The sequence below is a fragment of the Oreochromis niloticus genome, linkage group LG7 (assembly GCF_001858045.2).
Source record: "Oreochromis niloticus isolate F11D_XX linkage group LG7, O_niloticus_UMD_NMBU, whole genome shotgun sequence".
Classification (NCBI taxonomy): Eukaryota; Metazoa; Chordata; class Actinopteri; order Cichliformes; family Cichlidae; genus Oreochromis; species Oreochromis niloticus.
Genome location: NC_031972.2, coordinates 13,057,628 through 13,126,262, shown reverse-complemented (window position 1 = coordinate 13,126,262; position 68,635 = coordinate 13,057,628). Strand labels below are relative to the sequence as shown.

The following is a 68,635-nucleotide window of genomic DNA, read 5'->3' as shown; positions in this document are numbered from 1 at the left end:
TAGATTTGTCACTTTTCATTGCAGGACAGTCAAGTCTGACAAGGAAAAACATGTCTGGACTTCAAGATCCTGTGATGTAAGGAAATATTTACATGTTCAACAGGAAGTTCAAATATATGCTGAAGAGAGTCCACTCACAGCCTGAGGAGAAACTCAATAAATCTATCAACATTCATAAAATTAAATCTTCTCCCAAGCACAAGAAGGCTCCAGGGATTTGGTCTGAAGGAGAACCGTGCAGATGGACAAAATGTCTGTGGAATGAAGTAAATAGTTGACACTGTGGTCCCCTTTAATTTAAGACTGCACATGTGTTTCACATGTTCTACACACTGCAATACGGCCCATTTGGTTCAGGCACAAACCATTTAACGTTTGGAAGCCACTGCTACGGAAACTATAAACAAATGTCAGTTATGATTGCAACTGAAGAATGTCTGCCACCAATGGATCAAAACAGTTAAACAACCATGTCTCCGACTTCCAAGACGCCAACACAACAGCTCTGTGAGGCTGTACTTAGGACTTAATGTCAATGTCAGCAGGCCAACACGTAATAACAATAATGCTCGTAATAACAATGCAAGGATGCTAATGTTTAGCAGGCACGTAAAGTTCATCATTTCAGGTTATCATGTTAACAGTTGCTTACTCAAAGCATATTTGACTCTTTTTTACTAGCTTAGCCTAAATCAGTTAAAAATAGGCCAAGATATCATCAAATGCGTTCATCCTCACAGTAACAATTATGGTTTATCAGTACCAAATTTCATATTTGTTCTCTCAGAACCACAAATGGGAACCTCATGGTGGCACAAAGAGAAAGGTCAGGAACCACAGTCACTAAATCACCCACTGAGGTCCAACCACAGCTGTTTATTGCAATGCTTCCAAAGGTTTTTCAGTCTGGACTAACCAACTGACGGACAAGAGAACTGTCACCACAACAGCCACACCTACACAGCTTTAAATTATGCACGGCCATAACAACTCACAACATCATCACTTTGGTCGAATTATAGTATGGACAACACTAAGAACATGCTCTGAGGGTTGAGTAAATGTTCAGAATTCAGCTTAAAATTAAGGTTAAAAAAACAAATGAACAACAACTTACATGCACAGAAAGCATCCTGTGATTACTGGCTGAAGTACATAAAAACACTGGTTCAATGACAGAACAATAATCTGGTGCGATTTTGATTAATGATATAATTTCTTTAAGCAAAAAATCTAAAACTATACAGGTTTCAGCTTCTCAGTTCAACTCTGATAAGATTAAATAATTTTTGTTTTGGCATTGGTGGATTTTTACATTTTTACGAGCTCTTCTGATTAGCAAAAGCTGTCAGTCCTTAAATGTGAATTAGCCACATTTGCTGTGTGGCAGTAACGTATTATCATTGTGTGCTTTGTGTGTGGTCTCTGACAAAACACACATGTGACTTTCTTTAGTATTATCAGCCGAAGAGTTAATTATAAAGATAATAATAACAATTACTATCTGGCTTTAGCTCATTAAATTTACAGTTCCTTTATTTCTACTAGCATTACAAGATATGACTGGATGGGATTCTTTTGTGTATTATTATCTCTTCTTCAAATGACATGTTTTTTTCCTGCTTTAAGAACTCACCAAAGACTGAACATTCATTGTACTGACACGCTGCTTGGTCCAGTTCTCTGTAATCTAAACAATGAAACTGGCATAAAGAGAAGCAAAATGTTTCTAGTCCCACCTTAAGACAGAGATGCAATCATGGAGCTCAGTCTTAACTTGGAAAATGTAAAGATAAAACTACGCATGTCGCAAAATGGACAACAAAGCAAATAAATGGTTACAGAGTCACACTTCAAAACTGAAAGTGGACAAAATAATGCCATGATTAATTAAGTACTTTTTATTTATGCATTTATGCAGTGCAGTAGAAGGGCAGCATTTTCTTGATTTTACTAGCTAGCCTTAAACTCAGGCCAGTCACGCTACCAGTAAAGTTCAGCCAGAACCCCTACAGTCAGGGTCTGATTCACCACTGACTAAGATTATGAGCTGTCCTCATTAGTGGTTCTTTCTAATTGCCTTGTTCCACTTTTGGAATATTGTTTATGCTGGATACCTTTGCTAATAAGGACACTATCATTTCAAAGTATAGACCAACCAAGAACAGACTTAGTCTCTTGACCTGACAAAGCCCCACATGTATATTTACCTCTGGAGAGGCTATAAAATATTGAAATTCAAATACTCTGGGCCTGCAAGTGGAATAATAAACAGCAAACAGTGCAAACAGTGAAATAAACAGCTCAGACTGACACTAACTCTGAACATCCTGTGGCATTGTGGGCTTGAGATGTCTGTGGTCTCATCTTTTGGTCTTCCGCTGTCTTGGTGGCCTTTTCTCTGTTTTTCTATATTATCAGGTCTTCTTGTCTGAGGCTTCTTTATGGAACAAAATAATCTAGAACATTTTATACTCTTTGTGATTCAGATTGTTGCCAGTTTCAGTGTTTATGCTCTCGTAAAAAATGTTATGAAGTTAAAGTCTAATATTCTGCTGAGCCGTATCTGTTTATCTATACATCGGATTGGAAGGTTTTTTCCAGAAGTGGTCACCAGATTTATAATCAACAAACTGTCAGTAACTTGTAAACATAGTGACATAGGGAAGCTTAGTCTTTGATGACCTCATTAGTTTTATGGTCCGCTATAACTCTTACAGCCCAGTGACATTTGCAGGAAACGTTTAATAAGCTCCATCTGCCATCGATTTATTTCATGACAACAGCTGGTTCATTCATGGCTAATATCAGAAGAATGACTTAGGAATTTCTAAGGTGAAATAATGGCAGTTTGCTGCTTGTAACAGCAGATGAACTGCAGGAAAAGTAAATGCTGTTGGTTTGCAGCTCTAAAATGATGTGTCTAAACACATAAAAACTGTTTAATATTTGCATCAGGTCGAAATAATTAACACTGATGACAAGAGTGACAAGCCTCCATAAAAGATCCGTCCTCATGTGGGCACTGGATTCTCTACCAGCCATGTGCAGACAGTGAGCAGACCAGAGGTGTCAAAGCTCACATAAACATGAACTAATATGGCTCTGAAGGCATTACTAACCTCTCTTAGGTCACTCCTGAGGCTTGCCAGAACATCTGCTGAGAGCAGCTTTAACTGACACTAAACTGACAGGCTGGATGGAGATCACCTCCCTTTGTCGTCTCATTGTAATAGCTCTAATGAGCTTATGCTCTTCACAGATTAGAGGATCTGCAGGCCCAGACATTAGCGTAGTTGAAGGATTAATGACACGGGTCATTGATATGTACTGAATGTAGCAGCTGTGTTTGTCTGTGTGGAGCTGGTGCTTAATCAACCTCAGGGTCTGATAGGCTTACTGAGATCGGTGACCAGTCAGTCATCACTGCAGTTGTTGCAGTTGTGATGAAATTACTAATCAATCCGTTTTCATCAAAGCTGCATTATTATTTCAGAGTGATGCACAGTATCGATCCTGGGGCTGAGCTACAGGAAACTACAAGAAAAAACATAAAACAGCAGATACATATGTACATGTATGTAGCATTTGTTACTCTGTCAAAAGAAATTAACTGTCAGCATGTCATGTATTGTTATGTACAAAAGTTATATTACATGACATCACACATGGTTTTTGTTGGGTTTTGGTCGTTATCTTAACTTAATCATTATTCTTTCTTGTGGTTCTCATGTCCATATTTTCCTTGATACTACGTCTCTCCTTCATTTACGACAGGATTGATGTTGCTCAGCAGGTAGAGCATGTCATCTCCTCAATGGAAGGTTGGTGGTTTGAGTCCTGGCATGCCAACAAACTCTTGGGCAAGATACCAAACCCTGAAGTGCTTATTGAAGTGAAACAAAGTGCTTTGAATGAATCAAGTAGTGCTTACCACTTTTCTTTGTCTCTGTGCTGTGATTAAGGTTTTCGGTCTTCTGCCTTTCTCGTCCCTCTGATTCCATAATTGTTTCCACTGGTGTCTGTTTTCTGTCCCTTTCTGACTGTTTGATCTGCCCTGTGTTTGATTGTCCTCACCGGAGGCCCCTAAAACACGGTCCCTGTGTATGTGTGTGTGTGTGTGCATGTGCGTGTAGGTGTGTGCGTGTGTGTGTGTGTGTTTATAAGTTTGTGTGTGGTCTTGTCCCTTATCAGTTGTCAGATTAGCTGTTTGTTCTCCATGTGTCTACCTCTCTTGCCTCTTTGTTTACTTGTGGATTCCATTATCAGTCAATTATTGATCACTTTTTGTTGTTTAACCTGTTTTGTGTTTGTGGAGCTAGTTCAGCCCAAGTATGTTGTAAATATACCTATGTGTGCTTAGATGTATGTACTGTATGTATTCCTATTGTTTAGCAATGTGACAATAACAATTTCTTATTATTCAAAAATAGTAGCATCCTCTCCCTCAAGTGTGGTGCATACAGGGAGTGCAGAATTATTAGGCAAATGAGTATTTTGTCCACATCATCCTCTTCATGCATGTTGTCTTACTCCAAGCTGTATAGGCTCGAAAGCCTACTACCAATTAAGCATATTAGGTGATGTGCATCTCTGTAATGAGAAGGGGTGTGGTCTAATGACATCAACACCTTATATCAGGTGTGCATAATTATTAGGCAACTTCCTTTCCTTTGGCAAAATGGGTCAAAAGAAGGACTTGACAGGCTCAGAAAAGTCAAAAATAGTGAGATATCTCGCAGAGGGATGCAGCAGTCTTAAAATTGCAAAGCTTCTGAAGCGTGATCATCGAACAATCAAGCGTTTCATTCAAAATAGTCAACAGGGTCCCAAGAAGCGTGTGGAAAAACCAAGGCGCAAAATAACTGCCCATGAACTGAGAAAAGTCAAGCGTGCAGCTGCCAAGATGCCACTTACCATATTTCAGAGCTGCAACATCACTGGAGTGCCCAAAAGCACAAGGTGTGCAATACTCAGAGACATGGCCAAGGTAAGAAAGGCTGAAAGACGACCACCACTGAACAAGACACACAAGCTGAAACGTCAAGACTGGGCCAAGAAATATCTCAAGACTGATTTTTCTAAGGTTTTATGGACTGATGAAATGAGAGTGAGTCTTGATGGGCCAGATGGATGGGCCCGTGGCTGGATTGGTAAAGGGCAGAGAGCTCCAGTCCGACTCAGACGCCAGCAAGGTGGAGGTGGAGTACTGGTTTGGGCTGGTATCATCAAAGATGAGCTTGTGGGGCCTTTTCGGGTTGAGGATGGAGTCAAGCTCAACTCCCAGTCCTACTGCCAGTTTCTGGAAGACACCTTCTTCAAGCAGTGGTACAGGAAGAAGTCTGCATCCTTCAAGAAAAACATGATTTTCATGCAGGACAATGCTCCATCACACGCGTCCAAGTACTCCACAGCGTGGCTGGCAAGAAAGGGTATAAAAGAAGAAAAACTAATGACATGGCCTCCTTGTTCACCTGATCTGAACCCCATTGAGAACCTGTGGTCCATCATCAAATGTGAGATTTACAAGGAGGGAAAACAGTACACCTCTCTGAACAGTGTCTGGGAGGCTGTGGTTGCTGCTGCACGCAATGTTGATGGTGAACAGATCAAAACACTGACAGAATCCATGGATGGCAGGCTTTTGAGTGTCCTTGCAAAGAAAGGTGGCTATATTGGTCGCTGATTTGTTTTTGTTTTGTTTTTGAATGTCAGAAATGTATATTTGTGAATGTGGAGATGTTATATTGGTTTCACTGGTAAAAATAAATAATTGAAATGGGTATATATTTGTTTTTTGTTAAGTTACCTAATAATTATGCACAGTAATAGTCACCTGCACACACAGATATCCCCCTAAAATAGCTAAAACTAAAAACAAACTAAAAACTACTTCCAAAAACATTCAGCTTTGATATTAATGAGTTTTTTGGGTTCATTGAGAACATGGTTGTTGTTCAATAATAAAATTATTCCTCAAAAATACAACTTGCCTAATAATTCTGCACTCCCTGTATGTTCTCCAGCTGTTGCTGTAAAAATGGCATCTGTGTAGTGCCCAAAATGTCTCACCAGCTGTCTGCACTTGTTCTCTATTAAGCCCACTGTGAAGATCACAAGTGAACAGTTCCAAACACAGCCTAAGAGTCCGGCCCAGTGCGCTGAGCTAAACCGCAGCATGCCATCATGTTCACAATGCTACAAAACTACTCTGACGCTTAGCAGCGACATGTCTGAACAAAATTTCATGGCAATCCATCCAATATCTTTGAGTCCCAGGAGTCATGGCACCACTAATAAAAACATATCTAATCATACCAAATAATAAGTCTCAATTCAAATAGTCACTTATGACATCTACTCCAATAAAACTACAGAGGAATACGCATCTGCCGTTGCAGTCGACATCACCCGATTTCACTTCACTTTCATGTTTTGATCAGTTTAGCTTCCTGAGTTAATGGTTTTACTGAGTTATTGTTATTAAAGGAAAGAAAATATCTGCCAATTAAAACAGACAAAGAAGTACATGACATGCACCGACTGCATTAGGAATGTCTATTGTCACTGCTGCATGCCTCAGTGATCTCGGTGCTGTAAAGTTGAGATGTTCGGGGTTTATTAACCACAAAAAGAGATTTCTGAAAGCCACGAAGAAAATTGAGCAGCAGATATCATCATCCTCTGAGAAATTTAAAATGAAGTCATTACCGTAGGCTGCCGTTGCCATGATTGCTTTACTATAAATAACTTAATAATTCAAACAGTGACAAAGCACTGAATATCATTGCTTCTCTTTGATGTATTTTTCTGAAAATCAGCATGGATTATTCCAAACATTTACACAGCATTATTGTCATATTAACAGTGAAGCCTGCCAACTCAAGAAGACAGTGGAAATGTGATTTTTCTTTCCATTAATAAATCTTCTTAGGATTTGAGAACAAGCAACGCACATTGTCCCAAAACATCAACCAAAGTCCCAGCTGACAAATATCATCCAGTATGAAGCTGTAAATGTGTGAATTCTGATATCATGTTACGCGCTTATGCCAAGACTACTGGCAGAATCTATTGGTGTTTATGTTAGTGTACTAAACTGTAATCCTCTCCAGAGTGTCGATGACATTCATGCCAGCTGCAGTCCTGCTAAGGCTCTGTTTTCTGTTTAAAATACTTGTTTGGCACAGCAGAGCTTCCAACTTTTAAACAACCTACTGGACCAAAGTAATGTCCGCTTGCCCCCCCTTATCACAGCCTTTATTTATCCTTCAGTCGGAGGAGGTAAATTAATCTGAAAAGCTTATCAGGACAAGCTGTGCAGATGTTTTATTTAACTTACCTTTTCCTAATTTGTCTAAAGCTCATACTTTGTGAAACCCTCTTTCCACCACTGCTTTAAAATACATACAAGCGAGCTACAGCCAGCTGCTCCAGGGGTTTTCCACTGTGCGTAGTTCCGCATGTTTGACATATCACTTCTTTTTTTTTTAACGTCGGATGCCCTTCCTAATGCAATCCCAAAGACACTTGTGTGTAAAATCAGATATTCACTTTATCTTAAAGAGAACAGAAGCATGGAGAGTCCACAGGCCATGCCAAAAAATGTTCAGATAGGATGCTTAGACACAACGTTTGCGATTTCTTATTCTTACAATATTCTATCTACAAAAAAAAATACAGATGCTGTAACTTGTGTAAGGCAAAGAAAAACTTTCAAGGCAAAAAAAAGTGAAAGTGAAGCTTTCAGTCACTTGATAATGACTCCCGCTTCATCATAAGCTGTATATTCAGAATTGTTTAGCTAAAGTTTCTAAGGATTCTGAACTTAGACAGTTAATTAGTTTATTAAAATTTGAAATGTTAATTACTGTCATCGTATTTTTGTTAGGAAAGGTAATAAACAAAACCACCTAGGTAACCACCTAGGTTTTTTAGATAGATATGGTGTAGACTGACAGGAAAACAGGGAGAAAGAGAGAAAGAGGAAGACATGCAGCAAAGGGCCACGGGTCAGACTCAAACCCAGGCCTGCTGCTCTCCAGCCATATGGCATATGGTTGCCTGCTCATCAAACTGATCAAGAGTGCTGATCAAGCAGCACCACAAATTCAAACTAAATATTTTGAAAAATGAAACCAACTTGAAGTGGCAGCAACTGCAGTTCCTCTAATAGCCACTTAAAGTTGGCTCCAAAACCACGGACAGTGTAAAAGATGGATGTAGCTATCATGACATCACTCACTGGTTTACAGAGTTCATTTTTGCCTGCAAAAAATAGTGGTTGGGGATATTGCTGTGAAGCTTCTTGCTCAACAACTTGTGACTGACCAGTCATTATCCAAAGAGCGTAGCTAATCCTCCATAGCATGATTTACAAAATGAAAGCTGTTTTTCCACAGACATCTACTAGAGAGGAAGTTGTTTTGCAACCACAGGTATCACCACATGATCTTCAGATAGAATTCAGGTTTAAGACACTTCCACATTGGCTTCATTTTTCCGACCTGGAAGACATCGGCATGTGTTATATGCTGTATGTGCTCCACATACAAGTCACATCCGTAGCCTGTCATGGTATAATGTCCAAATCTGCAGGATAAATGAACATGTTTACACTTGAGTGACAGGTGGCTCCCATTTCAGCTTGTTCAGTTTTCATTGCAAAAAACCCTCCTAAATAATTGATCCAGTAGTCTTTTTAGTCATCTGAATCAACCATTTAGGTTTTTGTTAATTTGTTTTGTTTTTTGTTTTTTTGCTAAATTATTTTTATTTTCAGCTGGCTAAATTAGCTTTTAGCTCATATTTAAAACAAAAAAACAACCACAAACAGATGGGTGACATCACACTGGTGATGTCTATCTGAAATAATGATCTAAGGTATCAGGGAGCGATCAATGTCTTAGTAAAAAATAAAAATTATAGTGCATTTGATGCCTAAAAAAGAAATATAGTTCTCCTTCTCTCTAATGTTTCCACAGAAAAAAGCTGGAATCACATCTGCCTCAAAAAAAATTGGTCAACACATATTTGTCAAGTTTGAACAAAGGACATTCAAATTGTGAATCTTATAATGCTTAATTTCAGTCACTTATTAATGACCTGTAGAGTTAATATTATAGTTCAGAAGAAGCTATGGGCCTATTGTGTATAGAAGTTATAGCACGCAGCTGAAAACAGGCCTGGGTGAGTTATAGCACTGGTAGTCTCTTCTGAACCAGCAGGGCCTCCCTGGTTTGCAGGCCTGCCTCATTCCTTTTAGCTGACATTTCCCCACTGTGGGAGATGGCTGGTCTTCACAGAGGCTATTCAGTCTGGCCTTAGTTAGCAGCTACTCAGCTCTTTTATGCACACAGCTGCAGGAACTCTGCGGTCTCCACTTGGACAAGGACATATGGAAAATGTGTGGGAGCACGAATTTGATTGTTCTCACTCCCGTGACGTCTTCTACAGCCCAGGCTGCAGTTGTTGCAAGTTTTTAAATTGTTATTATTATATAGAAGTAGTCTAATAAAAATTAATGAGCTAAGTCTACGAGAAATTTTCTAAACTTTGAAAATGCTTCAATATGAAGATTAATGACACCAAATATGATTCTAGCAGGGACATATAAACAGTAACTAAATCTTCTAACCCTGGATACAATTTAAGATCCTTTGTTCAAACAATAAATTTACCCGGGCAGGATAAAATACTGGAGCACTAGCATATCAGCCACCCCACAGTCAGTCAGCCTGTTGTTATAATGATGTGCTGATGAGCCAGCTAGCCCTCACTTGCTGTCAACAGTGGCTCTGCTGTACAGATGCCTTAAAGTATACAGCCAGGTTAAAGTAAATACATCATGTAGATACAGTGGGCTACATTTCAAACTTGCTCTCACGTCATATTGAGGCAGCACAGCACCCCATTTGTCTCTGCATTGGACAGGAAGGACAGAGAAGTCTGGGCATAACCCTTACAGGATCCTTTTATGCCTGGTAAACAGCATAAAGGTCAACATAAAGGAGATAATCTGTTAGCTTAGAGAATGAAAATCATGCCTGTTGTTGAGTTATGTTGCAGTTTCTTTCAGACCGCATAAGCCACTGTGAACTGTCTATTAAGTAAACAGAGTAAATTTACCAAAATAGCATAACCAGCCACATAACTTTGCTGTTTTGTATAATTCTGTGGGTACAGATTGTTTTAAGGGTTTATGACTCTTTGAGAGTCTTTTTACCGTGTCCAGGAGGCAGTCTCCAATATATTCTGTATATTTCCAGGTGTGAGCTGTTAGCCTTCATCCTTTTCAGTATTTTCTGTTTTCATTTATGTGCTAGTTTGTTATGAAGTGTGATATTGTCCTGCAGGGTTGACAAAGTACCCACAAAACACTCATTACATTGATCCCACTCACTGTGGTTGCAGTTGGAGATCCTACCTATGTAAATTTGTGAAGAAAACCCCCCCAAGACAAACAAAACTGGTGATTACGAATACATTTTAGGAGGTATTTGTGCTGAACACAGGTAAGAAGTAGGAGACACTGCTTTGTGGAACATTTACAAATCAATTATTTATTAAGTCTGATTTTTAAGGAGGCAGATCACTAATGCAGTGTCAGCACAGTTTGAGAGACACAAAATAGAATTGCTGGACCCGCCTTTCATTTCCAAATAGCTATTAGATGAAAACTTGTCATTTCTCTGTATGGTGTGCAGATCACACAGAAAGAATTCCAGTAAAGACCTAAGACAGGAAACAGATAAGACATGCAACTGGCCCTTCAGTTGATTCATCTACTGTTTGACGAGGCCTCATCAAAAAAGGTCTCAGTGGAAAGGTGCCTGTCAAGAAGCCCTTAATGAGGAAGTGAAACAGATAAAAGGCTGAGGTACGCCAAGTTACACAAGAACTGGACTAAAAATCATTTCCAATAAGTCTTATGAAGTGATGGATGTAAATTTAAAATATTTTGTTCAGAATCATCATCAGTATGTACAGAAGAGGTCAGGAGAGAGGCAACACAGAGAGTCTACAGCCATCTATAGATGTGGTTTGGAGCTGCATTTCAACCAGTGATGTTGGGGATCTTGTCCAAATTGATGGAATTATGAACACAGATTTTGATCCACCATGCAATACCATCTTTCAGATTGGCAGTGGTTTCATTTTTCAGCTTGAAACTGATCTCAAACACACAGTTTGTGTAGTAGAAGCATTACTGAAGCAGTGTGGGATCATGTTGACAAAGAAGGGAACAAAAGGAGCCAACATCCAAAAAAGAGTCTTGAATGTTCTTCATGAAGTAAGCTAAAAGTAATACAAGTAATAAATACTTTCCCAATAAGTGTTTGGTGGTGAATCCCACAGGTATGTGCATCATTGTCTAATTGTAAAAAGGAAAAAACATGTCAGCTGTCAATCCAAACAGGCCAAATAGCGACCAGAGGCAGAATCACTGAAGGTATTAGTTAGTTTATAAATGTACATGTGTCACACTGACACCCATCCAGAAAAGATAAAAAACACTGAAAATCTTTGCATTAGACTTGACTGACCAAAGCTGATTATCTGGAAGGGCCACTTATCCAGGGCAGAGTGGGCAGCGGCCTAAGCAGAGAAGCCCAGACCTCCTTCTCACCTCCTCCAGCTCATTTGGGGAAATCCCAAAGCATTTTCAGGCCACTCAAGACATATAATCTGTCCAGCATGTAATGGGTCTACCCCTGGGGCCTCCTCCTGCTAGGACATGCCCAGAACACCTTACCCAAGAGGAGCCCAGGAGGCCTGAACCACCTTACTGGTTCCTTTTGATGTAAAGCAGTAAAAGGAGATCCAAATTCTAACCTCTACTCCGAGTCTCTCGAATGACTCAACTCCTCGTTTCCACCACATCCCCAGCTGGCCAATTAGATCCTTTAAGTATAATTTCTATTTTTCTAAACAAGGTATGTCTGACTAAATAAATCAAAGGTACTGCAGGAAGCAACTTCAGCACAGTAGTTCCTTGAAAAGTTATTTACTTTTTGGCTCCTGAGTCTATTTGTATAAAGTGTTGCCAGAAATGCTGCGTGAGCTCCCGCACAAGGACAACTTCATGCAGCTGCTCCACGTGCAGCTCCACGTGTTGTGTTTTCAGCAAACATTTGCAATCAAACTGAGGTCAAGAGGAAGGAGTATTTACACATCACACACAAATATTAAGCTCACAGTTCATAAACAATATTTTTTATCTGTCATAGTCACACTAAATATGGGACACGAGTCAAAACACTTCAGTGTTATTGTTACAAACAGCTTAGAAGTGTCAGTTTGTTGATATTTTTCTCTTTTGCAGTAGAGATATTTCTAATGTGGAGCTGTTTCATTAGCACAGCGTATGAAACATCGTTTCCAGTGGAAAGTCATCATTTCTGGGAAATATGATTTGAGATAAAGTCAGTTAGTCTTAGCGTGATAATGACAGATAATAAAAAGATAGGCAACACTGTGGGAGGACTATCAGCACCAAGAGATTCCATAAAAAAACACATAATGAAATTAAAAGTAATAGCTTTAAACTTTACAAGAGACAAGATGTAAAGTAACTAAAACTGGAAACACTGAGAAAGCCTGCTTATAAAAATACAGATAAATTAATAAAATAATGAGCTTGCCAATGTGATTTCCTCAGGTTGTTCCAGAGAGTGGGTGCTCTAACATAAAAGGCCTGGGCACCCTTTCTCATCAGCTGGGATTGTGGGATGGCAAGCACATCCTTGGCTGAAGACCTTACGTTATGACCTGGCACGTATGAGGGATAATTACAAGAGGCATAATCATAGTAACCAATAATTGTTTTGAAATGAGAGTGAGTATATATTTAAGGATGAAGGCCTTGAAGTTTCAGTTAATGTATTTCTCAGTGACGTATCAAGCACTACTTCCAGGAAAGCAGCAAGAAAGATGAGGAAAAACTCAGCCCTTATTCCTACCAAAAATAAAGTTCCTCTAATGTAAAGGCATGTGCTTAGTTAAAATTGCTACATATTAATGACTGGCTTTAAAAAAAAAAAGCATGCTTAAATCCATCATCATAGACCAAGATGCTCCAGGAAGTCAGGGAGCCGTACACATGAACTAGTAAAAGACAAGGTTTTTGAGCTGTTTGAGAAGACTTTCCACCCACATCAGGTCAGCGAGAGAGTCCTAAATCCTCTACAAGACAAATTTCTGAAGACACAGTTTCCCTCATCGAAATCCCCACCGCAACTAACCAAAACAATCTGCTGTTACCACGACAACTGCACGATTTGCCTTCAGATGTGGGTGACAGTAGGAGTGGGAACATTTCCGTAGAGGTTACTCATACAGGAGGTTATGACGAACCCTGCATAGGTTTACACAGGCGCCCACTCTGACATGCTTTTTGGTCTTCAGTGTCTTTTTTTCAGATCATCGCCTAAATGCCTAAACTCTCAAATTCAGCATCTCAAGATAAGAATTTGCCAAAATGTCACCATTTTACATTTTTGTACACTGAAAGCAGTGAGTGACATAGATCACTCAAGGCATGTTATTTTGTGAGTTAAATCATGCCATTAATCTGTCGTGTCTGCCACATCCTGTGTCTTTCTTGGTCAGCTTCTTGCTTTGTTTCTGTTTTGTCTGCTCCTTTGCCTGCATCAACTTCTTATTGCCCTTGTTGTTGTGCCCTGTCTTATTTTGGTAATTGGCTTTCCTCACACAGCCTTTGTTGTTTTACTTCCTGTCCGTGTCTGTTTTTCTGCTCCTTATAATCGCCTGCTCCGAGCTGATTGTTTTCACCCATATTCATTAGTTCCACCTGTTCACAATTAGTTCCCTGTGTATTTATAGCTCCGTCCCTCTCTCTTATTTTTTATGAATTGTTAGGACTGTCTGGGTTCTCCTTCACTCCTGTCTTGATTTGAATCACTCCTCTGGTCTCCTGGATTGTAAACTGTGTTAGCAACTAATGGCTTCCTTGTCAGTTTTATTCCTGTCTTCTCTTGTCTGCATTTGGATCCTCTTTTTGAATGAAACATAATGCTTAAAGGCAAAATGGTGCCTTAAGCTAAAATGATGCTGAAAAACTAGTCTAAAAATGTTACTTTAAGGCTGGACTATTTTTATTCCTCTTGTTTTAAAAAGTCCCTGGAAAAGCCTTCAGTTGATCCAAAATGCTACAGTGAGAGTACTAATGGGGTCTACAAAGAGAGACTTATAGCTTCTCTTTACTAGCTCCCTGTGAATTGAATTTAAAATCCTTAAAGTGTACAACATCTTGAATGATCAGGCACCATCATATCTTGAGGGCACTGAGACTGATGTTCCAGTCTCTCGAACTGCAGGTTTACTTTTTTCTTGAGTTTCTAAAAGTAGAAGGAAGTAGAAGTGGGAGGCAGACCCGTCTATCAGGCCTATCTGAGGAACCACAAATAAACCAGCACTCTGAGAGCAAAGTGCTCTGATGGGGCGATATGGTACTATGAGGTTTTTAACATATGATAGGCCCTGATTATTCAAGAACTGTGAGAAGGATTTTAAATTGGATCCTGGATTTAACAGGGAGCCAGAGAAGAGAAGCCAGTATGAGAGAAATATGCTCTCTTTCTAGTCCCTAAAGTACTCTGGCTGCAGCATCTTTGATCAACTGAAGGCTTTTCAGTGAGATTTTAGGACAAAATCATGATAATTAACTACAATAATCCATTCCAGAAGTAGTAAATGCATAAGACGAAGCATTTATTAACAAAGTAAAAATACTTTTATGAAACAAAGAGCTGAAATCAAATCTTTCTATTACTTCTATTAAAACTGGAATATATCTTTAATTTTTGCCTACAAACCAGTCTGTATAAGAATCACCATGACAAACTGTCTGTTTTCTTTGTTGACGTTTGTCCCCTGGCGATATAAAAATTTGAAACCCTGACAGTGTTTCCAGGTTGTATCAAACATCAGTTTCTGTTCTGCCTCAAACTGCCATCCATCTCACGGAGAACGTGATTCAAAAACCATGGTGAGGAAATCACAAACATCTCAAAAAGACCGATCGGGGAAAAGATGTTGCTTTCAACCAGCTGTTGACATAAATCATGATCAGACAACTGCAATTCTCAGATACTCCAAAACAAAGCTGAGGGTTACGCAACATTTATGATTTTTTTCTATAATACTAACCCTAAACACACAAGTGTTTTTTAATGTTTCTAACAGCTACATGGATACTAAAAACCATGTGTGTGTGTGTGTGTGTGTGTGTGTGTGTGTGTGTGTGTGTGTGTATAGGAAAAAAACTCCAAATAAAGAGCCAAGGTATTTAATACTCAGTTAATAACTCTAAAATATTATGCATATTACAGTGTCACTGGATATCAGATGTCCTTCAAATCAATCAGGCTGGCCATAAAGCTTTCATACTTCACTAAAATTTAAAACACATGAAAAGTGTTTTCAGTTAGATGCTTTGTACATATGACACCATATTGACCAAACTTATCCTTGATTTGTCTGAAATTCAATAAAATAAGTGGAAACATCTCAGTACTTACAACACACAATGTGTCAGCCACTTTGGCTCATGCAGCAGATGCAACTGAGTCCTCTGTGAGAAGCTTCCATCAATGAAGTGACTGCAGGGGGGAAAAAACAGCATGCAAGGCTGTAACACATGATCCAGTATAACAGGAGACACTTAATCCAGATCAGTCTTCAGTGGAGTACTCCTCCTTTTGTCTTTAAAATCAAAGCAAAAAACAGCAAAAATTTACATCAATAAATTGGGAATTTATCTTGAGCAAGAAACACTGGTAAAGTTTGTTGGTGCTCTCGGTGGCCGACAGTAGCTGATATGTGCACGGGTCATCTGGCTCTCTGCAGGAGGTCTGTAAAGTAAAGAAGCCAAAATCAATACAGCTAATAAGCCATCAACTGAACAAAAGAGGTCAGTGCTTCCAGACAGAGAGAGATTAGAGCTGGCAGGCTGGTCTGGATACAGCGACATGAACGCCACTCATCTACATTTATTGGATTTACTGTAAAATCTTTTGTCTCCCTGACAAAAGGCAGAGATGACAGAGTTGACAGTTAAGATTTTATTAACCTGATTGTTTTAGCAGGTTTTTGAATCCCACCCGACTTTACTGTTTTGCAAATATGGGTTACTTTATTTCTTTAAAAAAAACTATTGCAACTGATTTTATTAGATCTGGTGTGCTGTGTACGCTGCAAAATAAGAAACAGTCTTACTTGATGTCAAAATTAGGTTTGCATCACACACAAACATTATATTTGCAACATTACAAACACACATATTGCAACTATGACCTAAAAAGCTTCTTGTTGGGAACCTTTTCATTCTATAAAAACAAGTGATTTATGAAATGCCAGACTTCTCTTTATTACCAAGTTACTGGATTTTAACAGCCTTTTGGTTATTCCTGTACTTCACTTTAATTTCATCCTGTTAAACAAATAAAAAGTTTTATTGGACAGATTTGATGTTTACCTTTAAACTTCACAGTGCCATTAAAAGAACAGGTCTCCGATAATTTCCATTGGTAATATAGAATGAACATTGACCTCACTGACTCAGTTTCTTTGCACTTTAACGAGTGTTTTTTTTAATCAGTGGTGGCAATACACTACATGATAAATTATATCGAATGGATACTAAGAGAGTGTAAAAAAGAACATTTAATCACATTTTAAAACATAACTAACTTACAGTGTTTTTACCACAGCTAGTCATGTTTAGAAACTAAGACCTCCTGCTAATTAAAAAATACAAAAAAAATCGTAAGCATAATAAATCGTCAAGTACAGGGCTGAGAATTTGCCCCTTGTATCCAGCGGGGATTGGAAACCACCCAATGACTCAATATGCTGCTAACAATAACAGTAACAGTAGTATCATGATATGACTCCAGGACACTCAATACAGTCAAAACAAACGTTTTGGCAGTAACACAGATTTTGTTTCAGTGATTTAGTTTCAGTGATCATTTTGCTGCTGCATAACTCAACTGCACCTGACCTTCAGGACAAATAATGGCCGGAAATTCAGGAGTTTCTTCTAGAGAGATGGTTCCATCAGTTACAGCTAGTTGTCCAGATCCTGAAGCGGCCCCAAACCATCACACCACCACCAGCATGTTTGACTGTAGGTCTGATGTTCTTTTCATGAAATGATTTTAGTTTATTCCAGATGTAGCAGAACTTTTATCTCGTCAGTCCACAGAATATTTTCCCATTGATGCCATTTTTGCCCAGTCTCTTTCTTTTTGTTTAATGATGAAAGCTGACCTTAACTAAGGGAAGTGAGGCTTGCAGTTCTTTAGATGTTGCTCTGGTCCTTCTGTCACCTCCTGGATGAGTCATCGATGCACTGTCGGAGTAACTTTGGTTGACTGTCTACTCCTGGGAATTTCACCACTATTCCAGATTTTTCCATTTATGGATAACGGTTCTTACTGTGATTCACTGGAGTGCCAAAGCCTAAGAAATTACTCTGTAACCCTTTCCAGACTGATAGATGTTGGTGATTTTGGTTACATAGTGATATACTGTAATGTGTTGTATTTGGAGATCTTTGAGCCTACTTCACTTTCTTAGACAGGTTCTTTTTATATGATTTCTTGATTCAGCAGGTCTGGCAGTAATCAGGTATTGGTGTGGTCAGTGAAATTAATCTCAACTTAAAATGCGGTTAAATGTGATAGATTTGGATAGTTTTTATTATTTAAATGCAATCATTATTTGAAAACTGCATTGTTTGATTTACTCAGGTTAGCTTTGTTTAATATTGAAATTATTTTATCAGAAATGTGATTAAATATGCAAATAAAAGACCTTTTAGTTAACTTAAAACATGTAACTGATGTGTTCCTGATGTCCTGTGTTAAACATTTCTTCTTTTTTGTTTCTTAGTTGAGTCAAAGGTAAAGCTGGATGTTTAGACTGATTTCTGCTGGTCAGGACAAATAAAAGGGACTGGGAAGTACGCTGTGCTTTTTTAAAAACAAAAACTTGGGATAATATATAGGTTCCAGGAGGAAACTAAGAATTTTCCTCTTTCTCTCTACTGTAAATGTGCTTCTCAGGGGTTATTTGAAGCAGATGAATAAATCTTTTTTTAGTGGGTTTCCTTTTTACATGAAATCCAAAGATGTTTAATTTTACCTCTGAGTGTGATGTTGGACATCATATTCCTAAAAGGAACATTTGGCCCCTTTTTCAACTTTACTTCCATGCATTAGTCACATAAATTGCATTATATCCTGCTGCCATGCTTTCCAACAACCTCTATCATGGAAGAAAAACTCATGGATTAATGTTATGGTCCCCACATAGACCTGCCACTTTCTGTCTCTCTCTCTCTTCCTGTCTCTCCACGTGTGAGTGTATGCTGCCTTTGTGTTTACTCGCCCACCTGATCTCTATCTGCTCATCACCTACCTGCAGTGTTACAGGACCAGCTCTCCACCACATCCTTCCATCACTCTTCATGGTGGCGTCGTTCAGCTCACTTAGTGTTAACAGTTTTCCAGTTGTTTCCAAGTTACCAGGTGCACCCTTGTACTTCAGATTCCTACAACCTCTTAAGTTTAGTCCACAGTTCGCAGCGCACATAAACACTTTAAACTGACTTCCTGTGTTTCGTCTTGCTTCAGAGTCCGCCAGTCCTAACACAGAGCAGGGAGGACATTCTAACAGAATTGTTTCCAGTACTTTTATATCAATCCATCACAAAAAAGTACCTCTTTTAGGAAATTTCGATCAGCAGAGCTATTAGGGGGAACATGTAACAAACTTGAGTTTTGTTTAAATGCTTGACTGTTAAAATACACACTGGACATGCCCACTTGGATAGAAACTGGCTTCCAAGTTGGAGTTTTCAGCCTGAGGTCTTGATCACTAGTGTCAGCCCTGCAGGCCAGTGGTTAAAGTTCTTGATGTTTGAAGTTAAACATTTTGAGCAGTTTAACATGACAGTGGAGCTTGCTCTCCTGCTCACAGCAGAAATATCTTGTACAAGATAGATGGTAAACTCCGATTTAGACTTCTGCAGGAAGTCCAAGTCATGTTGCTTCTATTATGATGATTCTCTCACTGATAAATTCAAAGACTGGGGTGGAAAAAGTAGCTGGAAATTAACACAAGGCATAGAAAATACTCAACTGGCCAGTCACAATAGCTGCATCGACCCAATGTCACCAAAATTTACCATTTGTTTTCCAGACATTGCAAAGATAACAGTGCTGTTCATCTAAATTAAAGTGACAGCATTTTTATGATTAGGACATAGCACATACTTGTGGTCTTTTTTTTAGGACAAGTCACTTAGTTGTCACACTTCTTCCATAATTGAAGACCTATAACGATCATATTATCCCTAAAGGAGGACTTTGCTCTGAGATTGCAGGGTTACTGGTTCCTCTGGTTTCCAGTAGAATAGAAGGCAAGTCCTTTGGTTATCAGGCCTGTCTACTGTGGAACCAGCATCTGTAAGTTATGTTGCTATAGGCTCAGTTACGTGAAAATAAAGCACAGGAAGTCTCTTCTGGGAGATTACCCATAATGCACTGAACACTTCCTGTGCTTTTCTGTGCCATTATTGCATGTCATTTTTTTTTCTATTCTCTCCTGCATTTCTCTTTTTTGTCCTGTTTGTTGTCCTTTTCTCTTTGCTTTTTACCATCACCCCCACGCCTGTCGCATCATATGCCTCATCTCCCTGAGCATCTGTAGAGGTCACTTCCTGTTAAAAGGGAGCTCCTCCTCCCCACAGTCACCAAGTGCTCGCTCATACCAGATGGTCTGATTGTTGGAGTTCTCTTTCTTACAATATAAGCATCTTGGGACAAGCGTTGTGATGTTTTGGTATTGAAATAAAATAGAATTGAATTTAACGTAAAATGGGAAAACAAGGAGGACGGTTTGGCAAAAGTGGTGGACAAATTATATGCGCAAGAGTGACATTCTTAATGTGTGGTGCAGATATTTGCTAGCAGTCTAGTAAGTATGATTAGTGCTGGATAGGAAATAGTTTGCCCATTGTAACTGGGTTTTATTCATTGACAAAGCAGCATGGTACATTAGCTCTGTCAGCAGTATGAGTTCACCGTGACCACACGCCGGGATTCTCCCTGCCTGAGAGTAAAATCATGGAAACGCATAAACAGTTTGTGTTGAGCCAGCTGTCTTTAACTGATGTTGCCATAAGCTAATCTTGGGAACAACTGGAAACTTTGAATGCACCATTTGAGATGATGTCCATTGTTAGGTTGTTACACAAAATAACCTTTAAGCCAGTAAGTTCCCTTGTCTTGTAATATTCAGACAATGATCTGTAGTCAACAGCCCTCAATTCACTCAATTCATCAAAAATCCCCAATGGCTAATGTTTCTATTTTCTGAGGTTGTTTCCATGAAAAACCGTCTGACAAAGCATCATTTGTTTCTAAAAGTTGCAGACAATAGTCCTTTTACTGTGTATTTTTAAATAAGCTGTAAACGGTCTAACCATAAAAGAGCATCCTATTTGGCACAAATCGGATGTTTGACACTGCACTGAACTATGGTTTATAACTTTTGCAGCAACACCAGGCCTTTACTTTCAGAAGGAATCAACTAGACCAGGCAAAAGGGTGAGCAGGCTTTTAAGAGGAAAACAAGGCTGACAACAATCTTCTGATAATGATCTGATTATACAGGCAGTTAAGATCCTTGTGCAGAAAGCTGAAACAAAACTAGCACAAATGAACACAAATCATAAGAATCAGAACAGCATGATGTTCTTATCAGAAGTTTTCTCTTTATTTGGAGAATTTTGTATAAAAGCATGACTTTTGCAGTAAGGTTATTAACATGTCTGCTCATACATATATAGAAACAGTATGTATGATGGGGTCACTGTAGATTAACCTGTTGGCAAGGTGTTTCACAAACTAATTTGCATCTTGCTGCAAAGACGCCATCTGACTGCTCCACCATCTGTTCAGCTGTGATGCTACTCTGCTACATGTGCTGCAGACAGTGCTGACAGGATTGGAAAACAATGGGTCAGAGATCCTTTGCTCGAAAAACTGCGTTTCGCATTTGAGAATCGTTTTCCTCCATAAATACGTACATGTTGCGCTATTGCTGCAAAATGCAGAAAATTCAATTCAATTCAATTTTATTTATATAGCGCCAAATCACAACAACAGTCTCCTCAAGGCGCTTTATAGTGTAAGGTAGACCCTACAAGAATACATACAGAGAAAAACCCAACAATCATATGACCCCCCTATGAGCAAGCACTTTGGCGAGAGTGGGAAGGAAAAACTGCCTTTTAACAGGAAGAAACCTCTGGGAGAACCAGGCTCAGGGAGGGGCGGGGCCATCTGCTGCGACAGGTTGGGGTGAGAGAAGGAAGAGAGGATAAAAGACATGCTGTGGAAGAGAGCCACAATGTAGCCATTTGATGCCCAGCACTGTCTGTAACAATTCCAGCTATATTAATTCATGAAAAAATTTGATCACATGCTAAAATGAAACTAGTCAAAGTGCTTTGTGCGCTCCCTGTGTTCACTGGGTTCCCTGGGTTCAGGGAAGACGCCTTACCCTGAAGCACTGTTGCTCATCTTCAAACTTTTGTAGTTTTGTATATACAACCATCAGGGTCATACATCAGTATGGCATACACGTTTCAAAAGCTCCACAGATTGAAATGAATGTTGGACACAGTTTTAGTAGATATCCTCAAATGGAAATGGGAAAAAACACAAAAAACTAAATCTAAACAGTCCCAGCTACCGAAGAACTTTTGGCTTTTTGATTGGGGTGATGTAATACTGCTTCTCTAAATTTTGTAAAGTACCCTCTCATCAAACCTCTCTACATAAACAGTGTTTATAAAGTTGTTTACAAGTTGCTGTGAATTGATCTGGCCAAGTTGACACTGATCAGATAAGCCAGACTGCTAGATCAATTAAGTGGAGAAACACTCAAACTGATACCACTGTATACACTTTTCATAGGAGCATCCCACATTCTTAACTCTGCTGCTCAACCCACAAATGTGGTGCCATTCAAGGGTATATAAACGGGTTTTCCAACAGTATAAGATTTATTGCCAAGAAGCCACGTTACACAAAAAAATAATCAACGAAATTATTTTCCTTATGATTATTGTGAGAGATTATACAAAAGTATTGGGACACCTATACAATACACTTACATGAGCTTTTATCCCATCATTCTTAATCCACACGTATTAATATGGACTTGTTCTTGCATTGCATTCACTTACATAAGATCCTGGAGTTTGTTGTTGGATTTTTTTTGCGCATTCATCCAGAAAAGCATTTGTGCAGTCTGACATTGATGTTGGACAAGAGGGCCTGGCTCACAGTGACTGTTCTCATCTCAATGGTGCTCATTGTTATTGACATTAGGGCTCTGTGTGAGGCGGTCAGAACTTATCCAACCATGTCTTTATGGACCTTGCTTTGTGAATTGGAACACATTCATGCTGGGACGGAAAAGGGTTTTCCCAAAAACTGTTACGGCAAAGTTAGAAGCATAGAAATGTCTAAAATGTTCTGGGAAGCTGACATATAAGATTTCCCTTCACTTACCAACCTCAGGGAACAAAAGAAAACCCCATAGTGTTATCCCTCCTCCACCAAACTTTATTCTTTGCACTGTGCAGTTAGACAGGTAACATTCTCCTTGCAGATCCATTCTCTCCAGTGATTCCACTTACAGTTGACCACTGACCTCTAGGAGGTAAGAATTTTCACAAACTATTTGCAAAGGTAGATTACAGATTGTATAAACATGTGGCAATGTCAGTGGATACCCTGTTTACCTGAATTCGTTGTTTTCTTACAGGGTGATGAGCGCCACTAGGCAATGTTAAAAAATCTTGAAAAGTGCAGCTTTTACAACTGACTCCTTTACGAACAAAACTTATAGCCACCCTGATACAGCTTGTTTAATGCAACACCCGAGGAGAAGGTAGACCTCTGTTTACCAATATCTCTCTGTGCGAATGTCCCATGGCAATCTCATTAATTGCGTAATGGATATAAAAGATCGAACCATAAATGTTCCCTCACTTAATTCCAGGAGTCTTTCCAAAAACAACAAAGCCCCAGGATCCCCCGGATGACCCTCAGAGTCAGGAAATTGTTGAACAAGACAGCTTGAACCAGCAACACCAATAAATGCAGTCCATTCCTGGAAGCTGCAGGAGCCCTCATGTATCTTAGTGAAAGACTGCTATTTTGGAAAGAGCAATATTCTAAACACGATAACATAACTTGTGTTTATGGAGACAAATCTCCATAAACACGAGTTATGTTATTCTGTTGTATTTCTACGTGCAAGAGACTGACTTTCATGTCTTTTTCTCTTACCCAGCACACAGGCTCCATCTGGTTAAAAAATACTCAGTGTTCAGAGGAAACCATAGACTCGCTGTAAAAGTGGGGTGGTTTTAAAAAAAAGTTATTACGCCACAATGTGCCATTGTTAACCCAGTACTATGCAACAGCAATTCCTGACACACCACAGTAGTTCATTGTGCAGAGAGTGCACAAGAATTGTGACTGTATCCTGTCTTTTTAATTATGTATTGATAAGACCCCAGGGAGTGACCCAATTTCAATCCCAACAAGCTTTTAGTCAGTGTGGGACATGGTAACATGTAAAAACATGCACGTTCCCTCTCTCAGAATTAAGTGAATTATTAAAGCCAAGCGATCTGGATCTTCTGTGTTTGTGTTACTTTAGCTGCAGTCCAGTCCTCCAAGAACTCAGTCATCTTGTTTGGCAGTGAACACAGAGGAAAGACAGGCTGTGATTTAACACAACTGATTATCCCATACTGAGAGGGGGAGATGGATGGAGTGGGGTAGACTGGGGGAGGTGGCTGTTACTACTCCGTGCAGCAGTAGCTCACAATGTTAGACTCTGTAAATGTTCCTGAAACTAAAATGACCTAACGTGGCAGGATTGTGAAAATATCTCAAGAGCATTATAAACAGAACGGCAGAAACTACCTGGGTTTATGGCCTGTTCTGAAGAAGGTGATGGTGACAAAAAGCAAAAAAGAACAAAAATAAAATGCAGTTATACAGCAACCCTGTTATAAAAAGGATTTGTTGGTCTTAGTAATTACCAGCTACCATTTGGCAGGGGGGGTTTTCCTGGAAAATGTCATTACCACAATGTCATATTATTGAGGACTTTTCATATTTAGCTGCTAGAATGCTTTACGTTCACCAGCCACTGCTTGTTAATGCAAATATCTAATTCATTAAGACATGAAGACATCATCAAGAAAACCTGCTGATGCTCAAACTGAGCATCAGGATGAGAAGGAAAGGTGATTTACATGACTTTGAACAGGGTTTGGTGGTTGGGCTGGGCTGGGTAGATCAGAAACTGCTGATCTGCTGGATTTTCCCACATATCTCTCGGTTTACAGAAAATGGAAAGGAAAAAAAAGTAGAGTGACAGTTCTCTGGGTGCCAGAGATCAGAGAACAGTGAAGCAGGCTGCTTCAGTATGGCCATTGTGATAGGAATGCAAGATTAAGTCAAATAACCACTCAATACAACCAAGGAATGTAGAAGACCATCTCTGAGCGCACAACATGTTCAAACCTTGCAACAGACCACACTGGGTATCACTCCTGTTAGCTAAGAAAAGGAAACAGACAATGGAAAGTTAGACCATGGAAGACTGTAAAAACCTTGTCTGGTCTGATGAGTCTCAATTTCTTCTGCAACATTCAGATGGTAGAATAACAAACAGCATGAAACCTGCCTTGTATCAATGGTTCCAGTATGGGAGATGTTTTCTTGGCACACTTTGAACATCGTTTAAATGCCACAGACTACCTGAGTAGTCTGAGTAGTAAACATGTCCATCCCTTTATGACCATAGTGTACACATCTACTGATGGCTGCTTGCTGCACGGTAACACACCATGTCAGAAAACTTCACAGTCTTTGGAAGAGGTGTCATGGTCCTGGGTCATGCGACCCAATGTTTCTGAGTTTCATGTTGTTTTGTTATTTCATCTGTATTTCAGTTTCTTTTCAGTTATCTAGTTATTCAGCCATGTTTAGTTTGCAGTTTAGTTCATGGTTTATCATGCTCCTCTGTGTGTCATGTCTACGTCTCCATGTTTCCTGTTTTACTTTGAAAGAGTCCAGTATGTTCTTTGTTCATTGTATTTAGTTTCCCTTCCCCTGCCCTGTCATTAGGTTCATGTGTGTCAGCGCTGTTCCCATGTGTTAAAGTTCCCATTGTTGTTTATTGTGTCTTATGTGTCATGTTTCTGGTATGTCTGGTTAATGCTGTCATGCCTGTGTCTTGTCATGTTTTCCTGTTTATTTTGAAAGTCCAGTTTTCATGTCGTTGTGTTTTAGTTTACATTTCCTGTGCATCATTATGTTCATCCTAGTCAGCTGTTTCCTCATGTGTCTCCACTTCTCCTGATCACCTCATGTGTGTATTTAAGTCCTTTGTCTCTTACTGTTCATTATCAGGATGTCTGCCAATTTCCCTCATGTCATCTAGTCACAGTCATAGTTTTACCTTTTGTTATCATGGTCAGTCATAGGTTCGTCATAGTTTATCATAGTTATGCCTGGTGTTTCATAGTTTCATGTTTTCGGTCGAAATAAAGGCTTGCCTTCAGTTTGCAAACCAGCTCCTTGCCTCCAGTGTCTGCTTTTGGGTCCGCTCCAACAAACACACCGGCGCACCCTGCCGGGACAAGAGGAGGTGAAGAGGAGATTCACGTCATGGATGTGCATCCTAAAAATCTGCAGCAACTGCAGAAAGTGTATTTTGCTGTCATGTCAGTATCAATCAAAATATCTTTAACATTTCCAGCACCTTACTAAATTGATGCCATGGAAAATTAAGGTGTACCTAATGAAGTGTCCAGTGAATTTATGTGTAGATTCTTTTTCTTAATGATCTTTAAGTCCACAGATCATCTTCACAAAGAACATACAATGTGCTGTGTACAAGGTTTCTATTTTTTTTTTTTTTTTTTTTGCAACCAATTAAAGGTGATTTCCTACAGGGCAGGGATGTCCTGATTTCTCATTTTACATTGTGGGCCACATACAGCACACTTTGATTTTGAGTGGGCTCGACCATTGAAACTGGACATTGAAATGTGGACTTCAGATTAGTTGAAGAACAGCGCGTAGAGATTTTCATGGAATGTTTTTCCATGACTGAGCCGCTGCATCCAAGCTCTACATCGCCAAGCACAAAGCAGTGGTTTAAAGCACACCACTATTGGACTCTGGAGCAGTGAAGATGTTCTCTGTAGTGAAGAATCAGGCTTTGTCTGGCAGTCCGATGGCTGAGTCTGGGTTTTGTGGTTGCCAGGAGAACCGTACTTGTCTGACTGCATTGTGCCAAGTGTAAAGTTTGGTGGAGGGGGTTTTTCAGGAGATGGGTTCTGCCCCTTAGTAAAAAGAACAAAGTTAAAGGAGACATTTTGGACAATGTCACGCTCTCAGCTTGGGCCCCTTCCTGTTCCAACATGACTGTGAACCAGTGTACAAGGCAAGGTCCATAAAAGCATGTATTAGTGAGTCTGGTGTGGAAAAACTTGACTGGCCTGCGCATAGGCCTGACCTCAGCCCAACAGAACGCTTTTTGGATGAATCAGAGGAGCTTTTTTTTCCAACATCAGTGTCTGACCTCACAAATGCGCATTTGGATGAATGTTCAAAAATTCCCCACAAACTCACTAAACCTTGTAGAAAGTCTTCCAAGAAGAGTTGAAGCTGTTAGAGCTGCAAAGGATGGGCAGACATCATATTAAGCCCCATGGATTAAGTGTGGGATGTCACTCAAGTTCATATGCTTGTGAAGGCAGATGAAGGAATACTTTTGGCAATGTAGTGAATGTGAATAAAGAAAAGTCTCAGCTTGACTGTTTGGGCTAAAATATAAGCAATAAGTGTTTAAAATTACATAGAAAATTCTGGAAGCTCATTACTCAGACTGTCCTGTAATTATAAAATAGAAAAATAGTTCATAGACTTAACTTATTCATGGTTTTTAACGGTAGAACTTTTTTTTTAAATGAACAAATAATAAACAACAAACAGTTAAAAGTCAAAATGCCCTCATGCTCTTCGTCACATTATGTAAAGCTGTTCGGATGGCCAGATTAGCATCTTTGCTGGGCCAATTTTTGCCCCCAGGCCTTATTTTTGACACCCCTGATGTTTTTTTGTCTCGCACATGTTGCTGATCATATTCCACACACATTACCAATTGACTTGGTTTCTATCTGACTTGCAGGATGTCTCCAGCACATTAACGTGAGGACAATAATAGCGCTTTGAGCCCATTCCAGTCTGTTTTCAGTTGAACGCAGTCATTCCTGGCAGCTCCACAGTGTCCTTTGCTCTAACCGCATTGCTTTGAAATATGTCTTTCAAAAGTATGAATGCTAAATAAACAGAAGAACTGCAGGTGTTTCTTATAATCCCCATTAGACTGACTGCCAACAGACATGAGTCCAGGCATACCTATATGATGACTATTATGGAAATGTGTCTTCTTCTCAGTGACACAATGACTTCAACCATGACAGTTCAAGTAAATGTTCAGATTTTAAAGGGCAAACAATACAGGTCAAAAGGAATAGACTATTTTTTTCCCCATAGGTTTGTCACCATTAGTGTGAGAAGAGGAATCCACAGGGGCAGCATATAAATTGCTACTAGTGCAAATGGTTGTCTGTCTCTCTGTGTTAGCGCTGTAACTGGGACTATTGAGGCTTTGTTGTTATTTGCACTGTTGGCCTTTATTATAGAGAAACAGTCACTGTATACCTGCTGTCCTTCCTCTACACATGTCCAAACTATCTCAGCCTTACTTCTCTACCTTTGTCTCTAAACTGCTCAACTTGAGCTGTCCCTCATTTGTAATCTTGTCAATTCTGGTCACTCAAATCGGAGCATCTTCAAGTCTGCCACATCCAGCTTTTCCTCTGCCTACAAAAAATACATAATAGCAGGCCTCACAAGCATCTTGTACACCTGATTCTTCAATCTCACTGCTATCCTTCTCACAAAGCGCCCCGATGCTCCTCTCCACCAAGTCGCCCCTGCCTGCACTCTCTTCTTCACCTCTCTCGTGCACAAGTTGGACAGGCAGACACTGCTCTTTCTTGAAGGTCATTCACATCACTGCAAATGAATGCACTTCATTAACTTCAACAGCACTCTCCAGCCACACTCTTTAAACAGTAACATATCAGAGTAACGAGCTGAGCATTCCAGCTTTCTTGTCTGGTTAAAGGTCTGCATTACATAGACTCTTTGAAGTGGTGACATCATCAGTTAATAGCGTGTTGCTTCTGTTTATATAGCTATGACTAGTTTAACTTTTGTGACTCTTATTAACGATATTACGAAGGCAAAGAGAGTGACGTATATGACACAAAGCTTACCTTCTTTGCATCATCGGGGGAAATGTTAAGATCCACTTCCACATAAAACCAACCATACTACCAAACAAGCTGCCAAAGCTCAAATAAACAAAGGAGTACCAAATATTGCACATGATGTCAACTGAGCAGCTTTTTACATTCAACAGTTTCATTAATTATTTAACCCTTGAAAGCCGCCTAGGAGTAACTCTTGAAGCTCTTTTCTAAACTGAGCGCTTTGTGCCATATTTCAAGTCTGCTTATGGAACAAAATAACTATTTTAATGGTTGCCAAACCACGTATTTCCTGATATGAAGTGTCAAAACTCGTCATTAACACGCAGGCAAGGGCGTTAAATGTTGTGCTTATCGTGGAAGAGTTAAGGTCATCAGAAAGCCGCTATGATAGCTTCCATTTCAAGCATTCATTTTAAAAGCACTACATTAAAATTATATTTTTAGAATGGATGCATGTTTTTAAATTTAAAAATGTGAAAAAATGTCTCAAGTGATCAAAATCTCCCAACATGTTTTCTGAGTTTTTCTTGGCTAAAAGTAACACAATCCACTGAATGCATTGTTTTTAAAGATAAAACAAATGAAATAATTAATTGTACAATTTCTTATTAGGAATTCAAATAAACTTTTGTATTGAATATATTGAATTTAAGGAGAATAGATTCTCTGCAAAGACTCACCTCCTAGACTCCACCTGTCATAGTCTTGAATTGTTATTCAGCAAGGGAGAACTGCTGTAAGTGGCAGTTCAAGTCATTTAAACTTTATTTATATAGTACTAAATCACAACAACAGTCGCCTCAAAGCACTTTGTGAATCCAAACTGGGAGCTAGCTCAGCAGAAATGGGGCCTGAAACCTGCCTCCAGTAGTACTAGCCTTAGTAATAATAGTAGTACTAGTAGTTATATAGTAGAAAACACTAGGAACCAGAAGTAAGCAAGCAGTCTGAGACCACAGTGCTCCATTTGGGTCATATGGTACTATGAGGTCTTTAAAATAAGAATGGGCCTGATTATTTAAGACCTCGTATGTGAGGAGCAGATTCTGGATTTAACAAGCCAATGAAAACAAGCCAATGTGGGGGAAACATTGCACATTCCTACCAGCCAGACCCTGGCCTCACTAACTCCATAATTTAAAACTGAGATGCATCAGAAGATGGCTAAATTAACAGGTACATCAATATATGCCTCAGCGTGGCTCCAAAATGAGTCTTTTGCATGGAGGTCATTTAAATAACTCAAATCAGAGGCAATATTTCAACTTCGGTTGTATTTTGCGGTAACACTGAGTACTGCAACTGATCTTTTCATCTGAGTCATTTTGGTTCCTCCCTAACTATAGTTCACACTTAGCACAGTAGAATCAAGGACAGCATGTGCGCTGTGGAATCCATCCTTTGCTGCATGTCTCCATCAATTACAGGCAAAAGCACAAAAAACCTAACCGTATGTTTAGGCAAGAGAAAGAGAAGAGCGCAGAATGATCAAAGGGACAAACATCAGTTCAGGCAAAGCTGTGGTTACATTATATAGCTTTTGGCTCATTCAAGTACTTCAGTTTAGCATCACACTTTAATTTAGGCTAATATTTACTGACATTTTTTTCCGCTGTTTGCCTGATTAAGTTACCATTCCATAACTGGGAGGTCTGACTACCCATTTTGCAAGGCATTTTAGTAAGGCTGGAGTCCGGCTTCTTTGAGGATACATTGGAAACTGATGGCAAAATTTGTCGCCTAAAGTATAATCCTTGAAGAATGGGCCTCTTGCAGGCAAAAATGGGTCTCTGATTCACTAAGATTTACTTTCAAAATCAAGATTTTCTTACAGCTCCTACAGTACAAACTTTTCAAACCAAAACCTAAGAGGTCATCTTTTAGATCAGGCCTCAAAATGAGTATGAGAAATATGGTGCTCTCTACCCTACTTTTTCATATTTTCATGGACTTCTGTTGCACCTTCCTGCACGTGCCCTGTAGTATCTTTTGATAATTTCCTTCTAGTTTTATTAATGTTCATTATTTTTTTTTGTTTTGCCTACTTCAGTTCCTGCATTTGGGTCCTCATTTGAATTAAATATAACACAGAGTCCTCCATGCCCCCACCATTTTTCTGACTACTCTCTGTACCACTCTGTCATAGGCTCAAATACCAAAAACCTTTTTTTTTTTTCAAAAGCCAAAGATTAATTAATTCCAGTTTTGTTTGGAATTAACTGAGTTTCTTTGTCTCAGACAGTCTTCAATTAGCTTACATTTTATAGATCAAGTGTGTGACCACTTATTTTATCCAGTGAACATCCATGAAAATGACTGATGGAACATACAAGGATAGAAATGTGAGCAATGCAAGTCAATAAAAATCTATACACAAAGTTTAATACCAACAGTCATTTCAACAATCGAGCCTGTGACCCCTCACAGGGGATCAGTGCATTCCATGAAACCAAATAACATATTTGTTACTCTGATTGTTTAGTCTGAAGCATGCTGCTGGCATCAGTGTTTAACGTCTGACCAAAGGAGAGCGTTCCAAAAGTGGTGAGGTGTTTGAGCTATTTAATGTGCTGCTTGATCTTGTGTTGTCTGGCTTACGTACATTTACATTTAAACTGGATCATCTGTCTTGTCTGTTTTATTCAAGCCAAGTCCGAAACAGAACGCATATCCATGTTTTAATTTAGGACAGTACTGTTATTTTAAAGATACAGGGTGGGTCCAGGTTTATGCCCATTTCTTTTTGACTTATGATGATTTGTGAATTTCTGGAAAATTAAACTGCTGTAAACTAACTGGAGCAAGCTACAGCTGCTTTCGTTTACCTTAGAAACCCCTGTCGGTTAAAGGTCACTGTTGCAACACTGCACTTATAAGCTAGATTATTTTCATTCATCATAAATTTCTGCACCATAAATTTCTGCACAAATCCAAATGGACACTTACCCATGTGACTTTTTCATGGTATTCACGCAACAGCATGAACAGCTGAGATACTTTTTTTTTTAAAAAACGCTGCATCTCTGTGACCCCAAAACATTTTACACCAAAAATTTCAGCCCCCACCAGAAACAGAGCAATACAGTGTACGTACCTCAGTGCAAAGAGGATTTATGTGACTTATACATTAGGGAAACCAAACAACCTCTTGGTAGGAGGATGGCACGACACAGAAGAGCTACCTCAGGCCAGTACTCCACCATCTATTTACACCTACAGACCAGTGGCCACTCCTACAGTGATGAGGATGTGCACACCCTGGACAGGGAGGAATGCAGGTTTAGAAAAATCTAATTTCCAGCCTGTACCTGAGCACTGAAGATGGCTAACCTCTTAGACCTCATCACACCAGGATTTCCAGGAACAGACCATGTTGTCCTCAAAGCTGAAAGACCTGAAATAAATCGATAAAATTTGGGTTGGGTGCAGAGATTAACATGCCAGATAGGTAATCTGTGAGTATGGGAAATTAGTCTGGTAAAGGAAAACCCCAATGAAGAGGTAGGTTTCATATATCCCAATGTGGTTTATTTGAAGGAAAAATATAAAGACAGAGCTATAAGTACTATGAATGTTTTGGGTATAACATTTCAGGCTTCCACAAGTGGAAACATTCAGCATGAGTCAACTAATGGACTTGGAAGAAAAAAATAGACCATAAAATAAAAGATAAAAGCCGAGGAAAATAATGAGAAGAAAAGATTTTACTAAAATGGAAAATCACCTGAAGACATTATATGTGTAGAAATATGACACAACGCAGGGACAGAAAGAAAGCTAAAGAAAAGGCTCAGAAGGATGAAGCAGATAAATCTTCTCAGAGAAACAGTTGTCTGTGTCCTTCTTTAGAGCCTCAGTGTGTCACCACCTCCATCACCATCATACAATAAAGATGGTGGCGCCACCAGACTCTTCCAGTGACTCATTAATGACCACAGTCCGCCACGGCCACCTCCACCATTTCTCCACTAGCCCACCACAACAGACAGCGACACGAAGAGCCTCCAACTACCCGTGGCTGAAGTGGAGGGCGCCCAGAGACAGCCCCCATTCATCTTTCAAACCTGATCAGAAGGAAGCAGTGACTCAATTGGCACACCCGAGAGAAGTTCGCTAGAGTTTTGGAGGTTTTCTGTTAAAAATTTAGCCCCACCATGGGAGAATTGCAACACCTGCTCATGCACTAATTAGGAGCTGGCAAATGAGCAAAAATATCATACACGAGACATCTGCAGACATCATCATCCTGTACAAAAAGCCATACAGGAGACCTGACAATTCTGAACAGGCCAATCACAATGGAGACTGCTCTCAGGCTGTCTGCATAGTTGTTTGACCTCTTTGCAAGAGTAAATAAAACTCACAAAGACAACCTGGTTGTGTCCACCTCAATTTAATGCATATTCCTACGACACCTTACCGACAGGGTATGTGTTTATTTCCAAATTCAGGTATCTGTATTTAATTCAAACTGAAAAGAAGTGGATAAATACATCTTTAATTTAAAGTGCCAAACCATTTCTGTTAGGAAAAACACTACTCTTATTACTAAAGCTAGTGTCCATTCTTACAGTTTCACCTTAGAGTGGAAGGAGAAACAGGAGGAAAAGCAGATTTTCTATGTCAACAATTCCTTGATTTTCCATCTGTGTTCCTGTCAGGAGTCACCCACTGAGAAGCAAGGACAACTTATATCACAGGTTTGATGGTGAGGAGGTATTTCCACACTGTGTTATGTTAGCAGTCCCAGCTCTACATGTGGCTACATCCCAGGTGTTTCACCATCAGAATGCCTGTGCAACTGCACAACCACAAGATGTAATTAAATTTAAAATAAATGTGCAAAATGTTGAAATAATTTCAACAAAACCAGGAAATTAAATTATTCATGAGAGCAGTAATAGTTTTATTCAGACGTCAGATTCAAATGAACCAGCAATATGTTGTCAAAACTCCTGAACACCACAAACGCTTTTTGTGGGACCATCATTGCTGTCTGACCATAAACTGTATATAAAAGATGGACGTGGCAAATGGGACATCATCTGATTGTGAATTTCCTTTCTGAAACCTCAGCTTAAGGATTTTGGTTATCACCATCTTTGTGTTTTGAAACCAGACATGAGGAGCTGCCATTACTGAGAAAAACTAATAATACTGTAGCTCATATGTGACAATCACAAGGTAACGACAGCCTTAAAGGATACAATCATTAAATTACTGCCATGTTTTTCTCAGAAAAAACACTTGAAATCCATAAACTTGTGCAAAAAGTCATAAACATATGCAGAATGTAAACACAGTTTTGTAACTCTCCATGTTGTAGCTATTTATGGTCACCAAGGGTTACAAATATGTGGTACGACCTGTCTTTGGGCTACTCTAGTTTGTGCTGTTGTTATGCTGCAAATACAAAGAGCTTCTTTATACTGAGTTTTTTAAATTGATGGTTTTTGGAGCCCTTCACACTGAAGAGTTGTGTAAGCAACCAATCAATGCAAAATATCACTGCAAAGTCAAAATAAATGAACACACAACAGATAAAAACAGGTTGGATAGTTGCAGTCAAAGAAACAACAAGTTTTACAGGCCGTTAATGCTAACAGTTAGCTTGTGTAGTTAGGCTAATGAAATAAAAACAAAACTATTGAAAAGCCTGAAAAAAAATCTCCCTATATATAGTAGTAGTAGGATATTTATACAAACAGAAAACAGATGACTTAGTTTGACAAGGTGAACCAATGGGAATTGAGGATTCCATTAAATCTAAAAGGGACCAAAACCGAGACATTTATATTACAGCGCAGGTGGCAGAAGCTAATTTTGCTAATTACTGCTGCTTCTAATGACTATACTAATGTCCTGCGCTAATGTCCTACCACCAAACTCACAGAACATCCCAACACTGGAACTGCTGCACAAAAACATGAGTGATTGTTCTTCAGATTTCTGGCCATAATGCACAGTGAGCACAAACACCTCACACCTACCGTCAAGCACGTTGGAGGAGGGATGAAGACATGGGCTTGTTTTAGGATACTTTGTAGTTACTGAGCAGGCCATGAACGTTTTTAACAGGCTTCTTTGCCATCCTAATAAAAACTAATTACAGATGAAAATCCTAAACACAGCTAATTTGTTTTGTGGGGAAAACATATTGACCGCTGTGTGTCGGACAGGGTCGTCTGCAGTATGGGGGCCCCACAGGGAACGGTTCTGGCTCCGTTCCTCTTCACCATCTACACTGCAGACTTCTCCCACAACTCCACCCAGTGCTTCCTGCAGAAGTTCTCTGATGACTCTACAATAGTCGGCCTCATCACTGATGGGGACGACAAAGAGTACAGAGGACTGACTCAAGACTTTGTGGACTGGTGCCAGCTGAACTACCTCCAGATCAATGCCAGTAAAACCAAGGAGCTGGTGGTAGACTTCCGCAGGCACAAGCATCCTCCACTGCAACCACTGAACATCCAAGGTATGGACATCGAGGCTGTGGACAGCTACAGGTACCTTGGTGTTCATCTGAACAACAAACTGGACTGGACTCATAATTCAGACGCCCTCTACAGGAAAGGGCAGAGCAGACTGTACCTGCTGCGGAGACTCAGGTCATTTGGAGTGGAGGGCCCACTCCTGAAGACCTTCTATGACTCTGTGGTGGCCTCAGCCATCTTTTATGGTGTGGTCTGCTGGGGCGGCAGCATCTCTGCTGGGGACAGGAAGAGACTGAACAGGCTGATCCGCAGGGCCAGCTCTGTTCTGGGATGCCCTCTGGACCCAGTGGAGGTGGTGAGTGACAGGAGAATGGCGGCTAAGCTGTCATCCCTGTTGGACAACATCTCCCACCCCATGCATGAGACTGTGACAGCACTGAGCAGCTCCTTCAGTGGGAGACTGCGGCACCCACGGTGTGGGACGGAGAGATTTCGCAGGTCTTTCCTCCCCACTGCTGTCAGACTCTACAATAAAGACTTTAACTGATCAAACACACACATCCACACATGTGCAATAACACTAATGTGCAATAATCTTTTCTGGCATCGTTGTATTTTTACTCAGTTGTATATAGCATTTGTATTCTATTTTTATCTTATTATATATTTTATTCTATTTTATTCTACTGTATATAGTATTTTATTTTATTCTGTACAGTTGTGTACTGTATTTATTCTTATTTTATTTTATTCTAATTTTTGCTTCATAACTTTTGCACTGTCCACTTCCTGCTGTGACAAAACAAATTTCCCACGTGTGGGACTAATAAAGGTTATCTTATCTTATCTTATATATGTTTATATATCATATAATGAATTATAATCACAGATTTATATATGTGTTAAAATAAACAGATCTCTATGAGGTGGGTTAAATTGCATTGACGTTTGTAATATGATTTTTTTTTTAAAAACAGCTGCAGAAAGTTTTTTTTCCTTTCTGTGTTCAAGGTGTGAAGAAATAACTGAATGACTGTCCCCATCTTCACACACAGCCACATCCTGTCAAAGTAACCACTCTGCGTCAGTTTACTTCCTTGACACCGTGTGACTCAGAGCTCATCAACCTCTTCAGATCACATTGATGACATAAGTAATGTAACAAAAATAGATTTGTTCTCTTTTGCACGAAAGGTTACGCAAAAGGCACTCAGCTTTGCACGATGTACCGTGTTGTTTAGTGAGTCAAACTGCCCTGTGTACTTAATTTACTCCCACTGAAAATGTCCCAGGTGTTTACCTAAAGCAATGAAAGGCTTTATTCAAAGATAAGAGTCAGATTTAAATTACCCTGCCTGTTATAGTGCAATGATTGCTGCAAAGACTCTTATTGTTGAGGAGAGTGAAGAGCTCACATAGAGAAATAAACTGAAAGTCATATACTGCCCTCTAGTGAGCAGAGATCCACGTAACTTCTAGTACATTCAAGAACTTGTTTTTGGAGCAAGACATGATGAGTTTGCATTTAGGAAAACAACAATAATAATACAAATTCTTTTAAGATTAATTTAATAAATAATAATAGAAAATAATAAATAATAATAAAAAATGATTCTATTATTTCTGAGTGTGAATGGGGTTCTAGTAAACTACAATAACTTTACCTTATACTGGTATCTCATCTGTTCACTCAGCAACAATGTTATCTGCTTATTTACCATCAGGGATGAGGGAACTATGTCAGTACATGAAAGGTATGATTATCAGTATTTATTTAAATAGACGTATTTTATCTTAAATTTCATTTAAAACTAAGTCTTTTTGATCATCTACTATAGATTACATTGCATTACCATCCTCCGCAAGTTATGCACCACACTTTCCATACTGTTATACTGTTAAATACTTTTAAAGATACAGTAAAGATACAGTTAGTTGGCTGTCTAACAGAACACTTCTTCTGAGCTGAAAAATGAAGCCAGTGTTCCTCTAGTGGCCACTTGAGGCTGGCTCCCAAAGGGATCTGACTCATTTAACTTGAATAGTTGATATAAAATCTGTCATGGTGCTGGGTTGTTGACCCAGCATTTTGTGTTTGTCGTTATATTGATTATTATTATCTGATTTGATATTAATTTCTTCATGGTTATTAGTATGTAGGTTTCATTCTCAGGGTCTCCAGTCCTAAGGTTTATTTCCTGTGTCGTCCCCCCGGTGCTTTGTTCATGTCCCTGAGTTTGTGTTATGAATTTCCTGTTTTACTTTGAAGGTCTGTGTCTGTTATCGCTGTGTTCAGCTTGTATCCTCCCGTAGTCTTGAGAATTAGGATCAGCTGTGCTTCCCTCCTGTGTGTCATTGCCTGATTACCTTGTGTGTGTGTGTGTGTAGATATAGATAGATAGATAGATAGATAGATAGATAGATAGATATAGTGGGTGTCGGTCTGTGCGTTTTGTCGGCTCGTCTGTGTTTCATGGTGTTTTGTTCTTTGGTCTGCGTCTCTCTGCCCTTCACCCCGTTTCATTATGATTTCAGGATTGCTCTTTAGTTTTCCCAGTTTAGGTTTCTTCAGTAGCTTCTCGTGTCTCATTGGCTGTTTTTGTCACTCTGCCACTTGTAAATAAACTCTCACTCATTGCCTGCGTTTTGGGTCCTTTTCCTCCAACACCACGCAGCTCACCCCGGCAGCCGTGACAAAATTATTCCAAAATCCAACAACAAAGTGCAAAATCAAATTCAAAAATAATAAATAAATATTCTGATAGAGTGGATTCTAAATATCAGCCTAAGAAAGTCTGCATATCTCTCCGCAGGGAATAAAGCCACCAGCTTCCTTTACTGAGAGCAGTTGGAGACTTTAAGGATAAACATGTGAAAGTGACTCAGCTCATCATGTAGCACAGGTTGTAACAACATAGTGAATGAAAGTCGGTTTAGGATTAATATGTTCACACAGAAGTGTGACTGCCCCTCTATCGAACGTGCAAAGCCAACAAACTGTTATCACAACATTTCTTCAGAAAACCCTTTATAGCAAGTCATTCTGTTGCAGATGGAAGCACCAGTGCTTAACTGTAATTCAACAAGATAAAAATAAGCTGAAGATCTCTCTTTGCAGAGAATTCTGATGAGAGTTTCTGTCTTTTTCTAAATCATTTCTCTTTTATTTAGTTAACAGTAGTTTTCAGCTTGAAACAGCAGTGCTTAGTGGCATCAGACAACCGCTCCACACAGTGCGATCTCTACTGTAGTGCAAATCCCCCTCCAGCAAGTCATAATTGCTGTGTCTTTTACAGCTACTTGGTGTCCACTAGGCCTCACCTCTGTTAATTGTAGTCAATGAGCTCTCTTCTGTTTTGTCTAATGTAATGGGCTGCAGTGTTATAAGGACTTTCCAGTAGACTGGTGTGTGAAAAGCTAGCATTTGATTAGCTCACTAACTAGGTGAGTCTCAGTGTTCCACCCATGGCACTTTATGAATATCTAGAATATGTATCCCTAAAAAAGTAGCAAGGCTGATTACCAAAATGCTAACTGAAGATTCAAAATGCTCTTTTTTCTATACTTTCTATTAAAGATGCACTTTAAAAAATCAACACAGGCTGAAACCACCACACTTTATTACATACTGCATGTCCTTTTTTCAGCATAATACATCAATTATCAACATCAGAATACATATGGCTCTGATTTCAAGGTACATAAATCGCTCAACAAAATACCCTGTCTGGACAAACAAAGGATAGAAAGTGCACAAAAAAAGTTGGTTCAAGTCAACTGCATCACAAGACAGAACGGCTGTTGTGTTTTTTGAAAAGGAAAACCAACTTAATTAAAGCTTACATTCAGAAACCTCATCTGAGGACAGTTTAAATGGGACAGTATTAATCAGCTCCTCTGGTGCTTACAGAAGTAATGACGCCTCATATTAAAATCTCACACACGCATCTTCATAGAAAATTAAATAGAAACATATTTGGCACCATATTTTAGCATAGAACATAAAATTCAACTTGCAGTACAACAGTGTTCATACATGGAGGTAATATTTGAGTTTGGCACATTACGAGAACACTTTAAAAAGTCCATGTAATCCTATTTTATTACAAGCTCAGTCTTCACTGAAAGGTTCCTAAGATAAGAGTATAAACTCACTCACTGTATGGAACAAGAATTCCTTAACATTAAAATGATCTTCTAAAAGCCCACAGAGCCAGTAAGCTGCACGGATAGCTACTGACTTGTGATTTTCATGTTACTGATAAAATAGCATATGATTTATGACAAGGAAAGCACCATATTTCCTCGGAGAATTGGGTTGCGGTTCTTCGGCGCCAGAATGGGTAATGTAAACAAATGAGTCGAGCGTGACCTCTGTAAACCCTAACAGACATGATCATATATTGCACTCTAGAAAGAATCACAAGTCACAAAGGGGTTGTCCTGGCCTGTTCAAACCATCAAACAAAAAGTTGGTATATAGATATAGAATTAATAAGGTATTCAGTAATACTATGTTTATTATAACCTCTTGTGTATATTAACATTGATATATAGATTATTTCAACATTATGATATGAAAGATACATATTTATACATTGCTATGAATATAGGCAGCTGCTTCTGTTGAACGGAAGCGGCGCCAGATATAACATAATAACTATTCTACGTATTTTCATCCAAACGAATACAAATAAATGCGTTCACACGTGGCCCACGAGGAAAGCCGCTGTGAAACTCCATAGTGAATATGAATCGAAGCCTCCCATGCACAGAGAGGTTTCAATACAGGTCGAGACTGGTTTCCAAACAGGCCAGCGTGAACCTTAAAACCTCAGGATGCGTGCCAAAGTGACGGCACGCGGAAAAAGTACATCTCAGTTTAACCAGAGTTTTTGTTCGATGTGTGGTGCTGTGGTGAAAATTGGTGAAAGAGCACGGAAAGGGAAAACGAAAAATTCGGGGGCTGCGCTGAACATCGATCTGCAATAAATAAAGTCAACATTGGCCTGAGACCGACAACAATACAATCTCTTGTTTCCATCCTCTCTACCTCCACACACGTAGCTCATTTATATTTGCACCGACATTCACATGAGTATTCTATCATATAGCAGCAGAAACACATACGCACTGTATACTGTATGGACAGAAAACAAGGAACATACTATTCCTTCATTTCGTGGAATCTGCGTTGACCTCAGTCTGTGGTGGGGCACGGTACTATGTGTTGAGATGTGAGCTAGTGAGCATATCCTTGGGAAAAACTCCAGCGATGTATGTTTGTCAGAGACAAAACCACATGTAAGTTTTACGCCTCAGGCTTGACTGGCAAGCTGCCCTGACTCCTTGGTAACTCCACTGTATCTTCCACAGATGTACCAAACCACCAATCAGAACCACCGACCCCCTTATTAGGAACAAATACGCAACACTGACTTTACATGTAAATAGCCTGGCTTCATAGACATGCAGGCAATGTCCACCATCACAGATGGATAAATCACTAACAAGTTTAATATCAAATGATGAAACTTTGTGAAGCTCAGTTGAAAAAACCCCCAAAACAACCCCCCCCCCTTCCAAAAAAAAGAGCATTTTTATACTTTATACTTAAAACTCCAGCAGCATGCATTTTGTTTAAAAGAAATGAAGAAATAAAAAGAAATGCCTGTAATCTTATTCATAACATAACTCCACGTTTGTCTATGCAAATTTACTCCACACTGGAACTGAGAAGCTCACAATATCCACAATCTTTAAAAGGAAGCAAAATCTGCATCAAGCCACGCTCTAACTCTATTATAATTCTACTGCCAGCTTTACCAGAGTGATCACATAAAACACATCTACAGCCCTGCTCTAACACACTCTGCATGTTCTGCAACATCCCCCAGCCTTCGAAAGCAGGGGACGAAAAACAAAGACGCAGTTCTACCTTTTCACTCCCCTCTGCTTCTGCTCAACACCGCTCTGACTACGTCACACTGCTGCCTGCTTCCTCTAACTGAAAACTCGTGTGCAGAACTGAAACGGCACTTTATCACCGTGGATGGTGATGCTGTGATGTCGGGAAAGTAAGTTTTGCACCCAAATGTACAGCAATGACGGAGGGGAGGGTTCTCACACAGAGACCACCAAGGTATAAGAATGCCTGCATCGTCTGGTCTGAGCAGCTACATGCAGCAGACTGTCGCAAGCATGTCTGTCTCCCCAAAGCTGCGGGGGACAGCAAGGTGCCCGAACGGAGCCCTGAAAGGGACCGCGACTGAGCCAAAATGAAGCCTTTAATGGTCAAAGAGCTGCCTGGTTGCCAAACTGTAACACCCCGTGGAGGTCGTCTAGAGGCCGGTGAGGTCCACAATCGCCTTGATGAAGATGGTGTCGTCACGAATGTAAGTGTTCTTGCCATCGAGCTTAGAGAGCGGGCAGAAGAGTGGACAGCCGCTGGCGATGTTCATCTCGCTCACGGGTCTCTGGAAGGAGGAGGAAGTGACATCAGGTCGAAAGGCGTCGATGATGTGCTCTCTGTTGCTCTGGTCCAGCAGCATCAGCGTAACCTGGAAGTCAGATAAGCTAGAGATTACTGCTGGGATGAAATAGGCAAGTTTCAGCAGAACAAACCTCACTGTGGTCCTTAAAGAAATAAGAACAACAACGGAAAAGAAAACAATGGTAGACTGTCCAACAACCAGAAGGGGATATTTGAATGGCTGCTTGTTTCTTAGTCTTTTACCTTCTGGTTGAAGGGCCATTTAAGCAGGGCATCACTCAGCCCCCTCATCACCACAAAGAACAAGGACAAGTGGCTGCCACGCCCTGTCCCATCTCCATTCAGATAGATCCGTAGGCACATCTTATAGCCATACTTGCTGGTATAGAAGGCTGGAAGAGAACGGGAAAGAGAACTAATTATCTGCAGAAGACATCTAAAGAGTTTCTAGTAATTTAGTAATAACTTTTTCAACGTTTTTATCTTTGCAGGACAAAATCATGGCTTTGACAAATGGCATGTATTGTTGCTCTTCTCAAACCAGTTCACTGATCATGCTCCTGGTATTCTAGGCTGATGATTTTGCATCAGCACTGTGATAATGTGCAGTGTTACCTGGCGAGAACATGGCGGGGGCTCGGCCTGCGATGGCATCTTGTCTCTTTTTGGCAAAATCTGAGATCCTCCAGATAAAGACGCCGTCAAATGTGGTGGCGGACATTTCTCTCAGCCGTCCCTCCATCTCTGCGACCGTCAGGTCCTTCAGCCCCACAGTCCGCTCCAGCTGTCGCACCTGGAAAACAAACACATATTCAGTCACTTGGATATTTTCCAGTAATGACTGAACTGCAGCTGAGAGAATAACCAACAAAAAGTGCAGTTGTTTTGGTTGGTTTCACAAACATGCTCAGACATTACAAATGACAAATTCATATTAACATCAATTCAAGGTGATCAACATCACTCTGCCTTTAAGGAAGAAACTACAAATATTTTACTGCCTAATTTAGAGTCATTTGAAAAGACTGTTTGTTCAAAGTATCACTTTGAAGCATCTCCAAGCCTTTTCCTGGCTTTTCTGGGATTTTATAAATTGGCAGGCAACAAGTTTTCTCAGAGTAGCAGCCTTTACACACTGGAAGTGTAAAATCTGTGCAAGTATTTTCTGTGCTAAAAGTATTTTTTAGACTCGCCTATCCTTAAATCAGCCATTCACACCTTTTTTTGTATGCAAATAAACAGATTCGACCACAACCTAAGCTCTCTCCAGGATTCAGGATTACATCGATACTGAAGAAAAGTTAAAGTAATGGTGAATCTAAAAATGAACGGTCCATTGCTGTGTGTACTGAATAAAGATTCAGAGAACAAGGAATGCTCCAACTTGCATCAACCAGCTGCAGTCATGGCTCGAGCTTACCTTATTGCTCAGAGCCTCGATCTTATCCTGGTCCAGTTTATGCTGACGGTTGCTGGCTTCCATGGTGGTGGCGAACCTCTCCACCTCTCTGTTCAGGACACACACCACATTTTCAAACGTGCCAGCTTTGACTTCCAGTTCCGTGCACCTGCGGCCGAGCTCGGCCACCTTGGTTTTCTCGCTGTGAAGCTGGAGCTCAAGTGCTGCGCCCACCGAGCTGGGCAGAGGCGTGAAGGATGTAGACACAGAGAGAGTGGGAGGCAGAGTGGGAGGTGGAGGTAGAGGAACTGAAGCGGGTGGACCAGGAGGTCCAGAGCTGGAAGATGATGAGGATGCGGCGGCGGCGGCTCCCTGCACGGGAGGCCCAGAGGAGGTGGTGCTGAGCTGGGAGACTCTGGCCTCGAGTTCCTTGAGGGATTGTTGGAGTTCCACCAGTTTGTGTCCGGCTACTTCCAGTCCCTGGGGCTGTAGGCCCTCCATGCTAACTTTCATGCCCATAATATAATGCAGCAGAAGATTGAGGTGCTCATAGGCATATGCGCGCTCATGGTCATGAATCTTTTCCTTCTCCACCTGCAAAAGTGCAACATAAACCAGAAACAATATATGAATGCACAGAGTAATTACTGAAGTAAAGGAGAACGGTAAATCTAACATAGTCTTAACTCATTTGTTACTCATTTCAAGTCATTTTTAATATAACATGATTCATTTCCACCAATGTATTGTAAACTCCTGTTTTTATTTTTTCAATTCAAAACATACAATCTCTCACTAACAATATACAATAGTCTACTGTCTACTATTAGCCGTTTACTAGCTTGTCCCTTTGAGCATTAGCAGCATTTTTTTCAACTTTCACTGTGTTTTGCGTGTTTTTGTGGCGGTTTTCTATTTGCTGGTGTTTTCCTAAGTTACAGTGACCTCTCAAGGCCACAATAGTTTTTCCAATAACAATTTAAATCCCAAAGATTACAATGAATCACACTGCTAACCAAACTGGCTAACTAGCGTGAACATTAGCATGGTTAGCACTTGTGTTTTTAAAGAACTAAGCAGGATGGTCAGTCTAAATGCTCAAAGTTTCAAAACAATAGTCTACAAACCAAGGTGTGACATCACAGTGGCTCTGTTCATCTTTTATATACAGTCACTGGAAAAAAGATACCTCCTCACTCCTCCTCGTCTTGGTTCAGATGATATCTTCTCTCATATCATCTCGTAGCTTACTGTGTGCTCAAATACTGAATTCGTTATTGAGAAAACAATCGGGCTACTTACAGACATATCGCATCCCACCACATGAAATCGACATGGAGTTCTGAATTTGCTGCAGAATTTGATATGGTCCACATACTGGGAAACAAAAGAAATAAAATAGTCAATTTCTAACAATCGATAAAAATGATTTTCCATCTGCTGTGTATTAAAAGCGAGTGATGAATCAGTTGTGTCTTTTTCTTCTTATAGATTTTACTTTGTATCTTTTGACATTTTACATATTGCATCTTCAAATTTTTATGCTCAGTTTCTTTTTTATTAAACATAAGTAAACATGACAAAGTACATTCATTATTTTCAGAAGCTCAGTAGCATGCTCTCTGCCATCACATTTGATTAGAGGAAAAGAGAGAGAAAGTGTACAGCAGCTACATGGGACTATGGTCAGTTTTACAACATAATGCTTCCTCCTTTTCTGCACGTTGGTCTCAGATTTACCTTTTCTCTGGGTATTTTCTTCTTGGCACAGCCTTCACAGATCATCGGGTACTTGGGGCAGATCTCATCATGCGCCTGAAAAAAAAAAAACGAAAAGGCAGCAACGTTTCTTTTAATGCCACACAAATGGCTGCTCTGATCTGCCGCACAGGCCCCGACGAGCATCTTTGGTCTAAATAAATCATTTCCAACCTTGATATTCTTAAAGTGGAACGGCTCCTTGCAGTACTTGCAGTTGAGCGTCCTCTCAGGGCACTCTCGCTCATTATGGCGCTCCTGTTCATTGAAGCGGATTCGTTCTTTGCAGGAAGGGCAGGGGATGATCATGAACTCGCATTTCCCCTCGTGGTTCATCTGTGGAAAGTGGGAGCTTATGCTGAGGTGCTGTGGCAGAATGGTAACCTCTGTACTGCGCTGGGAGGCTTATTTGTCTACATACAGAGCAGTGCTGTAGCTTTAACAGTGTCAGATGTTTACAGTCTTATCCTTCACGCAACACTATCATTCTGTAACAGGACGATGAGTCCAAAGGTAAAAACCACAGCTATAAAGAACCATCTTCAGCCACAAGAAGGAGAACAACAGCTGCAGATGTTACGGTCCCCAGAGACCAAAGGCATAAACGAAAAACATGCAAACACAATTTCCCACAAAGAAACTGGTAGATACAAAGACAGGAAGTGTGGCAGCGATATGTTTACCTAATGTATGCAACTGTTTAAAGGTAGCTGCTGGAAATGTGATACGAAGGAGACTGGATTTAAGTAGTTTTTCTTGATTGTGCTGTTTTTGAAATCTAAACAACAAGCTGCACAAGTTTTTTTTGCACCGTGACCATTATTCCCATTGAACTTCATCCACAGCTGCGAGGTAGTCTACTGGAACCTGCCTGCGACACCCAAACAAACCAGCTGATGGTTTCAAATGCACAAAGAAGGCAAGAAATTCCATTAAATGTCACTACTTGTGATTCTGTCACAAGTCCGGGAATGTGTGCAAAGTAAAATATGACACACATTTTGCTCTGTTTACATTTTTACACTACGCACTCTGCACGGCAGGTTTTATTTTTGTTATTTTATAGTGTTGATGTCTTCATTTTCATTCTGTGCTGTGGAAAACAGCGGACATGGAAATGACCACAAACCCCATGATTTTATGATTTTCTAAAACCATAACCAGAATACAAGCAGTTGAGTCGAGTCCCTTCAAGTTGTGCTTGTTGACTCATTCAGACTGATGGCAACATGTTGGCAATCCGTCTGCCTTTATATAAGTAGACAGCAATTATTTGCAAACCTTCGACAATCTCAGAGTGACTGCAGTCAGTCCAAGTCAGACTGTGACTGTTTGCAGAAAGGTTGCCTGCTATCAGGTGGCCTGTGCAATGGCCTTGTAATCAAAAGTGCTTGTAAGTGTTCATCACCAACAAGCTCTGGGTAACTGCTTAGTCAGAACAAGTTTTTTTGTTTTGTTTTTTTTTATGGAAGGAGGTTGCTGTCCTATTTTTACTCACATGACTGAGCCATCAGCTTGCTCTGAATTAGGAGCATTGGTAGCTTTGTCAAGCTGAGTGGTTCCAGTGTTGTTGTTGGTTGAGTTGACTTAATGTAAGATTGCTCAGCTAACGTTATCTCAGTATGATGGTGCATGAGATGAGTCCTCTTGTTCATAGTATTCCCAGGGTTTCTTTTTAATTTATTTAATCAAAAATTTGGTGTCCCTGTATTGATGCAGTATCACCATTTGTGATACTATGCTTTATCGATTTTTCCTCCCACTTCTTGAAAGCAGTAGAAATATCTGCTCTGTTTGCACATTCCCAGATTATCCAAATGCCTCCTTTACACTGTTTCATAAATGCACCAGCCTCATTTCCACCTCCCACAGGCTGCCGTAGAAACTCTGTTAAACATCTGTTTGCAATCCAGATTATGGTTGCTAAAGAAGAGCGCCAAGGCTGGAAAGGCTTTGTCTCATGCACGCAGGGCGGGGCTAGCGAGCGTTTCAAAGTGACAAACACAAAACATTAGGGTACCTGGTTACTGAAAAACAAGTGAAGGAAAAAAGTCACCTCACCTCGTACTCCTTTATGCTTCCTTTCCAAGTGCAGCTTTCATTGATACAAACAGCTGGCAGATTTTCAACTTCCCTTCGAACCGCATTGTCTGGAAAAGCCTGAAAAAACGAGAGAAAATAAAAAGGATCTGCTGTTGAGCTGCATCTGTGAACCGCATGTCCAGCTGCTGTGTGCATCAGTGTCAGAAAAGCTGCACATTCAACACATGCACGCAGTTATTTTACTGTAAGTTTACATATGATTTAAACTGTATGAAGATATTCTGTTTATTAGCACAGGCAACCACGAATAGCAGTGCACTAGATGATGGAAGCGGCTAACATTTATTTTCTTTGCCAGGTGATGATTATATTATCTAAGCAGTAGCTGAAACTCATAATCACCAGTATCACCACGCTGCTGTTACTAGTGCACAGACTGCACATGACGTAAATAGGGCAACACGCAGAGCTCACGTCAGACATATTTTAACTTCAGAAGCTTGTTTTCCACTCTGTTTCTTTTAATCTTTCACCGATTCAAATCAAGGTGATTCATTTAATTTAAAAAAAAGTAATCCAAAAAAAAAAAGAGTACTCACGCATCCTTGTTTTAAAATCGAGGTAGGGTCCTCAAAAATATCCTCTTTGATGCAAGCATTGCATTTCTGAGGTCCATTACTGCAATTAAACAACAACATAAAACATAGCCAATGATTTATGCTACTTTATCTATGCTATGACACTTTAATTATGAGTTAAAGATTTAGCTGCTGATTTACATACACTTTAAAGCTATAAATAATATTAGCAATGCTATCATTTTATATAGAAAAGCATGTTTATTTCACAACACACCCATTTAAAACAACATCAGTATTAAAGTTTCTTGGCTGCCAGCTCCCGATCATGTTTGTTACTTTATCAGAACAGTAATAGTGTCAGTTCATGGTTATTTATGCTAACATTCTGTCCAGTGGGCTCATGGGTAAAAATATAGCATTTTATGCCATGTTAGGCAGGATTCTGTGTCCTACAGCCGACCCATCCAGTCTATGGAAGAACACTGCAATTCAAGCTCGTTAGCTTCAGCTGATTACTTTCAGCTCCACGCCCTCATCCAAATATGATCAAGTCTCTGTCATCGAAGATATTTTACAGAGATGCATCAATGGTGTCAAAGCAAAGAGGTCCACTCAAAAAATACTGAACCGCTGACAATGTGGTTTTACAGCTTTTGACAAAGAATAAGCAACACACAAAGTATCAGCGACACATCAGTCTCCCACTTCAGTGGGACACTAATAATACTAATCCAGTGTAAGCACTAATTTATTAGCAGTTGAGCGCTAATTACTGCTGGAATTAAATAGTCCTGGATTAGAATCATTTAAGTAGTAATTAAGTTAAATTTTTCATTTCTCTGAGCCTGATAGAAGCTCTAAAAGCTAAAAGCAGCTCCCTGAAACTGAACAAAGGAGAATGAGCAACATTACTATAAATTAAATGATTAAAGATTTTTTTAAAAATCTAAATATTTACAATCACTTCCAAAGTATTTATTTTAGCCTTTGGCCATTCCACTCCTCACCTCACAGTCCTGTTAAAGCAGTAGGAACAGAAGCGATGTCCACACTGGGCTTGGAAAGGCCGTCTGAGGATATTGTGGCAGCAGTTGCACAGGTGTTTGTCCTCCAGCTTGTTGCCCAGGATCTTCTTGGGGAAGCCGGGCTTATTGCTCTCCATGGACGAAGGGGGGGACGGTTCCTGTGTGGCCATGGTGTCTGTTCACACGTCACACCTAGGAAACAAGCAAAATGTCAAGACTGGGAGGTGCAAGAGTTTCACTTTCAGATTCCATTTGGATTTTCATTGTTTTTTTTCATCACACCCAGAAGGGAACCAATACTCTACATCTTAAAAACCAAGTTTCAATATTTATATGGCCATTAAAAGTCCAGGATTGCATTTTCTGGTTGGTATTTAACCCATGTCTTCATATTCACATTCATTATCCTGTTGATTAGCCACAAATTTAAAACCACCTGACAGGCCAAGTGACTAATACAAGTCTTCTCATTAGAATACATGGATGTTACTTTGTTACCTTTATACTGTAGGTGTTGTTGTTACTTTTAAGTAATCAAAGTGTCTTTCAGGGCTGCACAGGGGTTAGCACCATAACCTCATAAGGGCTTCTCTCTGTGTGGGTTCAGTGTGTTCAGTCAGTGGTGTACGGCCACAGTCTAAATACATGCATGTAGGGTTAACCGGTGATCCTAAATCAGCAGTAAATGTAAGTGATTGTCTGCGTTCCCCCTGTGACAGACGGGACACCTGTCCAGGGTGTATCCTACTTCTTGCTATATGATGGCTGAAATAGACTTAAGCCCAACCACAACCCTGAACTGGATAAACTAAAGATGGATGGATAAATAGAGGAATGAACAGGTGGATGGATGGAAACATATTGTTTTATTTTTATTCCAAGCACAATAAGATATATATAAAATCTTAGGATTTTAACACATCGACCTAAAGTTTGGTGGACGCATGGACAAGAATTACTGTAGTTTTATGATGTGAATGTATTTCAGTGGCTTTGCTATTAAACAATACAAATATAACTTTAAGGCTGACTATAAAATGTCAAAAATAGTGAAAATCGTTTTAGACTGTCCTGAAGTCCAAGGCAATGAAATTTAAAATAGCTTGCTCAACAATAGAAAAGCAATCCAGCACGGCAAATAAAAGCTGGCAGCTTGAAAACTATTGCAGAGACCCAGTGTAATGTTTGGGACCCCTGGGTTTCTGGGGCTCTGGAGCAGCTGTGATCCACTGCTGGCTGGCCTTCTTCTTGACATGACTACATGATGCTCATGTGTGTGGCAGAGCATCACAGGCCAGCTGGAAGGCCCACACCCTTTGTTTACATTTCCACTCTGCATCCACGGCTCCTTGCTGCTCACTTGGAACAAAGTGGCGAGGATCGTGTCTCTCTCTCTAGTCCAGCAAACACGCGCTCAGCTCAGCCTGCCCAGTAACGATGCTGACAAATGGCACATCCATTGTCTCTGCTCTCCTTCCCCGTCGCTGTTGCTAAGCTATCAGCATCCGTCAGAAGTAGTACCCAGCATACCGCCACGCCCCTTTGAAATCTCAGGCTTGCTGCCTGCAAGAGACCATTTACTGGAAAAGCCTTTTTTTCCCTTTGGCGAATGCTGTTGCAATCAGCAGAGTTTGGACTCACCAGCGATTTATTCTAAGCTGTCATCGCGTGCAGAGGCTGGGAGATCACCTTTCCTGGTCGCAGGTTGACGCTCGCGCTCTGTGCCGATATTATATGTGGTTTTGCAGCCGGCTGGAGGTGTTTTCTTGAACCTTAGCCACATAATATAGATGTGGACCCCAAGCGCGATGGCTGTTATTGTCCAATATCGCCATTGCACTTTCAGATTGGGCGTTACGTCATGCGAGGGGCTGAACGCGGGTTGAGAGGCAGACGAGATGTAGAGGCGTCGGAGCCATTGGTCCACAATCCAGAGGAGGCGGGCTGCTCTGCTGCCGGAGACTGTAATGTAATGGACCCGTTTACACTGGCCGCAAACAGTGACGTCGGTACCATTTATACCAGAGCTGAGGGCGCGAGTACTCCCTGCAGTATTCTCCTGAACGGCAGGTGTCGCTATTCAGCCACAACAGCGCTGGTATGAGTGCCTGCTCATATATGATTGTTGGGTTTTTTTTTTTTTTTATCGTTGTATGTATAATTGTAGGGTCTACCTTGTCATATAAAGTGCCTTGAGGCGACTTTTGTTGTGATTTGGGGCTGTATAAATAAAATTAAACTGAAATAGGAGGAGAGGAAGTGAAAACCGGAAGCAAAAAAATCGCAAATTTTTTAAGACAGCTTTTCCCCTGACAACAGATTTGTAAATTTTTGAGCATCTGTACTGATATATCATTAAATTTGCTTTAAAAATCATACACTTGGGTCGGCCGCGCTGTTCGTGGCCTCATATTGGGCCCATTAGAGATGCACACCTCGCTCACTCCTCTTGTGTGTAATTTACAGTGTTTATGTTTTATGTAGGATATTTATGTATATTTGTATATTTAAAAGTCCCTTTTTACATTACTAACTCCAGTTTACAATTGTGGTAGTGGTAAAATACAGCGTTACACAGTAGCTGAATATAACTAAGTACATTTGTTAGTGTGATTAAGCATGTTGAGCTCGAGTTTTCTTTCCTAGAAAGTACAATGCAAAGTAGGGAATTAAGTACAAATACTGCAATAAAGTCACCCATTTTGTAACTAATGTGGAACAGGTACTACTGAATACTGCACTGTAAATATTCTTTTAAAGTAATGTTGTTTCATTTATTTACTTGATGACTTTTAAGTCTTTTCCACATTTTACTTCACTCTCTCTTTGGAACTCCAGAAACATGTATATCTTTTCACCCTCCAAGTATTTATACACCACTTTGCATTTAATCATTAGTTATTAATATAACTCTGGCTCTCATCCACAGCGTGTCTTTTGTCTTGTCTTTCTCCCCTGACCCCCAACCAGTCACGACAGATGGTAGCCTCTCTCTGAGCCCGAGGTTTCTTCCTGTTAAAAGGGAGTTTTTTCCTTCCCACTGTTGCCAAGTGCTCACAGAGGGTCATCTGATTGTTGGGGTTTTATCTCTTTAATGTAGGGTCTTTACCTTATAATATAACATGTCATGAGGTCACTGTTGTTGGGATTTGGCGCTATATAAATAAAACTGAATGGTATTAAATTTGTACTTTATTGTTGTAACTGAGTAAACTTACCTTAAGGACAATTTTAATTTTAATCACACAATAAAGATCCCTTAAATGTCACACATTTTAAAAAGGCATACAATAGACCTATGTACATAATTTTCAGTAATTTTTGGTGAATTTGACTACATTTCCACTCTTACCTGTTTCTTTTTGCTCTCTCTTTGCTGTGTTCATCCTACTCTCTCCCTCGATCTCTATCCTCCTCTCTGTCTTTGTGCCGTCACCCAAAAGTTAAACGTAACAGTGAATAAAAGGCATACACTCATCCATTTCAGTTTATAGCAATATTAAAGCTTAATGCAGGCTGCTGCTGGACAGGTAACATAATTTTGACTTGCTGCCACCTGGAATGTTAAAATGAGCTAATAATCTCTAGTGATTTGGGGTAGCTAATGTTGGTGACACTATTTAGAGAACAAATAAAAATAGCAGACACTTTATAAGTCACAGCAGCGTCCTCATCATCAGAACAGTTTGAACTATGTTTCAGTTAAGGTGTGTTTTAAATTTCCGTCACTTATTTGTGTCATGAAATCACATTTTATCTTCTTTCTGCTGCAACCAAAGTCTTTTAGGCTACTAATGACAAGCCACGCTGCTGAAGCAGCAAGGTGTGTGTGATTCCAACAATGTCTGGATAACATTTCTCACCATAAAATTACAAAGAATGTGGTATTATCAACGATTATGGTGCATAATGTTCTGAATTGAGATCAGAGAAAACTACACAAGGACAATGCTGAGCACCATTACTGAACTGTACTGAAGTGTGACTGAACAGCAGTTCACAAATGCAAGATAACATTCAAAGCAAAGATTAAAAAAACAAGATTAATGTTTTCTGAGGCCGAGCTCGTTTAAGATGGGAATTTTGGAGTGACACGTTGCCATCCAGATGGCATCTTTTTCAGGCAACGTGTAGCTTATGTCAAGAAGCCAGTTCCAAATCACTTTCTCCATGTTTTACTCCATGCCAAACTGGTCTACCTTTACCTGTCACCCAATAAAAACACTGTAGGGGAAAAATTACAACAAAAACAAACTCCCTCTGCAGAATTTAAAAAAGCACACACATTAGTCTTTTATTTGTGGTAAAGTGTTATTGTACACTGTAGTAAAGAGAGTTCTTCTTTCACCGCTGTGAGCAGGTATTCAAGCCAGTCATCATGTTCTTAGGTTACATCGGTGCTGTTTGCATTCATTTGTCTGTGGTCTGCAGGCGTGTCACCTGGCTGAGCGATCAGCCTTATGTAACCTGGTGCTCCTTAATAAGTGCAAAAGCTGTTAACACCAGTTTCAAGAAACACTTCATGAAAAACCGTTTATTTTAGAGCTGTGATACAATCACAGAGGCACAAGCTGTGATCTGAAGGGTCACAACTAAAGTTAAACACAAAGTTTGTGTGGTTTTCAAACACACAAAGTGAAAACAGAATGGGAACAGGGTAAATGCAGTACACGCTGCTAAGTTTGAGAAACTATACAATTGCATCTGAATGAAACAGCAGTTGGTTCGTATGAAAAGTAAAAATTCCACACTTACAATAAAAAATATATTTTAAACTCAGATTTGCTCTTATTGTTGTGTGATTTCACAAAGCAAAGTGTATATTTATATATATCTGTTGACATCACACTATAGGAACAAGCTGACTGTTGTAGAATCTTTTGATGAGTGATTCATAAGCATGATAAAAATATAACTTACTGACATTTTAATGCTCACAAAAACATTGACCTTGACATGAAATAGAACCTTTGGACCTGACAACTTATTAACGATCTTACTACTGTGAAATGTAACAGGAAAGCTATTAAATAAATAAAACATAGTCACTTCACTAGCACTACCACTGCCAAACTAGCACACTGCTTCAGCACAGCTTTTTGTTTAAAAAAGTGATCAAATAGTCCTGAGTGCAAAAGGGAAAGAAGCCATTATTGCACAATTTCACTTCACACAGTCTAAAGAATGCTTTGTGTATGAGCTGTCCATGCTTTGGCAAGAGAGTTATGACCAAATCTGAAGCACGATCTCTTCTACACAGCACTCGCTCTCTTCTGTGTGGACACTACAACAGACCACGGTCTTCTTTTAAGTCTCCTCCAGGAGTTTCCGGAGGTTCTTCTGAATCTGTGGTGTGAAAAAAACAAACCCAAGTAAGGGATACTTTATAATTCACAATTATGTTAAATATATTACAGCTGATTAGCTTAGCTTAGCGTAAAGACTGGGTCCTTGAGGGCAACAGCTAGCTTTGTACTGTGTTTCTAACTGTGGTTAGATTTAAAATGTGACACCATCAATCATCATTTCATTCCCAGTAAAATATTTCTGAAGCCAGGACTTCTGGAATTTGTTTTTTTCTAAAATGTGCATCTTTAAAAAAGTCACCTTTACCGTACTCTGTCTTACTGAATCTCTGTTTATCTGTTTTTTGTACCTTTCTGTTTATATCAGAATGAATGTACTGTAAATAAAAAATACTATCAACAAAAAAACTAAAATGTTGTGGTTTTACAAGGAGTCACATTTCTGAGAGTGATGTCATTAAAATGGGGGTAAAAACTGAGATGATCCTACACTCGCATCTTCAATCCAGCTGCACCAGGTTACAAAGGTCAAGAAGTGCACAGCTGGTTGAGCACGAACAAGGATTGTCACATGGTGGGCGCATTGGTCCCATGAATTATATCCATGTGCATAAATAAATATTTAAGTAGCAAATAAATATAGTATACCGGTAGTCGTTTTTTGGGGGGGGTTGCACTTTATTATGAGAGTGCCATGGTAAAGTGCAAACTGCATCCAAGGACAAACAAATCTGCATTATGCTGTTAACACAACTTCAGCTCTTAGCAGGCACCTGCACAGATAGCATGCTAATGCTAAGCTAGCCAAGAACCCAGAGTGATGTTAGCTGAATGAATCCTGACCCCAGCCTAGCAGCCACACTCTGAACTTCAACAGGTACTGTCTGATGACAGACTGATGAGCAGTCAGTCTGCAGCCTCTGTGTCCATCTGTTCGTGATCGCTTTAAAGCTTCTTTGTGCTGGTTTTGATCTTTGCTTTGTTTTGACAGCTTTGTGTTCACATCTAAGAGAAAGATCATATTTGTGTCCTTACTGATGGCGATGGTGGTGACTGTCAGGCAGAGTCAATGAGAATCGATAACTGATATCGAAAGTGGAATCAGCTAAATTCTTATCAATTCCTAGTCGTGATTACAGATTTCTTTCATTTACTACATCAGCATTTCTCTATCATGTAGAAAAATGACTTCTTTTTCATGAGGATTAAAAGTGTAGTTAAACTTCTGTACAGTAACAAAAAGAGGAGTTTCAGTGGTTTGGCTAGCTTAAGATTAAAATATATGTGGCCCACAGTGTAAAATCAGTTTGGTATCCCTGGTCTGACACCTTTATGCAAGTTTTCAGTATTTTCACCTGTTTCATTCCCTGGATTTGTTTTAGCATTACTGGTACGTATCACATTTTTTCTATCACACTGCTAGAAGTCTACTGTCAACAGTGCATTGCGCACTACCGACTGTCTGTGTTGATTGCGTTTACAGCTGCTTGGAATGAGGCAAAGTGCACTAGCTACAGAGGGACATCAATATTAAGATGATGTCAGATGAGGAGGAGAGCACCTCTGAGGGCACATCCAGGCACAGCTGCTTACAGCTTTTATGTTCCAGTGTGATTGGCCACTTTAAAATGCACTAGTCTGGCCAGAAGTTATAACCCGACCAATATATTGGCCGATATCAGCTATCTGCTGATATATCAGTATCAGCATCTATAACGTCCAATAAATACAAATTTAAAGAGTAAAGAAGCAACAGGAAAAACACCCTTCAGATACGTTATAACTGTTTGCACAGTTTGTCCACCAGGGGGCACTCTGCAACACAACAATAACTAGCTGATCTGAGCAGACTCAGGCAGAAGGTAAATGAGCGACTTGATAGCACAATAACAGAAGAATATTTTTAAACTGTATTGTCATATAATCCTAGAAATAACTCGTAAGTTACTATATATAACAAATGCTATGAATATCTATTTATGTTTCGGAAAAAAAATATCACCCAATACTCCAGATATAAATATAAACTCCAATTATAAATACCAGTATCAGTCTTAAAAATCCTATATCGTTCAGGCTCTAATTATTGCTTTGCTGACTCTATTGTAATGACAAATCAGCCAGATCTAGTTTGCAATATTTTAAGTTCAAATATTACATCTAACAATACAATTTGTATGAGCAACTATAACTGCTGTTTAGCTCACAAAATCTGACAAACCTTCTCCAGCTTGAACAGGTTGGTAGACAGTTCCCCGTAGATCTCAGCATTCACTTCATCCTGTGACCTTTGGCTCCCAGTGTTGCTGCTTTAAGATTTGCACCAAATTATTTACCAAATTCACCATGCATTTGGAAATGTGGTGAATATGTGTATTTCACACTCTTAAATCCTTAAAGGTGGATCCCACGCTTACTTACTCACTGTACATATGTTCTCCTGTCGAAACCAAAGAGTTCAAACGTTGCTCGAGAGCCACAATCTTGAACGCCATGTAACAGGACGACAAGACAAGAACACCGACTCTGTTAAATACACAGAAACACAGGATTCAAATAATAACCACAAAGAACAATCACTAAGCTAAATGATGTAAATGATTTTTACATCCTAACAAGTGTCTGTCAGACTGCTCTGGCTTCTCAAATTCCACATAATGAGAGGTTGCTCACAGAAACAGATAGATGAGGAGGATGGCTTGTAACGACATCGGCTGCGAGGACTTGTCTTTTGGAGCGGCTCCTCGCGTTGGCTTGCTGGGGTCTACATGTGAAAGCAACAAAGGAAAAATAAGAGTATTTCTGGTAATGTTCATCAACAAGGCAATAAACTGTTTAGAAAGAAATAAAGAAATGTTAGAAATACTTTATGACAGAATGTCAGAAATATCTTTCTAATTTCTGTGTTCTGCATCTGTTTCCACAAGACACGTGTGCCTCTAACGGTAGCATATATAACAGTAAAGCGTGTCTGACTTTGAGTCCACAGAAAACACAACTTGGTCTTTAAACTATTGGTTATCAAACAAAGAAGATGTGACATGCTGACTGGTAAGCTGGGGTGTGATAGCAGCAGGCTGGGATATTGAGCTGTTCTCAGGCCTTCATTTGTAGTTTGCAGATATAATGTACAAATATAATTCTTCTAATTTTGTCAAAATAGGTTTTTGAATAAAGGTCAGTGGCAAAAGCGTGGATTATCCTGATATCCAACTGAAACTTTTCAGTTCATCGACATTCAATAGCTCCTGCTAAACAGTGAAATCGAAGACTACAGAAGCATTAACAACAAAGCATCTTTTCTTTTTTAGAAAGCCACTGTCAAAGTACCGCTGTTGAGGGCGGGTCCGTGCTTTTGGCTGGAAGTCTGGAGGTGAATATCTGCGTGGACTGAAACTTCTCCGCTCTTCACTGTGCTCAGAAATGTGCCTGGGAGGCCGCTGAAGTCTGCACAAAGCAACAGAGAAAAAGGCTGTAACTCCAGCGGCGGGCGACTTTGAATAAATGTTAAGAGGCTAACAAACAAGCTCGCAAATGTGACAAGTGCTCTTAGTACTGATGGCTGTCATTGAGAATAAAATGGAGATTTCATTAATTATTTAATGAGATTTCTTTTTGTGAAAAGTGTCTTCACTATAATAAAAACAAAGTCCCAGAGGCTCACTTGGCTTGACTCCAGCTACCCTAAATACTAAAGGCTGTCTAAGCCACAGTGACACCTGACACCCCTTACAGAGACAAATAATGACTCTACAAACTGTGTACAGTAGATTAGAGCGAGGACACAGTAGCTATATAATTACACAGAGGAAAGAAGATGGGACACACACCAGCTAACTTGTCATAATCTGGAGTCTGAGACCCGGAGCTGCTGCTCTCCATCATTTCCTGCCGTCTCTGCTGAACAACTCCATCGAGGTCAGAGAAGTCTCTAGAAAAGTCCTGCAGCCCACATGAAACATAGCATAGTCACCACATACAATGTGGGCGTTGTATCACATGAAAACAAGGTCTTTGTATAGCTCTTTCTATCGCAACAGAACATAAATATATAACAAATAAACCAGAAAAAGAACAGACCCCTTACTGACCAGAGGAAGTGACGATGGGCACTTGATTCTGAAGCTGTTTTCACAAGAGGAAGTCACGGGGCTGCCACAAGACTTATCCACCTGTAATGACAACACACTTCTTTCGTATTGACTTATGAAACTGTCTGCAAACAGTTGCCTATTCAGACAGAATCCAGCAGTAGAATTCATTTGGTTGTCTGTTTCTATGCACACAACGCACACGCCAAAGTCTCTTCAAAAATGAAGTCACTCCCTTTGTTTTGGTTAGACGCTGCCTTTTCACTATTTGCTTTAGCAAAGTTTTCATCTGCATTAGCAAACAGTTGCCTATTTAAACACACCTGAGAAAAAAGCTAAGCTAGAGTTGTGTGTTTACAGGCACTTGGTGAACATATTTCTCTCTGTTTAGATGACTGAATTAAAAATCACCCTCTTCCATTTGCTTTCTAACTCCTGCGTTGAGTACATGGCTCTTTAGCAGCTAAATGCTAAACTGTCTCTTTTAGCTAGTTGCTACTTTGACTTTTGACACTTTTCAATACTGGGCCTTTGATAGAGCCCAGTATTGAATTTAGACACATAATTTAATATAGAAAAACACTAAGTTTACAGTGTAACGAGAGAGGAAGCTGGAACACGCTAATGTTTAATATACTGTGTCCAAGATACAAAGTCGCTTCCAGTAACTGCCCAGTCTTAAAGAAACACAGAAGAGAAAGAAAGTACAGACACTCTCTAAAAAATGTAGTTAATTTGATTTATTAAAGGGCAAAGAACATGACGTGTTTCAGCAGTAATGCCTGAATTATGGTTCAGCAGGAACTCTAACTGGAACGATCCACATGACCTGACGCGCACATCTCGAGAAATGTAACTACACCTCAGGTTTACGTAGCCTGCAATGACTCGAATGGTGTGGAAGGTTGTGGTGCAGGGTTAAGAGAAAAGGCTCAGTGTTTTTGTACAGTCAATTTTTCTAACTTACAATGGTTGTGTTGTAAATTAGGACGTAGATTTCCTGCAGAAGACTAAATGTAGCTAATGAATACCGCTAGAACAAGTTGCATAACTCGTATAGAAGATGCCATTTACCTCTAAATGAAGGCAGATTGACTTCAGGAGCTTGTAGGTGGCGTTTCGAGAGAGGAATGACACAAACACATGCTGGAAAAGAGAAATTTAGCATCACTTTCATTTTAATTCCATTTTACTTTTAGAGTATACTGCAGAAGCGCCATTTGGCGACTGTGGGGATGAAAAATTCCCCTTTTAACAGGAAGTGACCTCTAACAGAACCAGGCTCAACTACAGCCCCCCATCTGGCAGGTAGAGTGTTGAGAGGAAAGTCAGGTAAAAGCTGACTGCATCAAATGCTTTCTTACCTGATCACTCGGAGTTTCGATCACAAGGGCGTTTGGCACTAACAGCGCTGTTTTAGTTTTTTTGATTAGTTTCACGGACATCGCCGGGATTGAGATCTGTAAAGGACAAGACCTCATGTTCTTTAACAAACAAGCTAATCGCAAAGATTTCAGATAAATTCCTCACTGCAGTTAACAGTGACATACCTTTGTATCTTTGCCAAAGACTTTGGAGTGGAAGCAGATCCAGTTATCAGAGACAAACAACTTGCCCTGATACAAAATATCTCTCTGGAGGGCACAAGTGTAACCTGTTGGTTACATTTTCACATTAATACTCTCACATTCCTTTGCTGTTTGCCTGAAAGCAAAAGGTGAAACTTACTTTGCTTGAGCTGCTCATCTTTGCTGACCTCCTTAAATAACTTATGGAACTGGGTGTTTGTTTTTGACAACTGAAAAGCAAAGTTTTAAATTAAAAAATGGAAGAAAAAAAATTGTATATACATAAAAACAGTTTGGGGTTTGGTGGTATTTGTCAATGGATCAGTATCTGGGTTGTTGTTGTTGTTGTTCTTTTACCTGGGTAGGCTGCCATTTCTTCTTATCAAACTTTGTTTCTAAGTCACATGGACTTAGCACTGGCGAAAGCTGCTCCACAGGTTTCAGTCTGGCAAATGAAAGGTCAGTGTTTACAGTTAACTATCGTGGTAACACCCGAGGAGGACGGGTAACAGACAACGGTGGCTGCAGAAGGAAAAGTACTGTTACAGATTTATAACTCAAACTATCACTAAACACTGTTATCAGGCAAAAAAGTAAACCCCTCTAATTTGGCTCTGCAGCGTGTCATACGTGGTTAAGTAAAAGCTGCTTGACCAGCAGCAACATAATCAGTAAACAGCTCTCTGTTTGTGCAGGTATATAGGAGGATGGGTGCAGCTGCAGAGCTGCAGTTAAAATGGAAAACTAGCACATTTTGAACTAAAAAACAAACAAGAAAAAGTCCAATAAGCTTCTCTCAGTCACTTGCAGCTTTCTTTTCACTTTAATTTAGTCCTTTTATGTTTGACATTAAAATTAACTTATTATTAATTTATTAGTTGTCATTAAAAGTTTATATAGTGCTTATAAACAATAAAAATCTACATATTGTCCACCTGACGCCGACTGGTTTCCTCCTGCTCTCGGACTGGTCGGACGCTGTCTCCAGACAGAGCTGGAGGTCTGCAGGCGACCTTCCGAGCTTCCGCTGCCTCCCCTCGCCTCCATTGTCCACCTCAGACCTGCACACATGACACAGTTAAGTCGCTGCTCTCTGTTCCCCTGGGAGAAGCTGTCAAACTTGTGCCTTAACAAACACCTCTCACGCAACATTTAAACGTGCTCAAAAAGCAGCTGCCTCAGGTTTCCACTTGTCTCTCCCCGTGCTCGTATCACTCGGTGTTGCTGTAATGGTTTATATCACAGGAACAAAACATGTTGAGGCACCGAGGTTGTGGTGATTCCCATTCAAGCGCACAGAAACATCTCTTTGAGTTAAAGAGACGGGGCATGCGTAAAATTGGCCTTCGGCGCTAAAACATAACTTTTGCCATCTGGAATGCAAATTAACCCCATCCTGGCTCTATTCCGTGCCACGTACTCGCTGAATTCGTGCTTTTACAGAGTCAGCAGAGGCCTTTAATTCAAATCCACACTCTGAAGCAGGATGCAGATGCAAATTAGCCCAACGCTTAACACCCCCACCCCCTCAATCGCTTCCCCCCAACTTAAACTGAAAGGCAGCCCCGGGCCCTGGCTGCATCTTTCCCACACTCACGTCGAGCGGTTCCCTCGGGAGTCCTTGCAGGGAAGTTGTTCTGCTGAGAATAACGGGGTCAGAGGTCTGTCCGCCTGCTCGGTCATCAGTACCATATCTCATACTTCATTTCTCGCTCGCCTCTGCCATCGGCCTCTGCTTTCGCTCTCGCGCCGCAGATAATGGAGAAGCTTCAGGAAGGATTTAAAGTTTGGGACAATCGGTCTGTGGACCAAGAAGCCACACAGAGGAGGAGCCGGGAAGGGGGAGGGAGCAGCTGGGACCAACGTCAGGAGCAACAGGGAAAGAGCAAAGAGGACTCCTGCTGGGGCAGGCTGTTATCTGCTTGTAATAAAATGCTCACGCACACTAAATGTTACGTCAAAGCTTTGCGTGAGCTTTAAGTGAAGGTTTCCAGGACTCCTCTGAAAGAGTGACTGTTTCCCTCACCAACTGTTTATACGCTTAAAACTCCAGAAATGTGATTGTACTTAAGGCAGACCTCCAGCAGACGGCAGCAGAGTGTAAACCTTGATAAATGTGTTTTCAAGTGAGATTACCTGAAACTATTCTCTCGGTTAACCGTTCACCAAAGATCGCCGGTGTGCCGAAAAGTGATTCCCAATGTTTCTATGTGTTTTCTATTTGTAATGCTTTTGCTTATACTGATAAATAGAGCAGGGGTGTCAAACTCATTTTACATTGTGAGCCGAGTCTGTCTGCTTGGACTACAAGACTTAAAAACAGTTTCTACCATCAAGCCATACGACACCTCAACCACAACACTTAAACACACACAACACAGCACTCAGAAGCTACCCTGCAGCTTCACAAGTACTCTGATTAATCTGCACTGGTCACTTCACTTTATTGTTATTGTAATTTATATTTAAAAAGTGCAATACTGTAAATTTCTGCTGCTCATTCCTGTGCAATATCCCATCTGCCCTCCCGTCATATTTCTTTTCAAGATTTTCTTATTTAATCACTAGTGTACATATATTTATATTTATAGATACATATATATTTAGTCATCTTTTCTCTTTTACCATGTCTCTCTAATATTTTGTTCTTTACTATTTTTCTATTTGTTATTTTATTTTATTATATTATATTTTATTATATTTTTTCCTACTGTATCATGCTGCTGAGAGACCGCTGCTCGTCAAACACATTTCATTGCGATGTTGACCCTGTGCTAACTTGCATATGACAAATAAAACTGAAAACTGAAAACATACAGCACACTTTGATCTTAGCGGAGGCAGACAAGTGAAACTCATCTTTCTCTCAGTGCAGAGAAGTTTAACTGCACATTTAATCTCTCAGATATCCCAATATAAGAGGAAAAAGTTCAGTTTATCAGTGGGCCTCATTTGAGTCTTTGGTTCTGGGTCCTGGGCCTTATGTTTGACATCCCCAGTGCCCCTTGTCCTTTTTGGCTGCTTCAAATATCTTCATAGAACTGTGCTGTTATATTTGTTACAATTTCTCTTTAAAAGAGACATTTTTTAATGTCAGGGACACTTTTCAGCTTCATAAATAAAGATTATATAAAAGTGAGTTTACCAAAAAAATAAATAAATAAATAAATAAATGCAGCTTGGTGTACAGATTATAGGCCAGAAAGTTACAACAGTTTAAATACCAGTATTATTTATTTATTTATTTTGGCAATTGTCGACAATAACATTTCTGGTTTGAGACCAGGAGGAGACACGAGTCTGGAGGGTTGTATTAGGAATAGGGGGAAAAAGCCTGTACCATAGCAAATATGCAAATCCATCTGAAGTAGTGATCCCTTATGAATAAGATAGCAGCTAAAAGAAACAGCAGCAAAAAGAGGCAATCCATGATCACAGTGTAAGGATGCAAGTAAAAAGGTAATGCAGAGAAAACTGTACATGTCATGTAACAGATATACTATAACAAACTTGAAAGTTTCCAGAAGATTTTACATTTAAAATATGTAATAGTTTCATAAATTTGCAAGTGAGTCTTCAGATCACATCCAGTTTGGATAGTATTGTGTATTATGCAATTATGACTCTTTATTGTGGAGTAAAAAACACATGTGCCTATTGGTCTTTTTGCTTCTGCCAATCTCTTCTCAGTAATCATGGGTAGAGCCATCCCTGTCCATGAACTTGGAGTCCTTTAGACTCCAACTTCCAACCTCTAAAGTTTTGTGACCCGTGTAAATTGTAACCTCAGCTTCCTGTTCTTAGCTGACAGCAGTGACACTTGGTGTGGTCTTCTGCTGCTGCTGCTGCTGCTGCAGTCCATCTGTTTCCGGGTATTATGTGCTGTGCATCCAGAAATGCTCTTCTGCGTACTGATTGTAACAATATCTGAGTTGCTGTTGCCTTCCTGTCAGCTAGAAGCAGACTGGCCATTGTTCTCAACATATTACATCTCTGAGAAAATTGTCACCCTCTGGATATTTTTTCTTTTCTTTTTTTTTTGGGACCAATCTATGTAAACCCTAGAGATGGTTTTATGGGAAAATCCCAGCACATCAGCAGTTTTTAAAATAGTCAACCCAGCTCATCTGGCATCTGAAGTCACTTAAATCACCTGTGATTAAATCACCTGTGATTCTGTGAAGTGGCCTTTGAGTGTGTGTGTGGTGTGTGGAGGACATTTTTTGGTACACTTTGGACCTTTTAGTACCATCTGAGCATTATATAAACACCACAGCCCACCTGAGATATTTTTGCTGGCCACGTCTATCCTCCTGTCCTTTTTTAAAAACCTGACATTGAGTCCACAATCACCTGATCTCAGTTCAATAAAGCACCTTTGGGATTTGGTAGAATGGGATGTTTGTGTCATGGATGTGCACAGCCAACAAGCATAGATTACAGTGTAGTGAATTACACGTTTAACTAAAACAATCCCTGGTTTTATTTAGGTAGCAACACAAATCCCAGTGTAAAAATATGTAAAATCTACAATTCAGAGTTATCTGCTGTGGTAATGCTTTATGGCAAAGGTGCAGCTCAAAGTAGCCTATGTTTGGATGTCACTACGGTGGATACACCCAAGAAGATTGCATTTTCATTGTACTGTTAACTTAATTTTGCTATAAACTTTGTTAATTGAGTTCAGATAACTGCAGTCTTTATCACTAAAACAGAAGAAAGTGTCACTGTGCTGCATGTAATTTATTGTGAAATTGAATGAAACGCCTTTTTCTACCTCCAGGGGTCGCCGTTGCAACGTTTAAAGTCAGTGCAGGAACAGAAGACTTGTCAGAGTTCATTAAGTATCCAGGAGACAATGGCACGGCCAGCAGTGCAGTGCAAGCTAGCAGCTAGTAGGCTTGCCATTAATCATGGCTGACAAGGAATTCGGGATTAAAGGAAGGAAAGCTGCCAGAGTGACTTCACGCTGAATGAGCGCTGGAAAACACAGCGATCTTGTGTGTTTTGTTCTCTCTTTTTTTTATAAATACTAGAATTCACTAACTAACTGCCAAAACTATGTCCAGTTTCGTTGTTTTGCCTGATAATAATGCATGCAACAATGCAAGTCTGGATACATAATATAAAGAATAACCATTTTTAAGAGCTGTCTGGACTTAAAGGAGCTGTACAATTTAGTGAAATATTCATCCTTCTGCTGAGTAATGAAATATCTAACTTGAACAAATTATAACAAATTACTCGTACAATAAAGAAACACTTGTTCCCGATTCAGGAATCTGTATAAAAATGTGTAAAATTGTACTTCAATTTTATTTTCCAATACTACTTTATTTTGTTGTATTCACAGTCTACTTTATGCTGTTTTATTGCAGGAGTTCCCAAAACAAGGCCTTAGCCCTTCCAGAGAATCAGATTTACTGTGAGATCACACATGGTGGTTAGAAAATCTAGTTACAGACTTAATCACTGTTTTTTAAGTCTCTGTACCTTTGACATTGAATAAAGTGGAACTGACACCAGTTGTGAATTACTGGGTAAAAAGGAGTTTAATATTTAGTATTTAATTTTATAAATGTGTCATGTGCTATTTAATTGTAAATGTATATGAAAATGTACAATTAAATAAATTAATATTATTATGAAATTGAATTCTTAGTACAACTGGAAATGCATGAAGGTCCCACTAAAATGAATATGTATAAGGCAGCAGAGGATTTTTCAAGGTACGTTCCAAGTTCTAGATACTGACAAAGCTAATGCCGTTAGCAAAATTGCCATTCCAGGCAGCTAATTGCTATGTTCACTGTACTTCAGTCAACTTTAAAAGACAGTTGCTGCTGTACACGTCAAGTAAAAGAAGTGGAGCAACACCGTATTTTGAAATCTTTGTTTCCCTCCTGTGTTTATGCTAAGCAAAGCTAAGCTAGTGCTTGGCTCGCTCTAGCTAAATAATGTTTACAGGACAAGAGAGTATTACCAATCTCCTCACGTACACTCAGCGACAAAGTGCTTGAACACATTTTCATTATTTTAAAGCCCAATCAAAAAGGGTGATAATTAGATGAAGTCGAGCTTTAGCCAGTATATGTTCATGTGTATGAGAAAGAGTGCTGCTCTCTGCTGCTGTTGCCTTCTAAGAAACATCTTCTGTAGGCAGAAGCCTTTTCAGTGCCTGTCATATGTTCCACCACAGAAAGACAGAGAACAAGGAAAGCACAGAGAAAGGAGGCTGCTGTGTGTGTGAGAGAGAGAGAGAGTGCAAAAATGGTACTTGTGACGGGGGAAGATTGAAGTCCTGTTAAGTGCTCTGCTTGAAAGCATGTCTGGCCTCATTAGCTGTCAGTTGTAACAATACTGAACTGGCAGTGAAGACAGGTTGGAGTCTAGTGGTCATAAATCACTCCTTGACAGCTGCCTGACAAGCTGGGAACCAGTACACAGGCACGGGCACCCTCTCAGCTTCGACACTACACAGGCACACACTAATCTAAAAAAATCATTGCTCTCACCCTGAAATTACATAGAGACTGCAACAGTGGTATGCAGTGTTTTGTAAGCGGTAAATTGCTCTCATTTTGTGTCTGCCTCCATATACGCACGTGCACTCATACGTAACCCCTCATCTCCTGTGCCTGTCTGTCGCTGGCTATGCCCATTAGCTAAACATGCAGTGGCTGCAGTGACTTCTGCGGGGCAGCGGGGGTGTTAAGAGCAAGGCCTGCGGGTCATTAATCACAGCCCCTGACATGCAGAGCAAGAGGCCAAGGCTCCCCTATGCATACAGCTGCTGGGCCACACTCATTGCACAGGCGATGTGTTGACCTTCGTACGCCCCCGCTCCCAGCGCCTGTGGCTCTCATCTGTCCAACTCCCTCACTGTTTGTGTCAGTCATTGGTGCTGTCAGACACCACCTCCTCTTGATCAACAGCAACACTTCTGGTGCTGTTTCCTTTCATGCTCACAGGTTTTTATTGATAACTTTACCCCGATTAGACTGTTAATACAGTCAGTCGGATATCTGGAATATTTTTAGCCAGTGGCTAGCGGATGCGTATTTAATTATGGATCCTTCCATATTTCAGCTCTGAATTTCTTGCTATCTTTATTATCAATAGGAAACTTTTAGCCATTTAACAGCTGATACATGCAACTTGGAGCAGGATTATTTATGCTTAAGTTCCACATTCCCATGATTGTATGTCATCCGTTAGCCAGCAGAGACTCCTTCAAGTCAAATACATCAAATATCCAAACACACAAAAATGTGAAAAACCTAATGTACCATCTCATTCTCACTCCCATCCGCTGACATGATGTCACCCAGATTCACAGCTGCTTGCATAATGATAAAAGCCAGTCAGGCTGCGAGACACTGAAACACTGTTTCATCATTCACAGCTACTAAATCACAGAGTCCAGGCACAAGACATCTGTTGAAAGCTGATTCCTTATCAGCCTTCCAGCGCGATTTGCCGAACATCTGGAGTTTCTGAGGACTTTGGCATAGTGTGCACTGGAAAACTCACAAAGAAGGCTAATTTTCTAGAATGTGTTGACACTTACAACTTCAGGCCAGGTGATCTATTGCAGCATAACATGAACTTTGAATGAATGTGGTGCACATGAGGGAAACCAGAAGACAGCATCTTTAGATTGCTTTTCATTAGAAATCGACATTTGAAATTGCAGGAAACGTTTTTCTTTATAACCAATATTGAGGAAATAAATCATTTTGGAAGCTGACCGTTTGCTAAGCCCTGCTGGTCTACACATGTCCTGCTTTAAACTCACAATTTGTGCATGCAATTTGAGATCATGCTGGCAAGGTTTTTCTTGAAATTTTGTTGAATATTTCAAACAATAGGTCCTTGATTTCAGCTTAGAGTAAATAACAGCAGGCTTGTGTGGAAATTGCTTTCATAATGCTAGCTAGCTTTGTGGAAAATGTGTAAATAGAGAAGCAGCTTATATGTAGTGCAAGGTTTTTCTTGAAATGTTATTAAATATTTCAAACAATAGGTCCTTGATTTCAGCTTAGAATAAACAACAGCAGGCTTCTGTGGAAATGGCTTTCATAATGCTAGCTAGCTTTGTGGAAAATGTGTAAATAGAGAAGCAGCTTATATGTAAGAATGGGTACAAAAACCTGGTATAAAACAGTCTCCAGGGCTAAATTGTATAAGGACGGCAATATCAACAAGTAGTGGTGCAGGCTTAAAATAGCTTGATGGTGGTGAGAATTAAATGCTCAAAAGTGCAGTTGCAGTTTGCTGACAGTGCTCGTTGTCACAAATGCAGGGGCTGTTTTGCTTCAGCTTTTGACTGCCTGACCCTTCTCCAGGTATGTACCCCAGAGTGCACACACAATTGTCTTATTGTTTTATCCTAAATACAAATGCGGGTCAATGATTAATAAGTAGCTACTAGCAAGCTAACTGTTAAGGACGCGTGCATTCCTAGCTAATGGTATTAGCTTAGCTTTCATCTGGCATAAAATGAGCAAATATTAATTAGTGAATGTGCTGTTTGAGACTTTTTTAAATGTATTGGTTTTCTAACATAAGCCTACAACATGTTCATTTGTGGCTAGCCACGCATGCTAATAAAAGGCGCTAATATGAGCGCAAAAAAAAGAAGTATTCCTTCATACTTCATGTGGAAAGGTAGCATATGACTGTGCGTTTACATACGAATGATCTGCTAAATCAGTGAGTGATTAAAAGCAGCTTGATGTTCAGTGTGTCCCAAATTGAGCAGCATTTGTTTGGGTAATGGAGTTATAAACATGACATTTATGCACAAATTCGTATGCACGTTTGCAAATCTGCTTTTTATTTGCAGATTATGTGATGTGCATTTCTCATCCCTCTGGGAATACTAGTAGCAGTCACTACAGGAATGACAAAATGTGTGACACATTCTTTTCCCTGTATCTATTTCAGTATTTCGCCTTTTTTTTTTGCCACTTCAACACACCACATTGCTGGACGCACACATCATTTCTGTTGTAACATAGTGGCAAAGATCAGGTCTGCTGGTTAGACTAAACAACAGCATTTGAGTGGAATTTGCTCTCGATCATTAATCATCCTGACAGCTTGAAAAACAACGTTTCCTCCTTAATGACTGTGTTTGAGTAATCATGTCTGCTTATTTCCATGAAGCTTCTCTTTCTCTCTTTCTCAATCAGATAGCTCTCTCTGCCTTCGTTTCTGTTGCCGTCCACATGTGTGTATTTTGGAGCCCTTTTCTTTGACCTCCCAAAGTCTCCGGCGTGGCGTCTGCTATGGGTCACACTAGCCAATTATGGCGTGTTGTGTTCATGAAGAGGGTAAAAAACCACGAGGTATGAGAGAATGTGGCCGTGAGGATCCAGATGCGGAAGGCAGAGGATCGTGTCCCCCTCTCTCCATGTGCCAAAACCACCAGCAGCCGCTGCTGGCCTCCAGG

General features: G+C 39.9%; 2 protein-coding genes across 4 annotated transcripts; both read right to left on the bottom strand.

Moving 5' to 3' along the window:
- Positions 1–38,517: 38,517 nt before the first annotated feature.
- On the bottom strand, positions 38,518–50,318 carry LOC100708442 (TNF receptor-associated factor 2). Of its 2 annotated transcripts, XM_005454460.4 has the most exons (11): positions 49,855–50,309; positions 48,196–48,405; positions 47,207–47,285; positions 46,626–46,724; positions 44,739–44,900; positions 44,547–44,621; positions 44,109–44,183; positions 42,828–43,400; positions 42,023–42,200; positions 41,651–41,799; positions 38,518–41,474 (listed from the first exon to the last, which is right to left on the bottom strand). In XM_005454460.4, the coding sequence occupies exons 2-11, from the start codon at positions 48,381–48,383 to the stop codon at positions 41,256–41,258; spliced, it is 1,797 nt and encodes a 598-aa protein (XP_005454517.1). In that variant the 5' UTR covers positions 48,384–48,405; positions 49,855–50,309; the 3' UTR covers positions 38,518–41,255. The 2 variants fall into 2 exon arrangements, with proteins under 2 accessions (XP_005454517.1, XP_005454516.1); XM_005454459.4 differs by having other exon boundaries at positions 44,547–44,900; positions 49,855–50,318.
- A 2,401-nt stretch (positions 50,319–52,719) lies between these two features.
- On the bottom strand, positions 52,720–61,149 carry LOC100694878 (GRAM domain-containing protein 2B). 2 transcript variants are annotated; one of them, XM_005454456.4, is made up of 14 exons: positions 60,776–61,149; positions 60,114–60,239; positions 59,536–59,623; positions 59,339–59,408; positions 59,161–59,264; positions 58,975–59,070; positions 58,685–58,756; positions 57,611–57,691; positions 57,350–57,461; positions 56,850–56,966; positions 56,193–56,283; positions 55,941–56,045; positions 55,741–55,825; positions 52,720–53,559 (listed from the first exon to the last, which is right to left on the bottom strand). In XM_005454456.4, exons 1-14 carry the CDS (start codon positions 60,868–60,870, stop codon positions 53,521–53,523), a joined length of 1,281 nt encoding a protein of 426 aa, XP_005454513.1. In that variant the 5' UTR covers positions 60,871–61,149; the 3' UTR covers positions 52,720–53,520. The 2 variants fall into 2 exon arrangements, with proteins under 2 accessions (XP_005454513.1, XP_003449657.1); XM_003449609.5 differs by having other exon boundaries at positions 55,741–55,828; positions 60,776–61,054.
- Positions 61,150–68,635: the final 7,486 nt, after the last annotated feature.

Bases quoted from the DNA above. Each gene is read 5' to 3' on its own strand.
- LOC100694878 (XM_003449609.5), bottom strand. From the start codon at position 60,870: ATGGTACTGATGACCGAGCAGGCGGACAGACCTCTGACCCCGTTATTC. The intron at 59,624-60,113 runs GTGGACAATATG...TTCATTTGCCAG, and splicing joins AGGAAACCAGTCGGCGTCAG to ACTGAAACCTGTGGAGCAGC. The intron at 59,265-59,338 runs GTAAGTTTCACC...TGTAACCAACAG, and splicing joins AGATGAGCAGCTCAAGCAAA to GTTACACTTGTGCCCTCCAG.
- LOC100708442 (XM_005454459.4), bottom strand. From the start codon at position 48,383: ATGGCCACACAGGAACCGTCCCCCCCTTCGTCCATGGAGAGCAATAAG. The intron at 44,901-46,625 runs GTGAGGTGACTT...CACTTTCCACAG, and splicing joins GAAGCATAAAGGAGTACGAG to ATGAACCACGAGGGGAAATG. The intron at 41,475-41,650 runs GTAAAAGACTAA...TCTGACTTCCAG, and splicing joins AATGGCCCTTCAACCAGAAG to GTTACGCTGATGCTGCTGGA.